The sequence below is a fragment of the Hylobates moloch genome, unplaced genomic scaffold, assembly GCF_009828535.3.
Source record: "Hylobates moloch isolate HMO894 unplaced genomic scaffold, HMol_V3 SCAFFOLD_4, whole genome shotgun sequence".
Classification (NCBI taxonomy): domain Eukaryota; kingdom Metazoa; phylum Chordata; class Mammalia; order Primates; family Hylobatidae; genus Hylobates; species Hylobates moloch.
The window spans coordinates 139042096-139114184 of NW_026652279.1; the positions used below are offsets into that span (position 1 = coordinate 139042096).

General features: G+C 38.0%; 1 protein-coding gene across 1 annotated transcript; it reads right to left on the bottom strand.

The window, feature by feature from the left end:
• Positions 1 to 10856: 10856 nt before the first annotated feature.
• On the bottom strand, positions 10857 to 35352 carry EDNRB (endothelin receptor type B). The gene is made up of 8 exons (XM_032151069.2): positions 34973 to 35352; positions 33666 to 34199; positions 19009 to 19121; positions 18670 to 18874; positions 16641 to 16790; positions 16101 to 16234; positions 15437 to 15545; positions 10857 to 13706 (listed from the first exon to the last, which is right to left on the bottom strand). The coding sequence occupies exons 1-8, from the start codon at positions 35189 to 35191 to the stop codon at positions 13572 to 13574; spliced, it is 1599 nt and encodes a 532-aa protein (XP_032006960.1). The 5' UTR covers positions 35192 to 35352; the 3' UTR covers positions 10857 to 13571.
• Between the last annotated feature and the right edge of the window lie 36737 nt (positions 35353 to 72089).

Here is a 72089-nt window from a genome sequence, read left to right on the forward strand (position 1 = left end):
TTCTGTGGACTGACGCTGCCCTGATTTATTTCTTCCCATTTGCTGTTGTGTGCTGAATGGCCTATAATTTGTTATTGATATGTTGGAGTTTATCTCAATTTATTATTCTATTTGTTGTGCCTTGACCTGTGGACATTGGTTTATCTCTGACTGAAAGCTTAAAGTTGACATTCAAAAAATAATTTCTCAAGCAATAGTCCTGGAAAGAAATTATTTAATTCTATTATCTAAGATGTTTTCCTGGTTCCTACTTTTCTTGGTAATGGTAAACTTAAAACGTCTTGTGAGACAGAGTGTTTGTTACATGAGGTATCTTGTGGGTGTGTATGTATGAATTTAGGCAAGCAATTGTTCTACAGAAGACAGTTGAAAAATAAATCTCATTTTACTATAACATCCATCATCATTCTTTTCCATAAAATAAAGGCTATTTGCTCTTGTAGGTGATTTGAATTAGTGTCATTGTATTTATGGCAGATAAAATGTGGTATTTTCCTAGAATATTCCATACTGTGTCTAGAATAGGCTCTAGGCTTGAGGAAAGGTGAAAAAGCACAGTACTGGATTATCTCTGCTTACTGCTCTCTCATTGACTAGAGTAAATGAATAAAATAAAGCAGTTCAAGCAAGTCAAGGAAGGAATACAAAGCCAAGCAATTTGGAGGGAAAAATTTTTTTTAGAAGTTTTTAAGTAACTGAATTGTTTATACAGAACAAGAGAAAGTTTAAGGCTGAATAAACAATTGTCTTACAACTATTTCAGAGAGTAATTTTTATATGGAGTGTTTTATTCAGTCAATAATTTTTTTCAAGCACTTGTACCAAGTGTGTAATGGTCAACAAGGTAGCCATGGTCCCTGGCTTTAAAATGTTTTGCCCAGGAGAACATGACCTCTTTCCTCCAAATCGAGTAAGCAAACAAAGAATAAATAAATCACAAATTGTGGTAAGAGTTATGAAGGAAACCTGCTAAAGGCTCAGACAGAAAAAAAGAAAATCTTTCAGTAGGAGGGTTTTTTCTTTGACTCTTAGCTTAAATGTCCCATTTAGAGGAGGAGTCACCTTTAGAGGAGATGGCATTTAAGCTGAGACATGAAAGTAAAAATAAACAACAGGATCTAGCCATGTGGGCAGTGGAAAGAGAGAGTGTCCTAAACATTCCCCATATGTGCAAAAGCCCTGAGGCAGGAAAGTGGTTGGCTTTGAGGATCCACAAGAAGACCACTGTGCCTACATAATGGGAAGAACAAAGGGAAGTGACTCAAGATGTTGTTGAAGATATAGAAAAAGTCCACATCTGCAGACTTTATAGGTCATGTTAAAGAATTGGGATTTTATTCCAATTACAATAAGGTTTATTAAGGGGTTTAACTGAGGATAGTGACATGATCCGAAACACATTTTAAGATGTTACTATTTTATAAATGTGGAAATGGAGAGATCAATCAGTAGGCAGTCACAATATCAAAATGATGATGGCTTTATCCATATAGGCAGAGGAGAGAAGGCAAGAAGTATACGGATTTGAGAGACATATTGGTGTAGAATTGAGAAGTAGACCTTCCTATTGCTTTGTAAGAAAAAAATAAGGAAAAAGGAAGGAATCAAAGACAATATTCTAGTTTTCTATGTTGAATCACTGAGTGGCTGGTAGGACCCCAGTGATTCAACATAGAAAACTAGAATATGCATCCTTTGCTGAAAAGGAATATACTGAGAGTAGTGAGGTGGAAAACAAGTTTAGTGAGAAAATCAGAGTTATATTTTAGATATGTAGGTATAATATATCCATGAGACACCCAAGTGGAGATGCCAAATAGGCTGTTGTGAAGATGAATCTGGAGCTCCAGGAGAGGGTTGGGTTAGTGATAAAAATGTGGAGGAGGTCAGCAGATAATTCAATGCTGTGGATTCAATGGAATTCAATGGAATGGATGTGATTCAATGGAACAGATGTGACCAGCTATGAAGAGAGTGTAGGGAGAGAAAAGAACCCGCCCGGGACCAAGCCTCCATGAGGATGATAGAGGCTGTGAGAGGAAACAAAGGAGTCTGCAGAGGGTTGGGCAATGAAGTAAGAGGAAAACCAGATACATGTCATGGAATCATGAGAAGAGCGTTTTGAGCACGAGATTGTGATAAACTGTGTTGATTGCTTTTTAGAGGTCTCAAGGACAGAGTAATTTTTAAATGAAATGTAGTCTCGCTCTCTGAAAACCTTTTAAAGCTACACAGCTCCTGATGTATCTGGAATGCTGAATGGATTGCTTAGCTATCAATATTTATTATGCTATCTGACCTAGAATTTAATATTTGTTATCAGTCACTAATTTTTAAATTTTCTTGCTTACTCAAGCCATAATAAAAAAAAATAAATCTGCATTTAAATGACCATATGCTGGTGGTCAACAGCAGCTGTGCAAAATATCATGGTAAGGTGCCACTGAGAGTTACAAAAGAGGTAGAAGCATAACCACAAACTTCCAGCGAATTTACAATCTAAACTCAAGCTGCCAACTAGTGTGTATAGAAAGCAATTAAGTAACTTTCTTTTATAGTAATCTCAGTGTAGTCCTTGTTGTTCGTAATATAATTTATTATGTGTAAGAAAGCCATTCTATACAATTAATAACTTAAATATTATTTATTTCAGTACTTCAAAATGTATTTTGGAAATATATGATTACTTGTATCAATAAATTTTTAGAAGCCGCAAACTAGAAAATGGAGTCTAAAACCAAGATTAATCTAGGCAGTTGTTTATATGAGGATAGAGTTACCTCTGTCTCCCCTCCTATTTAAACCCAATCTCTCCTTCTGTGACTACAATCCCACTTCCTCAAACTTTGTCAGGGCTTTCTTCTCTGAAATATCTCTCAAATGTCTCCTTTCTTTTGCATCTTCAACCTCTCTTTCTGGTAGTTTATCTCCATCAGTATGTAAACTCTCTCAAGATTCATATGTATTAAAAAAAAGACAAATGTTTTCCAAGTCCTAGAAGTGGTAAGATGTGCCAAGTGAAATACATGTTTTTCCCTCAATCCTGACACACATACCTTTCACAATGATTACAGGTTGGCTTTTCCTTGTGATTTTCCACCTCAGTGAATAGCGTCACCCATGCTAGAAATCTCGAATGCATCATTGACTCTTTCCTTTGTTTTACCCCCACTTTTAATTTATCACTATGTCCTATTGATTTACCTTCTAACATCTTTTTAATCCAGCTACATCTTTCCATGACTAGGATATTACCCTAATCGATTGCACAATGTCTCTCACCTGAATCGCCTACGGCCTTTTAATGGATTTCTAGAACTCCTTGGAATTTGTTCTCCTCCGTTGTCTCCAGTGCATGTATGGTGATCTTTCTAAATGCACATCCCTGTATTAAAAGCCTTTAGTGTCTCCCCATCACTACCTGCATCAAATCTGAACCTCTTACCTCAGCATATAAGACCCTTTCTGACTTTGCTTATGTTGAACACACACACACACACACACACACACACACACACACACACCATTTTCAGAAGTCACGTTCTTTCTCATCTCTGGGTTGTGTGCATGCTGTCCCCTCTCCTGGGAAATATTTCTCTGTTCTTGTCCTCCACACTGGCCAACTTACTCACTCTAGACTCCAGTTGAAATGTCACTTACCCTAAGAAGCCTTTCTTAAGTGCCACAGATTCCAGGCAACTCTGCGTTATTCCTATCAGAGTTCTTACCAAACTCCATGTTGTGTGAGTGATTATTTTTGGTCTGCTGAAAGGAAAAAAATAAAGTGTTAATCTCAGATTTATAACTTGGTTTTCTCCACCATCTTTTAATATAGACTTATACAATGAGTTTCCAAACATGACCAAAATGTCAGGTTAAGCAATTGGAATAATTAAAAATATCTTGGCCTGAAAGTGTACTAGGATGATGATGCCTCATTATTATTGATTACACTTATGTTTCACCCTTTTTGAAAAAATAATTTTTCTAGTACCACCTGCTATGTGATGAAATGAAACTCACTTTCTATTACCCATCAGTGTTTTCTTTTTCTCCCGTTTCTTTTGATTTTGCCAAAAGTTTAAACTTTCAATAATTAATTTAGTGAGGCATTTTTATTTGCTTGTTTATTATATTGAAAGTAATATAGTTTTAAAATCCTTTTTGAGATTGTTTGCACAATACATCTTTAGTAAACACCACAACATGCTTCTATATTGGTCATTTAGTAAAATCACCGATTGATACTTTTGCCAACCCAAAAGAATACAGACATGCAGAATATAATCAACACCATTGTGATTGATAAGCAGCATAAACTATCTAGCTTAAATAGCCACAGAGCTCATGATCCATGAAATGTGTCCACATACCCCACTTGACCACTATTCCATTTAAAAAATAATTTATTTCATTTATTAAACTAATATATGTACTTCATGGACTGTAACAATGCTCATATGGTATAATAACAGCTCCTTGTCCCTCCCCTTTAGCTCTTGTGAATTCTACACTCCTAAAAGAATAATTTCTTACTCTTCTTCCCCACTAGCTTTTGCAGGTGTGTCTCGTCACATTTCTAAATATGTTTATACTGCTACTTTTTGTTTTTCAATTAGATCTTACTTATATGCTTACATTTTTACTTTCAAAATTTTGAAACATAACACCTACAGAAAAGGGCATAAGACATATATACTTAAAAATAATTATAAAATTTTATTATCTATAAAACATGTATTATAACTGTATTAAACATTAACATTATACATACCACTATATTACACATTACACAGATAACATTACACATAATACATATATTATTACACATTACACATATTATAACTGAATTACAGATTACACATATAACTGTATTACATATTAACATGTACATTTACATGAAGAATAAACTTATACATTAATAACATCATCATCATCATAATCACTGCTCCAAGGCCAAAAGATCTCCATACATCTCTTGCAAATCACAACTGTCCTCTATCTCTCAAGAATAGCAATTGTCGGCCGGGCGCAGTGGCTCATGCTCGTAATCCCAGCACTCTGGGAGGCCGAGGCGGGCGGATCACGAGGTCAGGAGATCGAGACCACGGTGAAACCCCGTCTCTACTAAAAATACAAAAAAATTAGCCGGGCGTGATGGCGGGCGCCTGTAGTCCCAGCTACTCGGAGAGGCTGAGGCAGGAGAATGGCGTGAACCCGGGAGGCGGAGCTTGCAGTGAGCCGAGATTGCGCCACTGCACTCCAGCCTGGGCGACAGAGCGAGACTCCGTCTCAAAAAAAAAAAAAAGAATAGCAATTGTCCTTATTTGTATAATAAATTTCCTTGCCTTCCTTTGCTTATTTTCTAAATCAACTATGTATGCATCTCTGTAAAATAGAGCTTGGTTTCGTCAGATGTTGAACTTTATATTAATGGGCTCATACAGTAGTGCTGTAGTTCTCGATGGGAGCAGCTCTCCTCTAGGAGACGTTTGACAATGTCTGGAAACATTGTGGTTGTCACACCTGAGGAGGGAACAATACTGGTGTCTACTGGTTGGGGCTAGGGATGTTACTAGCATCCTACCAAATACAGGATAACCCCCATAACAAGCAGTTTTCTGGGCCAAAATGTCAATAGTGCTGAGGTCAAGAAACCTGTTGAAGAGGGCTCCATTGTATGGATATACCACAAAATTTAGTTATTTAAACTATAGCTGATGGAGCTTGAATTGTTTTCATTTTTGGATGAAACAATGCTTCTATGAATATTTTGGTGTCTATATCCTGGTCATACAAGTGGTTTCTCTATAAGTGGAATGTATTTAATCATAGGATTAGCATCTTCAACTTTCCTAGATGCTCCTCAATTGTTTCCCAAAGTGAATGTTGGATTCTTACTATTGAAAATTAAGATGTGACTTTCTTAAGCCATAACTATCAAGCACACTTTCCTTCTACTTTTCCTTTCAATTTATTCATGTCACAGTTTTGTTTAAAACAATTTTAGTGTTTATTTAGACAAGGTGAATTTGCTCATATCCAAGCTATATAGCTATGATTATATATATTTTTTCTATATAAGCAAGAATTTTGGGAGAGATTAACAATTGTCTAGTTTCTTCTTGTTTGCTTGCTTTTCTATGTAGCTGTCATTCATTTATCCTCGGATGTTTTCATGGGACTACAAACTCCCATATGTTGTATGTTTCCTTGGAGATACCCTTCCTCTGCTCTTCTGCTTTTAACAAGACTGATTGACTGATTGCTTCATAGACAGGATAGGTTTTTTTTCCCCTCTATCATCTTGGGAATAGCTTTTGAGTATTTCCTGTGTTGGAGTCACCTGTTTCCTGGATTCCTTCATTTCTTCCTTAGTTTTGTGGAAACATACTTTGGCAGAGTGACTTCATATTCTACTTTTCTCAACTTTGTTGAAACTCTTTTACTGTGTTTTATTTCTCCTAGCATATTTTCAGTTTCCAAGAGCACTTTCTTGTTCTCTGAATGTTCCTTTTGTTCATATATCACACTGGCTTTGCTTCTTGTTTCTTATTGCTCTGTGTTTCCTAAAAGGTCTACTGGCTTTTGCCTACTCATTCATGTTTCAAAATGTGGCACAAAGAGGCCACTGGGAAATTCTATGTATGTGAGCAGAAAGGAGCAAGAACATAGCCCATTTCAGTGAGAACCCTTCTCACTCTGATGTTGATATTTGTGGGTATTTTTTTCCCTGGGGCAGGTTATTTTTTCAGAACAGAATCTCCATTCTCTTGCTGGGACATATAAGGATGCTAGTCACTGCTAAAAGGGATGTGGGCTAAAGATCTCACTGTTTATGAGGCAAGTCTTTGCTATATCTTTTTTATTGCAGACAGGGGCCACATTTCCACCTTCAGCTGTTCTTGCTGTGATGAAGTCCAAAGTCCGGAGAAAATCTGGCACAACCTCTTCAGAAAATAAGTCATCTGTCTTTCAACAATACCGATTATATAGGGAAATTATGGACACCAGGATCTGTTAGACTTAGAATCAATTCTTTCATTTTTGGCCTTACTTCAGTGCCTTGTCTTCCCTTCCAAGGAGGCTGCTGCCTCCCTTCCTGAGGCAGGTCTGGGTTGTGAACCATGTCAGCCTCCTTGCTTCTTGGATAGACAGTTAGTAGAGAAAGCAAAAATCTGAATAAGTTGTCCATCTACCTGGTTTCCATCTTACACAATTTTGTTAACATTTCTAGTTGGCTGGTGTCATCTCTTTCCTCTCCATCCTTGTGGGTTTATGTATTTAATTTTTTTGTCATTTTAGTGGAATTTTAGAAGAAGGATGAGGAAAAACATATATGTTTAATCCACTATCTTTAACCATTAATCCTTCTCTACTACTAAAGTTACATAATATATGATATATATGTAAAATATATATATGTGTATGTATATATATATATATATATATGAACAGGAAATAAGAAAACAGAGATATATTGTCCTCTTTCTCTCTCTCTCTCTCTCACACACACACACACACACACACACACACAACACGCATACACACAAACTGCTTTAGATGAGGTCTCTGATGTTTTTCAGATTGTCAGTTACAAAGATCACTTTTTTGTTCATTTTGCTCGGATTCTCAGCCTACTCCTTTGCCTTGGCATCCCCTTCCTCTAGACATTCATGACACCAGTTTTCTTTGTTCCTTGCATTCTTTTCTGAATTTCTCTTCTCTGCCCAGTCTTCTTGCATTTGGGACCTCTGCCAGTTTACTCTCCATCTCTTGTTTCCTATTTTTCTACTCTTTGACTTCTCCTCTAGTATTGCTATTCGCCCCCTTCTTTAATTAGCATCTCGAAACCATAATAAACAAGTTTGTGTCTTTTTTTTTTTTTTTTTTTGAGACGGAGTCTCACTCTGTCGCCCAGGCTGGAGTGCAGTGGCGCAATCTCGGCTCACTGCAAGCTCCGCCTCCCGGGTTCACGCCATTCTCCTGCCTCAGCCTCTCCGAGTAGCTGGGACTACAGGCGCCCGCCACCACGCCCGGCTAATTTTTTTTTTGTATTTTTAGTAGAGACGGGGTTTCACCGTGGTCTCGATCTCCTGACCTCGTGATCCGCCCGCCTCGGCCTCCCAAATTGCTGGGATTACAAGCGTGAGCCACCGCGCCCGGCCACAAGTTTGTGTCTTTAACCCAGAGATGCCTCCTAATTTTCTCTGTGACTGCTCCGTGATATCTTAAGTCATTATTTTCCAAATGGAATTCATTACATCTCCAGAACTCTTTTCTCTTTCAACTCAATTGCTGCCCCTCTTTTTTTTTAATATTGCTTATTTAAATCAGGGTCAGCAATATTTTTCTGGAAAGGCCAGATAGTAAATATTTTAGGCCATTTGTATGTTTCTGTTAACTATTCAACTATGCTGTTGTGGTGGAAGGCAAGCTTAATCAATACATAAGCAAATGGGTCTGACTGCATTCCAATAGGATTTTGTTTACAAAAACAGACCGGCAGGCTGGATTTGGCCCTCTGGCCATAGTTTGTTGACCCCTGGTCTAGATTAATGGCCATTCTAACCAGAAACCTCTTAACTGAGCTTCCTCTCTCACATCTGGCCAGTATGCCCTGCTGACTCCGCCCTTCCAGATCTGCCCTGTTTCTACAGCCTGGCCTGCATACTTTCCTCTCTCAGAGCTGCATCTTTTCAACTGTTAATTGTGGTAGCTGTTTATCCAGTCTGTCCACTTTCTGTCTTGTAGTCCTTTAGCCCATGTTCCACGCTGTTTTCAAAGCAATCTTAGGCAAGCAGAACTTAATCCTGTGACTGTTTGTTGAAAATACTCAATGTTTTGCAAATATCTATATGGCAGCGCTTCTCCAATTTTAGGTGCATAAGGGCTACTTGAAGTATTCGTTAAAGTAAATATTTCTGGGTCCCATCCTGGGAGTTCTGATTATATAGTTCAGAGTTGGAAGCCAGGAATTCGCATTTTTAATAAGCCATCCAAAATGACTCTGTGATACATGGTCATTAGATACTTGAGAAACACTAGCCCATGGTAAAGAGCAAACACCTATATGATTATAGTTTACCCACCAATGTGTAAGCATACAAAAATGTAAAAGGCATAGCTCTTGCCATCTGGGAACTCACAATCTAATAGAGAAGATAGACACGTAAACAAATAAAGGGAGTTAATGTATTTTAGATATTCAAATATAGATATGTAGATGGTAAGAATCCTGGAGTTTAGGAGAACTCATCCAAGAATGTGAGTTCTTCCTGACCTGCCTGCATCTCCAGCCCTGCCTCTCACAACCCCTCTCCAGCATGCTACGGGTCAACCCTTCACCTGAACTGGCCATGTTCCTTTACCCCTTTCACATTTCTCGGATGATAGTAATTTTTCCAGTAATGCCATTAAACCCTTGTTAGCTTAGCAAACTTCCTTTAAGGCCCAACTTGAGTACCGTCTTCTTGGATGAGTTCTCCTAAACTCCAGGATTCTTACTATGCACATATCTATATTTGGGTACCTCAAATATATTAACTGCCTTTATTTGTTTATGTGTCTGTGTTCTCTATTAGATTGCAAGTTTCCAGAGGGCAGGAGCTATGCCTTTTGCATTTTTGTATACTTACACATTGGTGGGTATATTATACAGTACATATACTAACATGTATTGATTGGATGTAAGAATTAGTAAATATATTAATATTTATATTTTATAGATAATTAAACTGAGGCTCTGATATATTAACTGACTTGTTTGAGGTCAACTGAATTGCAGACATAATCAAGGATATCACATTTTTTGGACTTTGGGTGTTTTTCTGATCAAATATACTTCCTTTCTAACACGATAGGGTTATGGGTGTTTTTCTGATCAAATATACTTCCTTTCTAACACGATAGGGTTATTCCCTCTGCTCAAGTGAGTCTTGAATCCTGGAAGTGTTCAACAGGACTTCCAAATTTAATTACACTTATTCAATCTTTTGATTTTTAAATGTGTGTCATTTCAAAGGCTGACTAATAATGTTTGCTAGTCAGTCAGTCATGCCAGAGTCACTGCTTTCTATAAGCTTGGCCTCTACAATTTTTAGATTTCTAGACCTCTACATCTTAGAGCTGCACATCTCTTGGTTTTCTTTGACGTATGTAAATTATATTTATTCTGCCTACTTTTACTATAATAAATTTCGATGGCATTATTATTATTGCTTAACAACTAACTGTTCAAGAAAACAAAGGCTCTTTTTGGCAACTGCTTTACGAGAGTATTTCCTATGTTATCCTTTTCTGTGCTTCTCACGTGGCCCCTGGGATTCAGAACACTTGTATTTTGAAGTGCCAGCTAAAATTAGGCAGCTGAAATCCAGGAAAGGTCAGGGGTAAATGATAGCAACCTCTGGAATACTAGGCTAGGTTTGACCTTACTATCTGGGAAAAAAGCAATTGCTAATTCTGGATTATTTTTGTTGGGTGAAGAAAGAGATTACATGCTGGGAGACACAGGTGAACTTCTGCAGCAATCGGTGTGCAGTTATTTAGTGCTCATTTCATTTTGCCTCATATTAAAGTTTATCATCACTGTCTCTTATCAAGTAGGGACCTTGCATTTTGTGAATCCCATTCCATCTTTCACACAGAAAACACTCAAAAGAAGCTTGTGAAATGCAATGAGCGATCCCTAAACCTCATTTTAACCTTTTGATGAAACAATGAAGTGCTCCAAAGGCAGGGAACCACAGAAAGGAAGACCAAAGAGGCCATTGGAAACTATTACCCAGAAAATTAACCTTGGGAAGTTGAATGTCTGTGTATCTGTTTCTTCACAACAATGAAACACAGTCCAGCCCAGAGACCAGAAATGTGGCATTTTAATTGAATAACTTCATACTTGCTTGATAATTGCATATTTAACATAATGTCCACTTGTCACATTTATATTTCTTTTAATCAATTAGTATTTAATGAATTAGTGCCTGTACAGTGAAAAATAAGCTAGTTGTTAAAAAAAAACTTAAATTTTTATTGGTTTTGCTTACATGATAAAAAATCAGTAACTATAGCCCCTTTAGGCAACCAAAAAATTCTCCCAGATATATAATTTTTTACACTGTTATATTATAGTTCTATAAGGTTAGCTACAGCATACCCATGTTTTGCTATAAACTGTATTCCTTTGGCCATATGTAAACTATCAATACTAAAAGGTGTTTGAACATACATCCACATTAGCAGTGGATAATATGGGAGAAAATAGATTAAAATCTTTTATAAATCTTTTGAGCTGTAACATCTATGTTAACAATAATTTTGTCTGTTGCTATATTAAAGTCCTTAATACTAGGAAACATGTTTTGAAGTTGAACAATAGCACCTTTTTCTATCTTGGTTTTGAGTATGTAAAGAAATTATATTTGTTTCTTACTTGTCAGTATGTTAAAATTTTGAATCAAACATTTTTTTAAAAAGCCACTGAATGCAATTTTGTTATAAATAATGCAATTATGCTTTTTGTGTGCAGTTTCAAAATTTGGCAAGATAATTACAGAACATGATACTGACATGGAGAAGGAAAGAGTATCAGGATGTAAAAATTCAGTACATGGTAATAAAAATAATCTAAAATTTAAATAGAAATAAAAATATATTAATAAGCTGTGAAAATATTAGTGATTCAAAGTTAATTTAAAATTGAGAATCTAAAATGTCTTCTATGATAACAGGCCTCTGAAAAAGTGACTGGGATGAAATTAAAAAACAAGTTTGTAGGTGATTTATAAATAGAATCCATATGGTGTGTGAATTAATTATTATTGCCCTTTCTTTCTGGCCACATTGTTGGGTTTTGGTTTACTGTACCATCACATTCAATACTGACAGAAAACAACATTACTAGCTTATTTCCAACATGTGGCCCAGTTTACTAAAAGAAAAACAAAGTAAAAATTTGGGCATATTTTAAGACCGAGTTAAAGCTCTTGGGCCCAATTTATTTCTAAAGTCACTCTGAGAACATTGCACTGTGTTTTGCTGGAACAAAATCAGGACCTTTTGCATTGATGTGACGAGGCAATGACGAACGTTAGGCTAAGAATGGGAATCTGTCCCCATGGGTTTCCTCCAACCCCACCTCATTTCCTCTCTCTTCCGTTTTCTCTTGTACATACTTTCACACACATCTCATCCCAAGCTATCCTAAGGCACTTTGCTTAGAAGATTTAAAAATTAGGCAGGAATGCACAAAGCTAAGAGGTTCTTACAGTCTCAAAAAGCAGTTTTGCCTCTAGATGAAAGAAAAGCACCACGTCAAGCACACTTTTCTACTGGCTATTTACAAAAATAATACAAAAATTAGTAATAAGCTTTACAGGTAGCTGTTAAATGTCCTAATCTGTATGATTTTGAAAAATAGTATTTTAACTATAGCATTATACATATGCTAGAAACCATTTTAACCACGGCATGAGTGAGAGAGGGTGGTGCCTGCCCCTTTGTCATGTGGACACTGCACCAGGCAGTTCACAGTCTCTATTAGGAGGTCACTGGCATCTCTCCATCGTAAAGCTATGAGCACAGGGCCTGCCCTCATTTAATCATCTACATGCAGTGTATGTAGGTAAGTATTTACAGATGACAAAACCAAACAGAGTTTAAGCTACGATAGTGAAAAAGAAGATTTTAATAATCCTGAAAAAATTGTAGATAGTATTGTCTTCACAGGGTATGTGAATGACAGATTCAAAGAAGTGTTTTGGGATAGCCTTTCAAACATTCTGTTTCTCTTTGTGAGGTTTGATCTTATCTGAATGTAAAGGATGTAATAATTTTCTTTTTAAAAGTATTATATTTTAGATTCAGCTTGCACATGTGCCAGTCTGTTACATGCTGCTTGTTTGTGACATGTTGGTTACATATTGCAGAATGCTGAGGTTTGGGCTTCTAGTGAAAGGAGCGTAATGATTTTCAAAAACAGCATTGCTCTTTCTGTTACTCCCTCCTGATCATTTAAATGTTTCTAGTGTCCAAAAAAATGCAACAACTAAACTGCTCTCTCATTTGCATCTAATTACAGTCTGATCAATGGTATGATATTAATTGAAAAGTTGTTTTAAATGATTTTAAAATTTTAAATTGAGTAATTTAAGCTTCATTTAAAAGTTCTGTTTTATAGTGACTTATTCTTCCTTTATATCAGAATCCCATTGATTTAAAAATAAATCTCTTTTTAGAAAGAATAGAAATTCTGAGTGAGCTCATTTTTAAGCCTAAGTGTTGTGTGAATATCCTGGAAGTTATTAAGAGCTATGTTGAAGTGCTAACCGTAAAAAATTAAGTGCTTTCACGATGAGGCGTTCTTAATTCCCACTGATTTTCTTTCCATGCCGTAAACAGCTCATAAAATGTCATATGTAGCTATGAGTGTTAAAATAATTATACTTAATATTTTAATAGTATACTGTGCAAATACATAGTTTTTTGTTTTGTTTTGGCAAATGTTTCATTTTGTTGTAATGACTTCAGTCCAATATAAAGAAAATGAAATACAGTGAATAGTTCTTCTTTCAAGATGAGCTGTATTTATTACTGGAACGGAAGTTGTCATATCCGTGATCATTAGCTTTGAACTTTAAGCACGACTGCTTTTCCTCCAAGGACTGTTTCTCTTCAAATGACTGGCACCAGCAGCATAAGCATGACTGTACAAAACAAAGTAACTCATTATATGTTAACGTCAGTCACCTTTCCCAACTCTTCCTCCTCTCCAGGGTTCTGACTTTCTTTGTATGATTAGGAGTTCTTGGGCCCTTTCTTTCCGTGCTCTTTGATTTTCCCTCTTAAAAGAATATAATCACAGTAGTAGCATATGATAATTTTTTAACTAAAAAATGCAGAAAAGAAAAAACCTACATAGTTAAAATTTCTCATCAAGAGAAAGCCACTTTTAATTGATATTTACTCTTGGTTATTTGATAAATAATCTTAATATTTGATAAACATATAATTCAAGACTTTTCCCCATGAAAACAGAAATATTTGCACATACATGAAATAAATTATGTATACCCCATAACCTTGTAGATATTCACAAAACTCATCCCATTATTCTAACCATTTGTGAGAGATTAACTTCTTGACGGAGTCTCGCTCTGTCGCCCAGGCTGGAGTGCAGTGGCACGATCTCGGCTCACTGCAAGCTCCGCCTCCCGGGTTCACGCCATTCTCCTGCCTCAGCCTCTCCGAGTAGCTGGGACTACAGGCACCCGCCACCACGCCCGGCTAATTTTTTGTATTTTTAGTAGAGACGGGGTTTCACCATGGTCTCGATCTCCTGACCTCGTGATCCGCCCACCTCAGCCTCCCAAAGTGCTGGGATTACAAGCGTGAGCCACTGCGCCCGGCCTTTAACCTGCTTTCTCTCACTTGACAGTGACATAAATATCTTTTCATGTCAATGAATTTAATACTGCTTTCCTATTTTTTCAACCATGTATTCTCATATCTCTTTTCAATATTGTTAAACAATAAGGTTATATAGTACAAAAGCATCTCAGTCTTCTTCAATTTTTTTCTTGAACTTTTTTTAAATATAAAATTTTGTTCATTCTGCTTGTCTTCTGTTCATTCTATATGTAAAAGAAAATGGGAAGTCCACTATTTTATGTTCTGTAAAATGAGAGTGTTGATCCTGATGGAAGTTCTCTTCCAGCTCTAAAATTTGAGTTATGAATGGGCGAAGAATGTTATAGGCTGCCTTAGCATTTACACGGGAGCTACGTTCTTAGCTTTCCAGTAGTGAAATACCATGGACAAATGGATGATTTTCATATTAGGGGAGGGGATATTTTATTTCATGTTAGATTGTTGAAGGAGTGAATGAATAGAAGGATGATAAAATGCAAGCAGCTGAAGAAGGAATTATATGTATTTCACATTGAACAGCACATCATTGTTATACAACAAAGGAAGAAAGAGGTAAAACCTAAACTATTCTTTTTTGTTTACCTTGCTATTCTCATAGTCCATGTGAAAAAGGAACTAATTTAGTTATAATAATAATTGCAGCTGCGAAGTTCAGAATCTACCAAAAACAGGGAACAGGATCTTTAATTCATGTTTAGCCTTTATTTTATTATGTGATGCCTATCAGACATCAACGCATGTAATTTTTATTACTTTTTGGTCAACAATTCCATGAGTGTAACTGATTGGCTGAGGCAGTAGGGAGTGGCCGACTAGGATTTATACGCAAAAACAATTATAGTGATTTATAAGAAAAAGTCTTATTTAAAAAAATCATCCATGATGTAATAAAAGGGAAACTATAAAATAACTTACTAAATCTGTCTGGATAGATGTATTAGCAGTTTTGAAAGCTTATATTTGAGTCATATTACAAAGAGCTTTTTATTTTGGGATGGTCTCTTACCTTAAAGCAGTTTTTGAATCTTTTGCTCACCAAATACAGAGCAATTGGGTTAATGCAGGAATTCAGTGAGGCCATGTTGATGCCAATATAGTCCAATACCAACAGAAAGCTGCAACAAAATAACCCAAAATGTGTCTGAAAAATATGCTATTCTGAACATGTATTCATTGTAGGCTTCTGTGCTTTTGTAAGGAAAAAATAATACCAATATACAATGGTTCTAAATTTATCACTCATCTTTGCTAATAATGATGCTCTGCCTGTCTCTGTCTCTGTCTTCCTCTAACTCTAGCATTTCTACTGACTTTCCTCCATTTCCCCTTCCCAGGCCCAATTCTTCTCTTTTAAAATAAAATCTCATTTGGAAGTACTGAAGCTGGCTGAAAAGAAATAATTTAGAAAACGCATTGGAGAATCGGACCTGACATTTTCCACCTTGGCACTCACTCATCATCTTGACAACTCTGACTGTCTGTCCCCAGTGTTCTTCATACCCCCTCTTCCCTGTCCCTCTCAACAGGACCTCAGATAAAAACTGGGAGTCTCCATGACTTCCTAAGGGTGAGAAAAATGGTAGTCTGTCTTTCTGCCTATAAAAAAGATCGATGGAAACACTTCTGAGTGGCATTTGTTTACAAAACCATTTCTAGTTTGCCTTTCTTACCTCAAAAGTTCACATCTATTGGGGTCATTCTGATTATAAAGCGTGAGCTTCAGAATCCTGCTGAGGTGAAGGGGAAGCCAGCAGAGGGCAAAGACAAGGACCAGGCAAAAGACGGTTTTGGCCACTTCCCGTCTCTGAAATAAATCCATAGTTTGACCCTTTAAAGATGGCTCATTTTATTCATAGCATTCTGTCTTCTAAAACGACATTTAATATTGTCTACAAAAAGTCAGTGGCATATGTAAAAACTCAGGACACTGAGCTTTATATGGAATAGTTAATGTGAAGTGCAACAGAAGTGAATAGAGATTCATCTTTAAAAAGTTCTGATTCTCCCTAGATCCTTTTAGATTATATAGAATATCTCCAAATAAATAATATAAAAATATTCTTTATCTATTTAAAACTACCAGAAGCAAGAAAAAGGAAATATGCTCTGGTATATAATAATGTTAGTTTATCATCATCATCATCATCATAATTTTCATATTCATAATTATAAATTCAACTATGAGTTATCAAATATTTGTATTTTCTTACCTGCTTTAGGTGATCATTTAAAGCAATCTGCATGCCACTTTTCTTTCTCAACATTTCACAGGTCATCAGGGTATAAAAAAATGCAGTGATGGCCAATGGCAAGCAGAAATAGAAACTGAACAGCCACCAATCTTTTGCTGTCTTGTAAAACTATGGGGATGAGAGAATTTTTATGATTAATACTCTTCTGTAAGAAAATCTTATATAACAAATGTAAAACTTAAAAAAATTCATCAGGGAATGATTATCTTCTAAATTAGATCCAGTTTATATATACCATACAGAATCTTACAGGCCATGTTAAATAAAACATAGTCATGTTAAATAAAACAAATTTTCCCAAAAAGATTTCAGTTCTCTAAGACAATGTGTTATAAGCATGCACAAAAACTTAAGTAGTTAGGCAAAATTTGAAATATTTGGTAATTCAATGCTTTGTCTTCACATAAAAAAACTTATCCTTAGAGTATTCTTTGCGTGAAATATAACACCTAAATATGTAAAGATAGCTTAGTGTTTAGATGAAGTTATCACTTTTTAGCAAGTTTGTTTTATGGGAACAACAGATACGAAAAGGTCTAGGTTAACCATTTAGCTCAGTAACATATAAATCTGACCTCACAAAAAGATAAAATCTGCTTTTGACTTATGTCATATCTCTTATTCTTTTTCTTCTCTGTTATCTTTTTCATATTGCTTTAGATATATCTGTGTTGGAGAGGAATTTATGTAACCTAGGCAGCACTTTTTTTTCCTTTTTACTAATAGGAAACAAGGAAATAGCAATTTCATTTTCAGTTTCACATTTTGTCCTTGATTCTTTTACTTAGCATGATATATACAGTTCATAAAGTTTTATTTAGTCTCCTTAGATATACAACAGAAAATAATCATTGGGAATAGTTAGGCCAGCCCCCTTTGCATTAATGTCTCTTAACTCATTCTGTTGGGAAGAGCCTTTTACACTCAGGATCTATCTTCTGGAAACGAGCATCATCATTCTTTTTCTATTCCCTAATCAAATGTTCTTTAATAAATGACCAGGATGAAAAGTTTCTTGCAAGGGCAGCTTTCTCTTTGGCATCAAAGACAGAGAGAGGGGAGTCTTGCCATTCAGACTCCATCCATATCAGAGTGACTTCTATCTGAATATTTGCCGGACCATCCATTCCTCTGACAACTACTGGGCTATCTTGTGCAGATTACGTAGTAGCTGTCAGTCCTTATGGGGCTGTAGGATACAGTAAATTCCTCTTCAAAGAACCAATATGTCAGTGTGTTCAGCTTCCCTGTTCTTTGTTCTCCATTTTAAAGTTTAACTCCCTCATTCTTTACATCTCCTTGCCCGTAGTTTCAGTAAACAACCCCCTCCTAGCCTCTATCACCTGCTCTTTCCTTAGCTATCCTTAGTCACCTGCTATGTCCTTAGTCATCCGTAGTCACCTGCTTTGTAACTGTCCTTCCCACTGAAACTACTCACCCCACCACTCCAGCTTGTACCAACTGGAATAGCCAACTGGAATTAACTTAGACTGTGTGGTCCAACCCTACCCAATAGGGGAAAGATGCAGCAGTGGGAACTAGCTGCATCAGCGATAACACCCCCTTCCCCTCCCTTGTCTGGTATGCTCTTGCCATTGCTCCATTGTGAGACACACCCTTCTATAGAAGTAAATTGTCTTGCTGAGAAAACTTTTGCCTGAGTGCTATTTTCACTTTGTGGCACCAAGCATTTTACTTCTAACATGGCTTTGGGTAGAAAAGCTATAAATTCACATCAATTCTTTCATGTGGACTTGGTTTATCTGTGCCACTGAGATCAAAGGGATTCTTAGAGAAGTAGTGATCTAGCTTCTTGCAGCTTGAGTCGTTGATCACCATTAACTCCACAGTCCTGGGATCTATACTCTTAATTTATGCCAAGGACAGTCATAAATCAACAGTTTCCCAAGGAGTGGGGAACAGGGGAAAAATAGCTAAATATTTATAAGGCAAGAGCAGAAAGGAAAATAAAAAAAGTAAAATTTACCTGCATGAAAGCTGTCTTCTGAACGGGATGAAGCAAGCAGATTCGCAGATAACTTCCTTTGTAGTCCATCGTAATTATATCAAAACCTATGGCTTCAGGGACAGCCAGAACCACAGAGACCACCCAAATCAAAACAATTTCTACTGCTGTCCATTTTGGAACCCCAATTCCTTTAATTCTACTCCAAGAAGCAACAGCTCGATATCTGAAGTTAAAAATAGAATTGTATTTTAAGCTGGCATACCTCAGTTTTATTGAATCGCACAGTTTATTTTCTAAGTAGCATGGAAAACAATAGTATACATTCAGAATATACTTGGATTAAATAGAAGCTTCTACCTGTCAATACTCAGAGCACACAGACTCAGCACAGTGATTCCCACGGAGGCTTTCTGTATGAAAGGTACCAGCTTACACATCTCAGCTCCAAATGGCCAGTCCTCTGCCAGCAGCTGCATTGAGAAGACACAAAGCTCTGTTAAGGGGTTTCATAAGATGCCCTCTGAATTGTATCACTTAGTGAAGAGTAATTAACATGCAAAGTAGGATAAATTCTCGTTGTCATTCTTTTTCTCATGGACTACTTTTTTGAAAAGCACTATTGTTCAATATATGTATGGGACAGGGAAGTGTGTTGGGATTGATGAAAATGCAGCCAGCTTATAAGAAGTCATCATGCGTATACAGTAGCTTAGAGTTCAGCTCACCTCATCAGAGCAAACTTGGGCCAGTTGGTCAAGTTCCTCCTGAAAGTTGAACCTGTATACTGTCATAGAGTCTGAAATGCCCAGGTCATGGCCAAAGCAAATGATAGGTTAATTAAAATTGAATGATTAATAGTCCTTAGCTGAGGAGACCAGACTTCCCTACTGAAGTAGTACTCTATGCAGAACAGCATGTGCATTCAGGCACTTGTTCTTCACTGCAGTCAGTTTACCTAACTGAACAATCATTCAGTTGGAGTAGCTATGCAGTTGTTCGAACACACCAGGCACATTCCTACTTGGGGCTTTCGCTCTAGGTCCTTCCTTATCCTAGAAGGCTCTTTCCCCACAGATTCACCTGGTTAACTCCCTTATCTCCTTCAGGTCTTGCTCAAATTTCATCTTTTCAACATGACTTACCTTGATCACACTATTAGATACTGTAACCGGTCAGACATCCTCATCTCCCTACTCTCTTTTCCTTTTTATCCATACTCTATCAATTCCTGTGGCATATCACATTAACTTATTTGTTTGCTTAGTTTTTGTTCTGTCTGGATCCCTGCAGTGTAAGACAGACTATGAGCTCCACAACTGCCTAGAACAGTGCCTGACACATAGCAGATGTTTAATATTAACAGTGCTTGATTCATAGACTGTAAAATATAACAGCGACTGGCTATATAAGGAGCAAGAAGACATAGTTATTGCTATTTTATATATATATATATATACACACACACATAGTATGTAATATATATATAGTGTGTATATATGTACACGTATATATTTCTCTTTATCTGACTGCAGACTATGCAACCATCTATTATTAAATGTGGTTATTTTCTTTCTTAGGACAATGTGGTGTGTCCCACACTGGTAAATGAATCACTTTAGGTAAACATCTGGATCAAATGTTCATGAGGTTTTGAAAATAAAGTATTTCAAATCCATGGGTCTTAAAAATATTTTGAAAAACAACCTTCCGAAAGTGAAAATTATTTTGAGACACAATGGAGTCTTTCCACCCTTTCACTAGTAGTGAAGACTCTACCGAGTTTGTCAAGCTGAGTTGATTGTTCTGTAACTAGAATGACGTCAAAGGCTAAAATGTTTGTCTCATAATGAATTTGACTTGGAGATTCAACATAGGACCAATTTCATTTCTAAGTTTGATATCAAAACTTACACAGACATGTGGGACAAAAGTTGGCAGACTTATCATATATATATGCTTAATGTAGGATCCTGAAGACCTACAGGGCCAGGCAGGTAACACAGAGAAGTGGAGGGTGCCAGGTCTCAGAAAGTCGTTGGTGTCAGGAAGATGATGGGGAGTGGGATGGGGTCTGGGGTAAACTTTGTCTGAAAGGGGTAGCTGCTAATAGACGTCACATACTGTTTGCTAAGGGATCCCAAATACAAAAATCTCTTGACTTTTCAAAAGAACCCAGATTGGAATTTTTATATGAATCTCACAATTTATTCAAGTTCAATTCATATATTTTTTAAAAAAACTCTCAGATAACATTGTATTATCAAAATACATCTGTGAGCCATCGTAGCCTCTATCTTGTGACTTCTGGGTTAATCAAGTTAATCAACCGACTCATGAATTCTGCTTGTTCATTCATTCATTCAATGAGTATTTATTGAGCATTCTCTATGTGCCAGACACCATTCTGAGCACTCCTGCTCTCATGGAGTTTACACTCTAGTGAGGGAGGCAGACAAAAAACACATACATACTTAAAATGGTGTTAAACAGAGGCTGTGATCATATTGAGTGAGGGTGGGATTTGAGGTGTTTTCTTGATAAGCTTCTTAGTAAGGTCACCCTGAAGAAACAACATTTGAGGAGAGACTTGACTGAAATAAGACAGTAAGCCATGCGACGAGTATTCTAGCAGAGGCAAGAGCATGTGCAAATGCCCTGAGGTCAAAACAAGCCTGGTGAACTGGAGGTACAGCAATGAGGCTACTAGCTACTAAAGCTGGAGAAGACTGACCCAGCCCAAATGCATGGAAAATGAAGTTGTAGAGGGAAGAATTTGAATGCTTTTTTTGAGAGAATTCATTGCAAGGTTTGGAGAAGGGAAATGGCATGATCTAACATATTTTTCAAGAGATCACTGTTGCTGGCCAGTGTAGAATAGAATGTAGGGCCAAGAAAGGAAGCACTGATGAGAACTAGTGGTGAGCCGGACCCTGTGTGCCCTGAGGCTGTGGAGAGTGGGTTACAGGCTGTATATATTTTAAGGGTAGAGGTAGCTAGCAGGACTTGCTGATGGGTTGGACACATGATGTGGGAAGTCAGGACACTCACAGAGGTTTACCATGTGCATGGTGAAGCCATTTACCAAAATGGGGGAGACTCGATGTACCACAGGTCTGAACCAGCTTTGAACTCATGTAGCTTTAAAAGAGCTGCCAATTACCCTTAGAAATAAGAATAAAAATTATCCAACTGGTTTCAAGGATTGTGCTAGACCCAGCCTGGTATAACTTATTCAGACAATATTCTGCTATTGATTACTCCTCCGTTCAAAACATGAAGCCTAATTTCCTTGCCTTTGAATGTGGATTGGACTTAGTGATTTGTTTTCAATGAACACAATGTGACAAAAGTGATGATGTGTGATGCCTGAGACTAGTTCCTAAAGAACTGGCTTCCTCTCTCTTGGATCACTTATTCTGGGGGAGGCCAGCTACCATGTCATGAGGATACTCAAGCACCTCTGTGAAGAAGCCAAATGGCAAAGAACTGAGGCCTCTTGAAAACATCAAGCACTAATTTGCCAGGTCTGTGAATAAGAAGATCCCCCAGCTTTAGTCAAACCTTTGGATGACTGCATCCCCAGCCAGTATTTTAAATGTACCTTCTTGAGAGACCCTGAGCTAGGGCCACCCAGCTAAGCCACTCCTTAATTGCCAAGCCAAAGACACAATGTGATTTAAAAAATATTTACTGTTTTAAGCCACTAAATTGTAGGGTAATTTGTTACTCTTCATTAGGAAACCAATATGCTTGCATTTGTTTGCTCACTTAAGTGAGTAATAGATCCACATTTGAACCCAGATGGTCTAGAGTCTATGCTTACAACCACCATAATACCTGCCCGACAGTGGTTTGAAGGAGGTGATTGTACAAAAAAAGTTTAGAATTAAATCAAATAGTTTTTTAAACCTATAGCTATGTGTCAAATAATGGTAAAATATCTAGATGCAGAGCAAAATCTTCTGCTCACCTAGTGCGATGGTTAACTTTATGTGTTAACTTGACCAGCCACTGGTTGCTCAATTAAACATTCTTTATTTCTGGGTGTGTCTGTGAGCATGTGTCTGGAAGAAATTAGTATATGAATTTGTGGACTCAGAATAGCAGATTGCCTTACCCTAGGTGGGTGGGCATTATCCAATCTCTTGAGGGCCTGAATAGAACAAAAGGCAGAGGCAGAAGGAATTTGCCCCTTTTTCTTCCTGCCTATCTGGAATGTCTCATTTCATCTCCTCGGGCCCTCAGACTGGTTTCTCAGGCCTTTGAACTTGGACTGAATTATACCACTGGCTTTCCTACATTTGCAGCTTGCAGATGGCCAATTATGGGACTTCTTAGCCTCTATACTCTCATAAACCAATTCCTCATTATCTATTTATCTGTCTGTCTACCTACCTACCTATCTACCTATCCATCCATCTGTCTATCCCACTGGTTCTGTTTCTCTGGAGAACCCTGACTAATCCCCCTAGTTATTTTATTCAAATAATGTCCAAACATTTGGATATTTTAAAATATTTTATTCTGTCTTAAATTATTTCCAAATATGTTAATATTGTTATCCTGTAGGTACCATTATCAGAAGAATCAAGATGAATGAGTGTCCAGACCATTGAAAGGAAAGAAGTCTGGCTGATGAAAATGAGCTCTGCACTGATTCCAGGCCATGTTTTGAGGTTTCCATTGTTTTTGGCTCAGCCTAGAAATTGGATTATTGCTCTTCATACCACTGGAGGCCTGCAGCCCAACCTCTGACCCAAGCTATCACAGAAAACAGAGAAACACAAACTGAAAATTGTAACAATGCTCTTCAAGCTCAACAGAGAGATAGTCAGAAACGTAATCACCACGGAGAGATTACAGTTTTCTAGTCTACACTTTTGAAGGGAAAGAGACTGCAAAAAAAAGAGAGAGAGAGAGAGTGAGAGAGCATTAACCTTTATCAGCTTTCAGCATTTCATGCTTTCAATTTAGAACTGGATGCTATTGCTTCTGGAAGGCCACAGAAGATGTGGGAAGAGCATGCACTGTTGCTTCCATTATTCTGTAGTGAGAAGGATGGCTTTGGCAAGACTCTAAATGCTCTTCCTTTAAAAATCTTAACCTCTGCCTCACTGATCAGAAGGCTTTGTGGAGACCCAGCAAAGCCTGATACTCTGTAACAGAAACCATGCCCACTATTGATGCTCATCTCTGTCATCTTAATGGCCTCCAGCAAGAAAGACTTTAGGCAAGCTAGTGCTTGAAACTTATCTAAAATATAAAGGTATCCCTGGTGGGGAAAAACTATGAAGTTTTGCCAAAAAAAAAAAAATTCACTCTCAACCAAGATGCCATCTTTAAAAGTTGGTGAGAGACTGTTCTTATAGATGGATATGATTCTTAGACATTCATTTCTTCATCATTCTTTGGGAAAAATAACAACATCTAACATCTATAATTTGAAGTCTAAGGATACAGCTTTCCCCACTGAAAAGGAAATGGATTCACTTTATTGCAAGAGGAAGCAACTCTAACTTTAAACCCAGCAATAACACATTCCTTATTCCTTATTTTTAGTTTTTCCTTTGGACTTTACCCCATTAAATTAGATAACTTAAGGGCAAGGTCTGAACAGTGAAGACAATTCAAACATGCAATCAAAAGGCAGTCTCTCTGATCGCAAAAAGGGTGTTTAGAGTTCAATATTGACACTATGTCCCTTCCACATAAATTAAAATTTTAAATCCTGTTTAAAATTAAGTTGAATATGTGTTGCCTAACATTGATCAAATATGAGCCAGTTGGCAATACTCACATAACTGGCACTGGTTTTCATATCATGATGTCTCATCTAACTGAATAGCTGTTGTTAGTGTTAAGTCCTGCTGGCAATATGGTGTCCATTTGACAAAATGATAGCCTATGTTTGTGCTGACCCATTTTACCCTAAGGCTTATACTGCTTCTCTAGAACATTTCTTTTGGATGATAAACACAAATAAATAAACACTAGATTGAAAAAAGGTGTGACCATACTGGCTAAAAGATTTCTACTCAAGAAAGACTGTGATTTTATAACTTTACATTGGAACAGCTGCTTGAGAAAGAAACAAGGCAAGAGAATCCAAATAAATTATTCTATTACATTATAAAGTCATTTTTATATTATAGTTTAAAAATTTTCTAAAAAGATAAATAGCATGAATAAGAAATAAATATTCGTTATTTATTTGAGGGTTTTGTGAAGTGAATCCTACAAAATCTCTCCAACTGGGGGATTTACATTTTTCGTTTCTCTTTTTAATTAAAAATCGCACACTTGAGATAATAAATGAAGAAAAAAAATCCTGTTAACACACACCCCTGTTAATGCCAAAAGGAGTCAAGCCCCATAAAGTCAGGAAATGCCAAAGTTAACCGTCTTGCACAAGCAAATGTTCACTCGCCTCATTAAACATACATAGCATTTTCTTTTTCTATTTTATTAAATTACAAGTATACACTGAGCTTTAACTGTTTATTTGTTTCAGAATATTCTACAACATTTATAATACCTAGTACAGTGATTGACACACAGTGGTCACTCATTCAATGCTTGTTAAGTAACAATGAACGGATGAGTGGATGAATGAATTTGGTCATACGGCAGAAGTTATCTATGACAAAACATTTGTCGTGAGCTTTTCAGCTCTCATATTCTACATATAATCTTTAGAGAATTGACATGACTGTATATTTACTATTTATATTTTCTAGTACTGATGATCAGGTCTTGGCACATAGAGCCAGAAACTCTAGAATTGAGATTTGAGAGTGGGCTGGACTCTTGTTGGAGTTCCGCTTTTCCATGCAGGCCGGAAAAGGTAACGACAAAAATTCCTCTCCCACCCTCTCTCTCCTACTCAAACTTGTCAAGGCAATGACTGATATAAAACAGAACCTACTGTTTCTCACTATGTAATGGGATTCTATGAAGAGCTTTAGTTGTGGAGAGGATTGTTAAGTTTCGTGGAAGTAGATGCAGTAAACATAGGGGCATTGTAAGAGATGATTGTTTTAGAGGATAGGTGAGTGGTGTAATTAAGAGGACAACCAAGGTTACTTTGCCAGACTGCAGTATATTCCATCCTGTGGTAAGTTGTGAACGTTTCTTTAAACGACTGGCATTATATAAATGTTTTCACAGTAAGAGTCAAAAAAGGAAAATAATGGAATGGCTGCATTTCACAACTTTAGGAAAGGGTGTATTCTGTTTTTGTCTCTGTTTCCTGTAGTAGTTAAGAGTTTTTCTGTGTTCGAACTAGAGTTTTAATGAGATAGGGCACCTTCATTCAAGGACTTCCATGCCAGAACTCTTTCCGTATTGATACACAGAGAAATAGTTCAAAATAAGCTTTGAATTTGGAGTCAATATGCTGATCAAGTGCATGGAAATTTCTTTTCTTGACATACAGTGCACCTGTGCCCTGAAGGACAAATATAAATTACAAGTTCTGCCCTGCATCCATCAAAATGCACTTAATCACTTAAAGATTAGGCTATGTGAGTTAGAAATACGTGGGTCAGAAATAATGTTAGCTTATCCCCCAGGGGTGCCATCTCAATAGATTACAATATGTACAGTGCCCCCTAGAGTTGTGCAAGGCAGCAGTTCTGTCCATGGGAATCTATTTCACACACATGCGCAAAACAGAGGCCTTTTCACAGCTCTGGAAAGATTCCTATAACTTGCTGAAATAGAACAATGGCTTATGAAAATGAATTAAAGTTCTTGAAACAAAATCTCTAAGAGAAAGAAAGAGATAGAAAACAATTTTTAAAAATATTTCTTAAGAGAAACTGAAGTTTACCTCAAATATATTTTCCTACCAGAAATTTGTTTCTAAGTCTGTAACAGGCCGGGAAAGAAATTGATTGTACTCTTTTATTATCTAATTTAAAAATATATCCATAGTTTGAGCTTTAAAACTTTCGCCGACATATTACATATTTTCAAAAGATCCAACAAAAAGAAATAAGAAACCCCATTCACAAACCTGGCCTATTATTAGTTCACTTATCTGAGCTGGATCTTCTAAGATCACTGGTGACATCTGAAGACATTGAAGAATGAGAACCTGAGGGCCTCCTGGCTCAGAACGAGACTTGCAAACTACATGAATTCAACAAACCTTATTAAGTAACTTCGTGCAATACCTAAGCCTAATTCTATCTGTGGAATATCTTATGGGAGACTAATAAGCTGCGATCAGAAAATGTCTGATTACTATGGAATCTGAAAGCCCATTAAAATAGTCTGAAAACACTGAGTGAGTGGGAAGAAGACAGCGTACAGTGTAAACATTCTGAGGATAATTTTCCTCCTTTCTGGAAACTACAATGAAACTGAAGAAGAGAGAAGTAGGAAAAAGACAGAGATCAGCAGGCATGAGTGTAGTTTTGAGCCTCAAAAGGGGAGACTTGCTTGAGAAATGCTTCCATCAATTTTGCTAATAAATTTCTGATTCAAGAATGATCCTCTTCTATCTTCTCCCTTCACCCCTTCTCCTCTCTCTCTCCCTCTCTCCCATCCACCACCACATTTTGGCCATTTTCTTGTTCCTTTACATTTTCACCAGAGGCCCTGTAGGGAAGGATAAATAACCGTCTAAAATAAAAGCATTGGAAATAATAAAAAGTCTAAAATTAGAGAAGTCGTTGGCTAAGGTATACCCACACACCACATTCAGCTATCTCCCAAACATAACCAACCTCTTTTTAACTGTGCAAAGTCCTGAAAGAGAATGTTTCACATCATAAATTACATCTTGAATCTTATTTCAGCTCAGGCTTTATCTGTCAACACCCTTTAAAGAACTTAATCATTTATTAGCATTTGGCATGTTTCTCTAAAAATAATCAACTATAGCATATTAGCTACACAGAGATACCCTTATATGGTTTTCTTTGTGAATTGAAGAACATGGCTCCCTGGCCTGGAGACAACAGGGTCTTGGCTACGTTACCCTTTTGTACAACTATGGAAATATCTTCAATCTTGAAAGACTCATTTTAAATGAGCAAATTGAGAAATGTAAAGCTTTTGATAGATAAGCCTTACCATATTGAAAGAAAACCTTACCTTGACATTCGTAGAGGCTTGGATTTATGGAGTGACCAAGTGGCAGATCAAAGGCAAACACAAGAAATACCATCGAGTTGAACCTAGGGAACCTTTCATTGCCCAGGGCCAAGTGCCTACTGACCATTTTGTCACAGAAATCTATGACCAACATGTGAAACAGTGAATTGGGAATATGAAGTCTTGAGTTTCTGGTTTATTTGAATTCTGCTATCCACCTGTTATCTGACTATGACCAATACATTAATACAGAAGGAATCAAGCTTTCTTTTTCTTTTTCATTTGGACATTGGTAAAAATATGAGTGGAAGAAGCCCACTGCTCTTATGTCTTATGTATAACATCATTTGTCTGCAAGCATTTGTGTAGTATTGACAGTCGCAGCCACTATGCTAGATGGGTGTCGGGGTATTTGTTTTATTTGTTAACTGATTCCAGGTCATTCAAGCTAAAAGCCTGGCTCTTTATTAACACGTTTTAAAAGTTAATACTTTAAATGTGCTTAGTTGGTGCTCCTTAAAAATTATTTTGCTTTACATAAGTAATACAGGTTCCACTTTTGGTTCAGAATGCTTATGCTGGTAAAATATCTTTAAATATTACTAAAATATTTCAGTTACTTGACTGGAAATGAGAACACTGTTATTAAATTAGGATAAATTAGACTCCTCTCCCAGTGATACCCTTACTTCTTGTGTTGCTATATATGCATATGCTTCAGTTTACTGATTGGAATATATGAATATACTTCAGTTTACTGATTCAAAAATTATAATTTCAAAAGTTGGTGGTGTTCCATCAACTTTTACTTTTAACTACAAAACTAGTTAATTATACATAAACTTGTTAAGTACCAGAAGTAGTCTAAGATAGGATAGTGCAAAAGGTAAATTTGTTCAGAAAGATAATCCTGATTGTGTCACAAGCAGAAAATATCTGATTACCTGCCAAGGTCACTTCACTCGAAACTCATTTGTGGGTTCAGTGAAGCAATTCCGCATTTTGACATACCAGCATTTTAATGTTATATGTACCCACACTTAACTAGTTAAATGTTAAAGATCAGCAGTTTTGCCTTTCAGAACTATGAATGCAGCCTCTTTGCCTCTAATAGTAGCCTACAGTTCTTAACTGTAAAACCATCTAAAGCACTCCAGTGGGTCACCAGCCTAATTTTTAGCTCTCTATCACCACTGGACACCTGATTACCTTTGGATCCTTACCAAACTAGTTAATGTGGATATTGGTATTTGTCTTATCAGTTTGCAAGCAGATTTATTTTTAAATGCAATTTCTTTACACATAAAGGAAGCTATATTTGAGAGCTAACTTCATTAACACAGTTATCCATGTAAATATAACACAAAGAGAGTTAATAAAATTCAGAAGTAATTTAAGAACTCATTATTTGCTCAAGAATTTTTAACTTCTCCCAACCTACAACCAAGTTTTGTTAAATATCATTGCCAAATCAAACCAAGCCAAATCAACTAACCAACCAAACAACAACATAAACACATTAATAGCATCCACAAGTACACCTGGCTGTCTTGCTTTTTATCCAGCTTTGATATCTATGCTTCTACAACTTAGTAGTGGAACACCAGGCTCTCATATGAACAAATATCTAGATTACCCCATTTATTTTAGGATATATAGGAAGGGCACAACAAGTAGCTTGTGAATAAGGAGAAATTCATCCTAGCATCAGGTAGTCAAGCACTGGCTTTTGGTTCTGGTGTATATGTAGACTATGTAAATATTAAGCGTGGTGGCCCATATACATATTACAGATAAACATTAATATGCATTTATATCCATATTGAGATATTATATAAAGTAGCGATGAAAACCAAGAGTACAAGAATAACTTTCTAGCACAATATGGCAATATCTTTCAAAATTACAATGCACACACATTTTGATTTAATAATTTCAGTTATAAAAATTTACCCTTTAGATGTAGTCACACATGTGTGCAAAACTATATGTACAAACATGTTGTTTGTAGTCATGTTTGTCACGACAAAAGCTGGAAAACAAAAAATACTCAAAATGCACATACACACATTTTAATAACATTTATCATTTCTTGCTATGTGCCATGCCCTGTGCCAAATGTTAGTCATCTTTTTACTTATATATTCTTATAAAACTTAACATTTTAATGTGTGTACATGTACACATGCATATATATTTAAATAAATATCTCCTTTGGATGCCTGAAGTTTTCATTGTTCTTCTGGTTGGTGTTGTGTAATGTAGGCATAGCCCTAGTGTGTGCCTATGAGAAGTGTAAGCAAGGCTTATTATTTTCTGCATGTTTACATGAGTTTGAAGTGCTTCAGCAGCCTCAATTTGCTAAGTGTCCTCAGACACTTCCCTAGCCTTCAACACAGGATTTCACCCACAACACAGGAGACCTGTGAGAGTGGTATGATTCTACCTAAAAGTTTCCAGGGACCCAGCTCCTTGAGGAAGTCCAGGCAGATCAGACATGTTTCCCAACGCTTTTCAGCTTCCCACTGCAGCAACTCCAGATAAAGTCCCACCAATTCCACAGCCTGAAGACTGTAGCTTCCAATAAGAGGTATGACATTTTGTGATTTGTCAACTTTACTGAACTCTATATTTATTAACCTCTAGATTAATGGAATAGATTCACATTGACATTTCTGGGCCTCTGGGCCCTTAGTGTGCCAACAGGAGAGTAGGAGAATTTCACAAACCCCCAGAAATTGTGTATATTGAATTCTCAAAGAGAATTATAAAACTCCACCAAAAAAATTAGAAATCACTGGTTTAGCTTTAAGCCTCTTATATTAGGATATATTAAATATAGCCTTCATAACTCATTTAAATTGCTTTTTTCAGAATGATCATACCTGACTACTCTGAAATTCTAAATGCATTAAAAAAAACTATGTTGCCACAATTATTTAGGAGAATAAATGGCTTTTAACTAGTCCTGGATTTGATATTTTGGTAAATTAAGCCATTAGAATAACTTCCACTGATATTACACACTACAGACCAGCTGAAGGGGGTTTCAAGAGACAGAAATCCTGACTCAAATTAATTTCTGAAAATGTTTACCAAGTATTCTACTGTGGGATAGCATATTATTTGCCATAATTCCACCAAATGCTCCCAAATGAGATCCTAAAACAATACTCAAGGTTGGAGACGACCATGCAGTGCCTGAGCATGCTTCGTGCAGTGGGATGGGGTGGACCACAGGGTCTTGGGCTGGATGATCTGGGTTCAAGCCCCAGTTTCATTACTTTGTAGTGGTATGACATTAGGCAAGTTACTTCTTCACCTCTCTGACAAGTAGTTTGCCTAGATCTAAAGCAGGAATGATAACGATACCTCCTCTACAGGGTTGTTGTAGTGATTTAATGAAATAAACCAAGTGCCTAGTGCATCATTAACTGGTAGCCATTATTATGATATTGTGTCTCAAGCTAAACCTAAGGCCACAAGGTAGGATTCAATAATGATGACCTTAGTGATGGGACGTAATGTGATGAATGTGTTTGTGACCAATATTGATTAATGGATGGACAGATTTGTAATGACTCATTGGCTTATTTCAGAAGTAAAAACACTGTCATGTTAAGACTGGATGGCTTCAGGGAAAAGGATGTAATTTCCTAGGGAAACAATAAGGGAGTTTGAAATGAAAGGGAAACTGTGTGACCTCTTGGGGAGTCAGAAATTCTCTAGTTTATCGCAAATGCTCATTTAACCAGACAGAGGAAATAAGATGGTTCTGGAAGAACTGATTTATATCTGTCCAGGAGGCAACACACCAGAATTAAAAAAATGTTCTCAATCCCACCTTCTATGCAGCACTTAAGCTACTGTCTGATTTAGAAAGGTTTCTAACTGGGCTAGACATGTTGGGTTTCCTGACCCCCTAAACAGAACTTTCATAAAATCCTGTGCCAACCTAGCAAAACTAGATTGTAATCTCCCTTTGGGAAGAGATCTTGTTAGATTTATTTTAAATTTATCACAACATCTTGTACTGAAAAGTTCTCAATTCGGTTTTGATGAATTGAATTGAAATTCCTTTGCCAAATTAGAATGGGAAGACTTAGTTTGTGGGACGTCTTAAGAAGTAAAAGGGTCACTTCTGGCCCTCATGGAGTTGTGACTGCATTTAGAGATTCAGTTTCACTTCTGGCCCTCATGGAGTTGTGACTGCATTTAGAGATTCAATTTCAGCTCTTACCAAGTAAATCCTCACGGTTCATCAGAATCAATTGCCACACAGGATTTTAGGATTTCTTCAATCAATTCTCCCATTTCCGGGGGTGATTCCCTTTAGAGAAAACTATATCCTAATCCACTCTCACCGCTAAACCTCAGAAATGTTTGGAATTCCCCTTAAAATATAGCTATTGGGTTAGGATTTTTAGAGATTTATGAAGGGAAATTTACAGGCATGCCTTATGGTAACTACTCCTGCCAACAGGTCAAAGCATTCCCTACAACATTTCCCAACTTTACATTCCGTTTTTTTCCCCTTGTATTGAAGTACTGAAGTCAGGGCTAGCTATAGGCAAATCCGCAAAGCACAATTCCATTTCCTTACACTGTGATTGTGTTTTTATGTGCAACTTTCTATTGCTACTGCTGCTGCTGCTTGCTGGGAAAGTTTTAAATATTTTCATATGTCTTTGACATTTTCCAACTGTTTTATTTAAACTGCTTTTTTTTTTTTTTTTTTTTTTAACACCATAAAGCCTCAGTAAGTGGGCACTAGCAGCCTTATTGTGGAATTGAGGAAACTGAGGCCCAGAGGTGCTGGGATGTGTCTGGAGTTCCAAAGCAACCTGGAGCAACCTGGCTCTTTGTGTATTTTTACTGACGCCCATGGTAATCACACAATAATGTTAACTACTGAAACCCTTACAGATTTAGAGTGCTCCTTGGTCTTGTCCATGAAATAATTGATGGGGTGCCATCATATAGCTTGCACTTTGGAACCTGACAGATTTGAGTCTGATCCCCAGCTCCACCTCTAATTCATTTACTTTGAGCATCCTACCAGTCTTCTGTAAACTAATTGTAATATCTACTTGTGGGCTGCTGGAAGGAATAACAGAAGTAACACACCTCACCCAGTCCTTGGCCCACTGTAGATATTTAATACAAAGTAGCTACAGTCCATCACAGCAGGTGAACTGTGTTTTTCCTACTCACCAGTCTGGATCTCTTTCTTCCAGGCCATTTATTTCCTAAAAACCTACTTTGTACCTGCTACTTTCAAAGTCTTCCAAGACAGTGCTTCCCAAAGTTAGTGGGCATATCAATCACCTGAAGATCTTAAGATGCAGATTCTAACTTAGTAAGTCTGGGGTAGCCTTGCCTTGCATTCCTAACAAACTCTCAGGTAATATTGATGCTGACTGTCCATGGACCACACACTTTGGACTAGAGGATGTACCCAATTAGGTGCACTTAGGGACTAGATCCTTCAGGACTAGTGGTTCTCAAACTTTATAGTTCATCATAATCACATAAAGGGCTTGTTAAGATACAAATTACTGTGCTCCACTCCAGAGTTTCTGATTTAGTAGGTCTGGGGTGAGGCCAGAAAAATCTTCATGTGCACCAAGTTCCCACAGTGATACTAACGTTGCTAGACTGGGGACTACACTTGTCCTAAGCTTAGCAGAGGTCTACTGAAGATCTGAATGGAATTTTATTCCAATGGCTACTGACTTTTATGAGTGGACAGAACCAAATGGAATTTGGTTCCAAAGATTACTGACTTTTAGGAGGGGCAGAACCTTAAGAGGAAGCTAAAGGGAAGCTCCCTCTACAAGCTTTCTCATCTCCCCGTCTCCAACCAGGCCCCCTTCCTCAAGCCCACCATGATTTCAGCACGCGCCTTTTACCTTGTAGACATTGATAGGGATGTCAATGACGATGTGCAGCAGGTCTCCCAGAGCCAAGCTGGCGATCAAGATATTGGGACCGTTTCGCATGCACTTGTTCTTGTAGATAATTCTCAGAAGTGTGGAGTTCCCGATGATCCCCAGCACGAACACAAGGCAGGACACAACCGTGTTGATGTATTTGAAAGTCTCCTTGATCTCGATGGATCCTTGGCACGGAGGAGGGGAGATGGTGCGTGGCGGAGATCCTGCCATCCTGTCTCCTTTAGGCACCTCCGCAGGTGCCAACGACCGCGCCAGACTGGCGTTGGAACCCTTGGGCCATAAGGTCTTAGTGGGTGGCGTCATTATCTCTGCGGTTTGCAAAAGCGGAGTGGCCCTGGCAGGCGGGAAGCCTCTCTCCTCTCCCCAGATCCGCGACAGGCCGCAGGCAAGAACCAGCGCAACCAGGGCGCGTCCGCACAGACTTGGCGGCGGCTGCATGCTGCTGCCTGCTCCAGAGGGCGTCCGGTGGCCGCTCCGCAGTTTCAGAGCCTAGAGACAAGCAGGGGAAGGAAGACAGGACACTTGGGTCAGCTGCCCGAGCCACGTCTCTGCAAACGCTAGTACCGCCCGCAACCTCTTCGCCAGTATCCACGCTCAAAAGTAACTCAAGTTTGCGCGCCAGTGGGGAACTTGGCGCTCGTGACTCGCCAGCGCGGGTCAAAACTCCTTCTTGATGCCCTCTCCGCTGTTTTTCTTCCCCCGCGTGGCCAGGAGGGGGTAAATAATATGCAGTGGGGCGGGGCGTTCTGGAAGGGGTGTGCCAGGGAGGGAACCATGGGGGTCCCAGGCAAAGCTCCGAACTCTTTCACGTAACGGGAGGAATACAGACACGTCTTAGTTAAGCGTGCGTGGGAACCGCGGAATTGAGGCACCTAGAGGCCAAGGGCTTGTGTCAAGCTCTGCATTTTGCCCCGCAGGGGAACCTCTATACCCCGCGATTGAACTCGAAAGACTCCTCCCGGCGGATGAAAGGCGCTACTCCCTGGCTGGCTGAGCTACAGCTCCCCCAGCGCGCCCAGGAGTGCGCCGGAGATTCGGAAACCCGCAGAGACTTCTCAAGTCAGCAGGAACTTGGAAACCACTGTTCCCTCCAAATGGCTTCAAACACTCGCGCTCCTTCCTTTACCCAACCTAATTTTAATTTGTCCTCTCTACAGGCTTTATTTTTATTTTTTTTAAATCCCAAACTAGTAAGCCAAACCGAAGCCCCTGGATAAGGTTCAATCAATGATTTTAATTCAACACCAAGCCCGAATGTTTACCTCTCGGATCTGACAAACCAGATGCAGAGCGACGAATGGAGACCACCTTCCCGGGACGCGGAACCCAGCTGGGTTCCAGCCTGCTCTGGGAGAGGAGCACGCCTCCCTTGAGCTGCAGGCGGGTCTGGCTCTGACGAAACGCTGCGAGAATGCCAGACAGTGTAGCCTACACCGTTTGCTCGGGGTCTCTGCTGCCATCAGACAAGTACTTTTATTCATTCATCCCTTCCCCATCAATCACCGCCAGACTCCTCCCGCGCCTTCCGACCCCGCTGCAACCTTTCCCCTTGGGCGATGCCTGGACAGCATCAGTAGATCAGTAGTAGTTGCCCGAGGGAGGGGGCAGTCCTCGTCCAGGGACAGGTCCCAAAAGGCTATTTATTTGTTAGAGTTCTACGCTCTTCAAATGAACCCAAATCAAGGGCAAGTTATCACGCACCATGTGACACGCGGCAGCTCCAGACTAGAACAAGGCTCTGCACTGAACGTGATCATTGAACTTTTAATGCCAAGTGTGACTTTTCTTTCAGGTAAATGTTCCGCCGCTGTGATATTTAAGGTTGGTTTGTGGGCGCTGCTCTTTGCTCTGCTTCATTTTGCCCTGAAGTTTCATTTCAAGTCCACATTAACCCCAACACGGAACAGCTCGATCTCTTCTTCCCAGGCCCTCTCACTGCCCCGAGAGAGGATTACAAGCACTCCTCATTTTCCCTAGTACAGCTCTTCTCTTCTCTTCCTGCCACAGTATCAGTGTTAGGCAATCTCAGGGATTTTTACACTGTACCTATGACAGACTTGATGCTTATCGGAGACATGAAAATAATCAGAAAGCTGGCATGCAAATTCAACATGATATTTATTTACCAGGCAGAGCAATACAATAAGGTCTTTCTATCCATTCTTGAGCTCCATGTTTACTGCAGAGAAGAAAATAACAGCGACTGGTAGTTTTGCCCAGAGATTGTATAAAAGAGGTCAGGAAGTCAGGCTTGGAGATGCACTGGAGAGTACTGTGCCGTCCTCCAATCAGCAAAATCCCTACTGAATCTGTGAAACTTCAAACCCAGAAGCATCCATTCCATGTAGCAGTTTCGCCCAGAGACAGGAGGCTCAGTTTTTGCTTCATGTTAGTTAATGGCATAGATTGGAACAAGAACCTTGGATTTTTGGCTCTTAGGCAATGCTTTCTGGGACAGTGGAAGTAGAAAATCAATTTCTATTTAAAAAGGTGAACTTTAAGTGTGAAATATGGTTAGGAACGTGGTTACGGAGTAAGGCTAAAGGAATGAGAAATATGTTCTAGGGCTGTGAGTGCTAATTCCAAATCTGGCTATTTTGAATTGCAGTCCTTATCCTCCCTGTCTCGTAAGAACGAGGTCAACATTCAATTGCTGAGCCAAGTAACAATATACAATGTTGTCTGAATAAGGAATTATATGGAAGCTTTGGAATATGAATATTTTGCTTAGTTGACTCCACCCAGTGTTGGATCTGCCCTTCCTATACAAGCTTTCTTGGGTTCATGCCTACGGCTCCTGTGGGGTGACTTTTCTTCCTCCCCACTGGCCTTCTCATCATCTCCATCTCCATTCATATTTCCTATACTGAGTCCTGAAAGTCTGTTCTAATCCTCACTAAGGTCTATCTCTTTACTTTTCTTGTAGCACTTTTGGACTGTTAACCACAACTTAGCAAGCACTTGATTACATAAGAGACATCTATGGGTCACTATTGATTTCATGTGACTTAATTTCTTTTACGGGACAGGGACTTGAATGAGTTATATGTTCTTCCTGCACCATCCCACTACCTGACACAAAATGAGCTTAAGAAATATTTTTTATAAATTGATAATGATATTTTAAAGTATTTAATTATACTTTATTAACTGGTCATTGAGCTCAAGAATAAGGCCAAACAATTTTAAGGTAAATGCACACATTCCTCATTTGGAATTTAAAACACATTATCAGCTACTCCTTACAGGGTCTACCACCTGCATTAGGCACCTTTTCACAGTACCTCATTGATTCCCTGATGTCTGTCTTCCAGCTCAGTATTATTTTCTATGATGTTATAGGTAGTGCAACTGAGTCTCAGTAATTCACTTAAGGTCATGTGGCTAGTTAGTTGTGGGACCAGGATTTGGAGCTAGGATTTGAATGCATGTCTATCTGGTTACACAGACTATGCTTTTTATTATTGTAATTGCAGAAAACCTAAACAAATTTTTTTCTTATTTTGGGGAAACAGTGTTCTAGACATCGGTAATATGTAATTGAAGTTTAACCTTAAATATTTCACCTTAAAATGCAAAGACAGCCATGTGAAATGTAAAGAATTGTTCATTGATCTTCATGAATGACTGGGTGTCAGTTTCCCCTTTCGTAAAATGGAAGAAAAGGATTAAAGTTACTTCTTGCTCTAATAAATCAGTCCAACTGACAAACTGCCTCTGTAGGAGTGTCTTAAAGTGCAGAAAAGTGGAAACAGATTCTAGGCTAATATTTTTTTTTATGTTACTTTCATTACTCATGCCTTGAGCAGTACTGCTATGGATATAGTTTTTTTTTTCTTATTATTACTTAAAAGTTATTGATAGATTTTATTTATGAATTCATTAGTAGCTAACTACTATGTAAATTTCATTTCTATATATGAGCAAAAAGTTGTATCAAATTTTAAGAATTCCTATCTGCAAACTTGTGAACTAATTTTGCATTTATGAGAGGTTTTTTTTTTTTTTTTCTTTTTTTCGGCTAGGTAAATGTGGAGCCTTTTACAAATTTGTTTTTTTTAAACGTTTATGAAGTGTCTAGGAAATCTATCAAAATTCCAGATTGGCTAAGATCACTTCTCAAAGTTAGAAAGTTGATGATAGGCAATGTCCCAGTATCTCCTTTAAATGCTTTATCTAGAAGTTCCTGAAGACAGAGTTTAATGCAATTCGGAATTCATTTCTCAAAGAGGTTTGCCATGGGGAGCATTCCCAAAATAAACCTTTTCCCCGGTGATAGAACAAAGAAAAGCCCTTTTAGCCACACAAAAAAGTTAGTACTTTCATATAATCCTCTTGATATGAATGTGCCCTCCAAACCTACCTTGAACTCTCTAAATCATGAATGCTGAGAGACAAGGTGTGTGAAAAACACAGAAAGAGTTGGTTCAACTGGTTCTCCACATATTCCTCTGGGACCAGATTCAATGATCAAATAATGGTTGAAGTAAGAGAATAAAAAAGTTTTAAAGTGACTGCAAATATCAATAGCAAACAGGATGAGAATTTCTATTTCTTGAATTTTCTTTTCTATTAAGTGACTGTAGCTATCTGGATCCATGATTAAGAATTTTTTAAAATTAAGTATAATGTATGTACAGTTAAATGGACAGGGCTTAAATGCAGCTTGAAGAGTTTTGTCAAATGTTTGCAATCCTGTAACCCATACCTAAGGGGCTCTTTGAAAATTCATTTATTCTTTAAAAGTGGTAAAATTTGAATATTTTAGATTTGGACACTATTCCTGTTAAAACTTTCGTTAAGACACTATTTCTGCTTTATCAACTTATCTGATACATCTTATCAGCTTCTATAACTAAAATGTCACTCATAAATTAGAGGTGTGATTAAATGAGAGAATCTTAAATTTGAAACGTTATCAATGATTGCTGGATGGTGCCAAATTACACTTCATTCCCTGATGTAATTAAAATTTGATAGGTTTAATGTAACTAGAAATAAGACTTAATTAATTCTTTTCTGTGTATAGAAAATATGAGAAACAGACAGGATACACTCTTTTTTTCTGAGAAAAACAACATAGTTCAGCTATTTTAGGCTATGGTCTACTTTAATTAAAATTAGACAATAATTTGCTCTCCTGCTTATAACTTAAGTAATTTTTATTTTTTATTTTATTTTATTTTATTTTTATTTATTTATTTTTTGAGATGGAGTCTCGCTCAGTCGCCCAGGCTGGAGCGCAGTGGCGCAATCTCGGCTCACTGCAAGCTCTCCCTCCCGGGTTCACGCCATCTCCTGCCTCAGCCTCTCCGAGTAGCTGGGACTACAGGCGCCCGCCACCACGCCTGGCTAATTTTTTGTATTTTTAGTAGAGACGGGGTTTCACCGTGGTCTCGATCTCCTGACCTCGTGATCTGCCCGCCTCGGCCTCCCAAAGTGCTGGGATTACAAGCGTGAGCCACCACGCCCGGCCTTTAAGTAATTTTTATATTCCTTTCTTTGACATATTTTTTTCACCAATCTCAGTAAAACAAAAAATGAGTGTAACCTGGTCTACAAACTTCTTAAAACTGTTCACAGAACTTTTGTAACAACTTTGAAAATATATTAGAAATTCCAGTCTAAGAAGGCAGTCTGACCTGTGCCGTCTTGGTTTGTCAATGCGCACTGTATTTATTAAATTATTCTTAGGCCACTCAGTAATGGAGAAAACACTATCATTACTGTATGTCAGCACAGTCTTACCATGTGTAGTGCACTCTTTGGGAAGTTGTTATTTCATATGGAATATAATTTATAATGAGTTTATGTATTTTCTGTGACTCTAATTGTTTTCTTTAATTTTTGCCTTTCCTTATTTCCATTCTTTTGATACCTGAATGAAGTGTCCAAAGAGATGTGAAACAGTCAAAATAGATTAGAAAGCAAAAAGAAAGAGAAACTTGGATATTTACCTATTTACTGGTAAATAAAAGAGAGGTACTTTTTTTTTTTTTAAAGAAAGAAGAAGTTATTTGTAGTACAGAATAGAATGTGCTAGGAGAGGCCAAAAAGGAGAATTCCCACAGCAGGCTTTTTTTTTTTTTTTCTTCTTCTTTTGCTTTTAACAACTGTACTTAATCAATGAGATATTTTAAATTTCATTTCTGCTAATTATTAAGCTCTGGTAATGGAAATACCTTTTAATCAAAATCTGCCAAAATCTGTAAAGTTTCCGATTGTGCTTTGAGATTTAATTGTAGGGGAATAGAACTATTTGTATGAAAATTTAAAGGGAAACAATGATTTTACTGAGTGTTTATTTACTATACATTAGATGAACAATTTAACTTTCAGGCCAAGATTCATGGCATACTTTTGTCAAAGTGAGGGATCATCTGGGGCTTGCAAAGCCATGCCAATTTCATAAGGCGATTTTTGCTTATCTCTCCTAGTGATGCATGTATAGGAAATTGCTTCTTCTCTTTTGGGCCCTGCTAGACAGAACAATTATTGCTATCTGTGGAGAAAGTGATTCTGAAATGGCTTTATCAGCTGTGAATTATCCAAATAAAATTACTCACAGAATCTCATGGGAAATGCACAGGAGCCTTACTTCTTATGAGGGCAGCAGATAATGCAAAGCTGGCATTTGAGGGGGACATGGCCAAGGTAACAGGTGCCAAGTACCCTGCAGAGAGGTAGGCAGAATATAGAAATGGGAAATCCAAGAAGCGGTTAATTCCTTGAGTATCTTTTAATGTGGTAAAAAACACATAATACAAAATTTAACATATTAACCATTTTTAAGTGTACAGTTCAATAGTGTTAAATACATCTATATTGTTGTATAGCAGATCTCTGTAACTTTTTCATCTTGCAAATTTGAAATTTTCTGTTAAAGAATGATATGGTTTAGTTCTGTGTCCCCACTCAAATCTCATCTCCAATAATTACCATGTATTGTGGGAGGGACCCAGTGAGAGATGATTGAATTATGGGGGCAGGTCTTTCTTGTGCTGTTCTTGTGATAGTGAATGTGTCTCACGAGATCTGATGGCTTTAAAAACGGGAGTTGTCCTGCACAAGCTCCCTTTTGCCTGCTGCCATCCACCTAAGATGTGACTTGCTCTTTCTTGCCTTCCACCACGATTGTGAGGTCTCCCCAGCTATGTGGAGCTGTAAGTCCAATAAACTTCTTTCTTTTGTAAATTACCCTATCTCAGATATATGTTTATCAGCAGCCTGAAAACGGACTAATAAAAAGAACAACTCTCCATTTCTTCCTCCACCCAATCCCTAGCAACCACCATTTTAATTTCTGTTTCTATGAATTTGACTACTTTAGAAATCTCATACAAATGAAGTCATACTGTACTTGACTTTTTGGGACTGGCTTGTTTTATTTAGCTTAATGTCCTCAAGGTTCATCAATGGTGTAGCATATGACAGGCTAAATTATATTATTTTTAAGGCTAAATAATATCCCATTGTTTGTATATGCCACATTTATCATGAGTCTGCAAATACCTCTTTTAATTCTTTTCTCTATAGATCCAGAAGTGGGATTGCTGAATCATATAGCAGTTCTATTTTTTAATAGAGGTATTTGCAGACTCATGATCATGACAGCACCATTCACAACAACCAATAGGTGGAAACAGCCCAAACTTTATGCATGGATGAATGCACAAATAAATGGCTGAAAGGGGCCAACATGCAGTTCAGGCTGTGGCTTCAGAGGGTGGAAGCCCTAAGCCTTGGCACTTTCCATGTGGTATTGAGCCTGCAGGTGCACAGAAGTCAAGAATTGAGGCTTGGGAATCTCTGCCTAGATTTCAGAAGATGTGTGGAAACACCTGGATGCCCAGGCAAAAGTTTGCTGCAGGGGAAAGGTCCTCATGGAGAACCTCGGCTAGGGCAGTCTAGAAGGGAAATGTAGGGTCGGAGCCCCCACACAGAGTCCCTGCTGGGGCACTGCCTAGTGGAGCTGTCAGAAGAGGGCCACCATCCTCCAGACCCCAGAGTGGTAGATCTACTGATATCTTGCACCGTGCGCCTGGAAAAGACGCAGACACTCAATGCCGGCCCACGAAAGCAGCCAGGGGGGAGGCTGTACCCTGCAAAGCCACAGGGGCAGAGCTGCCCAAGAACATGGGAACCCACCTCTTGCCTCAGCATGACCCAGATGCGAGATATGGCATCAGAAGAGATCATTTTGGAGCTTTAAGATTTGACTGCCCTTTTGGATTTCAGACTTGCATGGGGCCAGAAGCCCCTTTGTTTTGATCAATTTCTCCCATTTGGAATGGCTGTATTTACCCAATGCCTTTACCCACACTGTATCTGGGAAATAACTAGCTTGCTGCACACAGCACGGGGACCCTGAGACGTTTTCCCCATGGTCTTCGTTATTAACATTAGGATCCTCGCTACTTATGTCAGTTTTTGTAGCTGGCTTGAATGTATCCTCAAAAAATGGAGGAGAAAGAAAATGGGTTTTTCTTTTCTACTGCATCGTCAGGCTGCAAATTTTCTAAACTTTGATGCTCTGTTTCACTTTTAAAATGGAATGCTTTTAACAGCACCCAAGTCACCTTTTGAATGCTTTGCTGCTTAGAAATTTCTTCCACCAGATACCCTAAATCACCTCTCTCAAGTTCAAGTTCCACATATCTCTAGGGCAGGGCAAAATGCTGCCAGTCTCTTTGCTAAAATATAACGAGAGTCATCTTTGCTCCAGTTCCCAACAAGTTCCTCATCTCCATCTGAGACCACCTCAGCCTGGACCTTATTATTCATATCACTATCAGCATTTTTGTCAAAGCCATTCAACAAGTCTCTAGGAAGTTCCAAACTTTCCCACATTTTCCTGTCTTCTTCTGAGCCCTCTAAACTCTTCCACCTCTGCCTGTTATCCAGTTCCAAAGTTACTTCACATTTTTGGGTATTTTTTTCAGCAATGCCCCACTCTACTGTTACCAATTTACTGTATTAGTCCGTTTTCATGCTGCTGATAAAGACATACTGAGACTGGGAAGGAAAAGAGGTTTAATTGGACTTAAAGTTCTACATGGCTGGGGAAGCCTCAGAATCAGGGCAGGAGGTGAAAGACACTTCTTACATGGTGGCAGCAAGAGAAAATGAGGAATATGCAAAAGCAGAAACCTATGATAAAACCAACAGATCTTGTGAGACTTATTCAGTACCATGAGAACAGTATGGGGGAAACTGCCCCCATGATTCAAATTATTTCCCGCCAGGTATCTCCAACAACATGTGAGAATTGTGGGAGTACAATTCAAGATGAGATTTGAGTGGGGACACAGAGGCAAACCATATCAGTATATAAGATAAATATATCTCTATCTATTTATCTTCTCTGGAGAGGTTGTTGTTAATTACCTAGTTATCTACTTCTCATAGTAGACGCCTGAGATTCAAGCATCACTGTGGGATCATTGAGCCCTCAGGTCCTAGATCTGGATGCTTGAGTAAGTTCAGAGAATCCAAAGTTGAGGTAGGTTGAGGGCTGGACTATTGAACTTTATCCTGTCTTGTTCTAGATTAACATAGTGACTGGGCTTGACTGAAATTACATAAGAAGAGTATAAGTTGATCCATCTGGAGGTATGAGGTTGAGGAAGTCTGTGTCTAGGAACTAGAACAAAGTTGGGTACTCCTGATAAATTTTAGACAAATTTCCACTTTTTGACAATTTGGCAAGAAAGTAGACCTGATATTTAGGTGAATTTGACAATCAGGAACCTGATATAGGTGTATTCATATTTTTCCAATTCCAAATTAGTTGGAAAAGTGAGTGAATGATTATCATTACTGGAATGCTTTGCAAGAAATTTGTCCAGAGCAAGAGCTGTAACATATTTAGACTGTCACAATTTCTGTTCTTCCAGTATCTTTATCCATTCATTAATCTAGATATTCACAAGGAATAATCCATAGCTTATGATAGAGTCAAATATTTGTAAGAAAAGTGTTATTATTACTCAGGTATTGATAAGGTCTGGCTGTGTTCCCAACCAAATCTCACCATGAATTATAATAATTCCCATGTGCATGGGAGGGACCTGGTGTGAGGTAATTGAATCATGGGGGTGAGTTTTTTCGCTGCTGTTCTCATGATAATGAATAAGTCTCATGAGATCTGATGGTTTTATAAATGGGAGTTCCCCTACACAAGCTCTCTTGCCTGCTACTATGTAAGAAGTGACTTTGCTCCTCCTTTGCCTTCTGCCATGATTGTGAGGCTTCCCCAGCAATGTGGATCTGTGAATCAATTAAACCTCTTTACTTTATAAATTACCCAGTCTTGCATATGTCTTTATTAGCAGTGTGAGAACAGGTATATTTAATCATTTGTATGCAAGCAAATTAGACAAGTAATTAATCTTTTATAAAAATTTGGAGGGATAAGTGAGACATCACTTTTATTATATATACGAGTGGGGGGCTTACTTCATATTTTATTATATTATCATCATATTTTAAAGCTGTACTGTTAACCACTGTCTTATATCAAGAAGCAAGTAACCTGATATTTGGTGATTTTGATTTTCCACTAAGAGGTACACTTAGGAAATATTTCATTCCCTTTATTTATCACAGGGTGGTTTCAGTATTGTTACCAAATATTTTGTACATATTTTTTCATGATGCTATTTTTTTGGTGTAAAATTAGCTAAAGAATATGATATTTTAAGGAGCTTCGTTTTCAAGAGGAATGTCTTTCCTGAAAATGTTTACCACTGGAGGGATCAACAATGTGTTTGGCTTAAAATTAGCCCTAACAACACATTTAAGTTATTTTATCTAAAATATATAAATGCCAATGAATTTGCCAGAAAAATACAACTGGCCTTTTTCCTTTGGAATTCCAGACATAACACAGCTTCTCTGAAGTCAAGAGAAGATCAAGTCTGAGAACAATGCTATTCTTACCTTTACTCTAGGGAAAAGCTGAATTTGCTCTAGGGATAAGAAGCAAAGACAAAATGCCATTGTCTAAGTGACGTTTTCACCAAATCATTTAAGAAGAACTTCCAAAGTATTTCCCAAAATATGTCTAATGCTTAATTTAAAAATAACAAAAAACATCTTCCAACCTCCCACTTTTAAATTATTTTTTATAGTGATTAAATTTATTTAAGTTCTAGGCCATTCACAAAAGATGAAGTGGCATCCAAAGTAGGCATTTTCAGTTGAGAAACTCAGTCCTATTTAAATGTGCATCAGCTATAAATTTTAGGTACAGACGTTGACGAAGGTCAAAAGGTTAGTGATTCATTTCCTGTACTTGTCACTCTGCTGCTTGTTATGACACATTTCTGGAAGTGACTGACAACAGAAATAATCATGCAAAGGTCTCAATTGTATGACAGGAGCAAATACATTTTAGGCTCCAAACCATGAATTGTTTTGATTATTAGAAATCTTCATAGCATACAAATAAGAGGACCAAAATATACAGGAGCTTATCTTCCCAAACAGTCAACTATAGGACATAAGGAGAAGAAGGAAAGATAAATGTATAAGGTCTGGTCATGGTAGATGCACCTTTCCATCTATACATATGTGAGAATATTCTTTGATATTTCCAATATTATGTTGGCATCAGCTTGATCTCATAATGTAACTTATGTCCTCTTTAGGTGGCCTTTATTTTCCTAAGAGAACGTTATCATAGATTTCCCCTTCTGTAACTAATAGTTGCCATTAAGATTTGGGGACTAAGATCTGTCTATGTTAGAGCAATGAAATATCAGCTGTCTTAGTTCTTCTGAAGGTTAGATGCTGGTTCATGCCCTGAAGACCCATTTGTACAAGGCGGGTGACTATTCCAACACTTTCATGCTAATAGCCTTCCACTTAAACCTCTGGTCAAGAAATAGGAAAGAATCATGCCCTTTTGCAAGGAAAGGACTCTGGGAAAGAGGAGAGATGGACTTCAGGAATGCTGACTCCTGGCCATTTACCTACCTGAGAGGCCTTATGCAAATCATTTTACCTCAATATATCCTCTGGGTAAAAGAAAGGATAAGACTAATGTCTCCATTGTGAGATTTAAATTCTATTATGTGTGCAAATCATTTGGTATAGTGCGTGGAATACAGTGACTGTCTAGGAAATGTCAGAGATCATTTTTATTAATATATGTTCTGGTTTCTGGAAAGTAAATAATAAGATGAGAACACCATCAGACCTCATGATAAACTTTCTTAGCAAAGGTGCAGGCTTTGAATGGAATTCTCGTAGTTATGGATTGATTGAAAGCTAAGTTTATGCAATTATTGGCATTGGTGGTTATGTTGGGTTGCCTTTTTTTGATGATCAACTATATGAGGACCAGGAAATGGGCAGGACTGACTGCCTCAGTTGTTGGTTTACTGGTCTGCAAAAATATGGTTCAGGTCTTTATGACAATTCAACAATAAGCACTTGAAAATAAACCAAGAAAACTGAAAGCAGTAAAAAATAGTTTAGTAGACAGCAGATTCTGCATCACATACAGAGCTACCTAGATTCAGATGACTTGTTTATTTCAACAAGTTCTTAAAATGTACTTACATGCATGAAGTATGTTCCCAATAAGCTACTTTCAGAGAGGGTTATATAGATAAGTGGTCTGTGATGGTATCAGTTTTAATTGTTACTTCAGAACACCTCTTCTTAATTTATATTTAACATTAATAAACATTTATGATATGGAACCAAAAATTAGCATGTCTGATTTCTTAATTCTTTGGATGTTTGTTCTTAAGAAGACAATAGTGTTGTGATGGAGAGATGGTTTCAGGCAGGAACTTCCACAACAGTAGACATAAACCATGCACATTAGTGCAGAGCCGAAACTGAAATCGTGTCAGAAATGTTGAATTTGTAACTTATTAACTTTTGAAAAGTACATACAACAAGCTATTTGTAAAACTCAGCATTTATTGATATATCTGCAATATGCCAAAGTAGAACTTCTGGCAACTCTGAAATGTTCTCAGAAATAATGAGTTTTGGCTAAATGCATGCAGTGCCTGAAGTTTGGTCTTTGAGGAGTTTAACATGCACAGCTGGGTCTTGTTAATGGTGCCAGTGGAATTTGTAGCACTATCTATTTTATGACATTTCCACACCTACTTTTACCTTATAAGGTAAAGACCCAAGCTCTAAATGTGTATTATCCATAGGCCTATATTTAACAGCAAAATAATGATTTTTGCAAGCCAAAGAGAAACAGGAATTCAGTCTCCAGATGCTGTTTTTGAAAAGCAGCATCTAAATAGTTGCTGCCCAATGTCATGATCATGTTGTTTACTAAGATAATTTCAGCCTGTTTTCCTAAAGCCATCGTGTAAGGCCAGATTTCTATTTTTTAATAATACATCTAAAATAGTTACATGCGTAGTTGAGACTAAAATAAAAATAAAGACATTAATGGAAAGGCTCAGTTTTATTAGAGTTTTTATTTAAAGTCACACCCCCAAATCTGCCTTTCCTTGCATTGTTGAAAAATTTCACAAGTTTTCTATAAGAAGTCGTGTATTTTTTTTTTAAATTTGAATAAACCTGCTTATAAATGACACTCTTGGAAAAACTTTGGAAATAGTCTCCCAAAGACTATTTTTGTATGATATGATCCAGCCTTACTGGCTGTAGCTGATTGGTGGGGGAATTACCTGATCCAAGCTTTCCTCTCAAGGGCCTTCTCTGAGGTGGTTTTGTTGTTGTTTGTTTGTTTTCAAAGTAGATCAGAGAAACATTTTTGATAGGAGATGTCAGTGGCCTCTAACAAATGCCAGGGCTTGTCAGTGCGCAATTAGAATAATGTAATCAACTAACCAACAGAGGGAGAGAAGCACTCTTGCTGACTTTGAGTTCCTTCTTCCAGCCTTTTTTGAGGCTCAGCTATAGCCCTATTTTTCCTTAGCATTGAAATAGTGTAGTAGCAAAACAGAAAACAAAAAACTCCTCTTTTTATCAAATTATTTTCAGTAGGGCCTTTTTCAATAGGCATAGCAATGAAAACAGGATTTGTACAAAGATCATGACTAAGAACTGCACAAATTAGCTACAGCTTTCTTCAGCAAGAGATAGTAGCTCACGAGTTACTTTTTATACAACTGTTTCCTGTAAGATTTAATTCTATTTTGTATAATACAAAGAAAAGACAAAGTAATATTTGAATCTGGTTTTACAACATAGACTTAATTATGTTGGTGAATTATTAAAAAAAAAAAAAGTGAAGAAAGAGCCATTTGAGACTAGGTTAGGAATAGACCCAAAAGTGGAGAAGAGAGAAGGCTTGTCTTTTAGACACTGGCTGCCTCGGAAGAGGAAGATGAAAAGGGGCACACATATGAGGGGGTGAAACCAGGATTGGGGACCAAAGATGCTGAAAGTCTCTGGAGTAAAGTGGACATCAAAGACAGCTTTATGTCTTTTTCAATCTTTTCAATGTCTCTCCCTGGATCAAATTTATCAGAACATATCTATGTAGGGACATGTTGAAAAGAGATGAGAAATACCCATCTTTATAGCTTATTTAACATGATTTATTATTTAAAACAATAATGGTAGAAATGGCTTCCATCTATTGAGATCTCAATGATGTGTCATTCCCTTTATTTATTTATGTCTACTTTATTAAAGTCTTACAAAATCCCTGTGAAATAAGTATTATTTCTACAGTGTTAAACATGGTAATAATACTGAGGCTCAGAAAAGCCTGTGCCTATGGCTACAGCATGAGTAAGACAGACAGATCTGGGACCTTAGACGAAGTCCATCTAACTCCAGTCTCACGCTTGTAAACATATATATGGGACATTGAAATTGCATGTGTATGTCCACTCACAGCTTCTTTGCCTGCTTTTCCTTGACATAGTTTTTGAAAAGGACTATAAATAGTCAAGACCAAAAATACTAAGTGAATCTGTTCAATAATTGGTGTTTGCCAAAGCCATTTTTCTTTCAGTCCCATTTTAAACAGAGCTCAGCTTTAATGTTTTAATTACACACATTTCTAGTTCAATTCAAATCTCTCTAAGATTAAAACAAATGAATAAATCAGGAAGCATAATGACTTTTGGAGAATGTCTATTTATAATAAATCTGTTATGATCAACTGAAGAACACATAACATTAAAAAAGCAAACTTTGCTATTTTGCCAAGCATTAAAATATGCAAATTTCCCTCGCACTGTGTTATATATGTTTAAGATATGTTGATGACATGGGCTATTTTGAAATCTCTGCAAATATCCTTTTTAGGAAATATTTGTTTCTGTAGCAATTCTAAAATACTAGCAATACATATGCCCATTTCAAAACACCTGTGAATATCACATATAGGTTACACTTCAAAATTTAACTTGCGGAACTTTTATTCTGGTGAGCGGAGTTTCATGTGTGTCCATGTGAAGAGACCACCAAATAGGCTTTGTGTGAGCAGTAAAGCTTTTAATCACCTGGGAGCAGGCGGGCTGAGTCCGAAAAGAGAGTCAGTGAAGGGAGATAGGGGTGGGGCCGTTTTATAAGATTTGGGTAGGTAAAGGAAAATTACAGTCAAAGGGGGGTTGTTCTCTGGTGGGCAGGGGTGGGGGTCACAAGGTGCTCAGTAGGGGAGCTTTTGAGCCAAGATGAGCCAGGAGAAGGAATTTCACAAGATAATGTCATCAGTTAAGGCAGGAACAGGCCATTTTCATTTCTTTTGTGGTGGAATGTCATCAGTTAGGGCAAGAACTGGCCATCTGGATGTGTACGTGCAGGTCACAGGGGATATGATGGCTTAGCTTGGGCTCAGAGGCCTGACATTCCTGTCTTCTTATATTAATAAGAAAAATACGACGAAATAGTGGTAAAGTGTGGGGACAGCGAAAGTTTTTGGGGATGGTATGGAGAGATAATGGGCAATGTTTCTCAGGGCTGCTCAGAGCGGGATTAGGGGTGGTGTGGGAACCTAGAGTGGGAGAGGTTAAGCTGAAGGAAGATTTTGGGGTAAGGGGTGATATTGTGGGACTGTTAGAAGAAATATTTGTCATTTAGGATTATTGGTGATGGCCTGGGTATGGTTTTGTATGAATTGAAAAACTAAATGGAATAAGAGAAAGAGAAAAACAGGTATAAAAGGTCTAAGAATTGGGAGGACCCAGGACATCTGATTAGAGAGTGCCTAAGGAGATTCAGCATAGTCCTGCCAGCAAAGATTATTTATTTACTTCAAGAGTTAAGAGTGGCGGTTTGGGGTTAGCACCAGGAGATATCAGCTGTGATGGCTTGGAGAAACAGTGTAAACCGGCAGTGTAAACAAGAGCAGGGCATGTGTGAGTAGTTGAGAACGATGAATAGGAGTATGACTAGAGAGAAAAAGGAGCGTCCATACAGGAGCTTAAATGGGCTGTACCTTGTAGCATTCCAGGGACAGGCCTGAATTCTGAGAAGGGAAAGTGGTAAAAGTATTGTCAAGTCCTTTTTAAGTTGGTGGCTGAACTTGGTCAAATGCGTTTTTTTTTTTTTTTTTTTTTTTTTTGAGAGGGAGTCTGGCTCTGTCGCCCAGGCTGGAGTGCAGTGGTGCAATCTCAGCTCACTGCAAGCTCCGCCTCCCAGGTTCGCGCCATTCTCCTGCCTCAGCCTCTCCAAGTAGCTGGGACTACAGGTGCCCGCCACCACGCCCAGCTAATTTATCTTTGTATTTTTAGTAGAGACAGGGTTTCACCGTGGTCTCAGTCTCCCGACCTCGTGATCCGCCCGCCTTGGCCTCCGAAAGTGCTGGGATTACAAGCATGAGCCACCGCGCCTGGCCTGGTCAAGTGTGTTTTTAAAAGACCTTTAGTCCGTTCTACTTTTCCTGAAGACTGAGGACCGTAAGGGATATAAAGGTTTCACTGGATACTAAGAGCCTGAAAAACTGCTGGGCTGATTTGACTAATAAAGGCCGGTCTGCTATCAGACTGTATAGAGGTGAGAAGGACAAACTGAGGAATTATGTCTGACAGAAGGGAAGAAATGACCACAGTGACCTTCTCAGGCCCTGTGGGAAAGGCCTCTACCCATCCAGTGAAAGTGTCTACTCAGACTAAGAGGTATTTTAGTTTTCTGACTTGGGGCATGTTAGTGAAGTCAATTTGCCAGTCCTGGGCAGGGACAAATACCCCAGCTTGATGTGTAGGGAAGGGAGGGGGCCTGAATAATCCCTGAGGAGTAGTAGAATAGCAGATGGAACACTGAGAAGTTATTTCTTTGAGGATAGATTTCCACGATGGAAAGGAAATGAGAGGTTCTAAGAGGCGGGCTAGTGGCTTGTACTATAGCATAGCCTGCCTTTGCTGGTGTATGGCGATTAGGCCTGGTGGAACTGCCATCAATAAATCAAGCGTGATCAGGGTGAGGAACAGGAAAGAAGGAAATATGGGGAAATGGGGTGAATGTCAGGTGGATCAGAGAGATACAGTCATGGGGGTCAGGTGTGGTATCAGGAATAATGTGGGAGGCTGGATTGAAGTCCGGGCCAGGAACAATGGTAATTGTGGGACTCAACAAAGAGTGACTACAGCTGAAGGAGCCAGAGAGCAGAAAGTATATGTGTCAGATGTGAGGAAGAAAATAGATTTTGGAAGTTATGAGAACTGTAGAGAGTGAGTTGAGCGTAGTTTGTGATTTTAAGGGCCTCTAAAAGTATTAGGGCAGCGGTGGCTGCCACACGCAGATTTGAGGGCTAGGCTAAAACAGTAAGGTCAACTTGTTTGGATAAAAAGGCTACAGGGCGTAGTCCCGATTCTTGTGTAAGAATTCCGACTGCACAGCCCTGCACTTCAGCTGTGGGTAATAAAAAGGGTTGGGATGAGTCAGGGAGAGCTGGGGTGGGGGCAGTCTCTAAATCTGTCTTCAAGGAATGGAAAAGGAGTGGGGAAAGGATTTAGGATCTATGGGGTCAGCTAGGTTTCCTTTTGTGAGTTTATATACTGGTTTTGTTAGGATGGCAAAACCAGGTATCTAAAGTCGAAAGTATCTAACAATGCCTAGGAAGGAAAGAAGTTGTTTTGTAGAAGGTGTTGGGGTTTGAGAGATCAGTCAGACACGATTGGCAGAGCGAGCACGTGTGTTTTTATGAGAATTATGCTGAAACAGGTAACAGATGAGGAAGAAATTTGGGCTTGACTGAAGTAATGAGAGCTGTCTGTGAAGGCTTGCAGCAGTACAGCCCAGGTAATTTACTGAGCCTGATGGGTGTCAGGGTCAGTCCAGGTGAAAGCAAAGAGCGCTGGGATGAAGGGTGCAAAGGAATAATAAAGAAAGCATGTTTGAGATCCAGAACAGAATAATGGGTTGTTGAGGGAGGTATCAAGGATAGGAGAGTATATGGGTTTGGCACCACCGGGTGGATAGGCAAAACAATTTGGTTGATAAGGCGCAGATCCTGAACTAACCTGTAAGGTTTGTCTGGTTCTAGGACAGGTAAAATGGGGGAATTGTAAGGAGAGTTTATAGGCTTTAAAAGGCCATGCTGTAACAGGTGAGTAATAACAGGCTTTAATCCTTTTAAAGCGTGCTGTGGGATGAGATACGGCATTGAGCGGGGTAACAGTGATTAGGTTTTAATGGGATGGTAAGGGGTGCATGATCGGTCACTAAGGAGGGAGTAGAGGTGTCTTTTACTTGTGGGTTAAGGTGGGGAGATACAAGGAGAGGATGTGAAGGAGGCTTTGAACTGGGAGAAAGGGTGGCAATGAGGTGTGGCTGTAGCCCAGGAATAGTCAGGGAAGCAGATAATTTAGTTAAAGTGTCTCGGCCTAATAAGGGAACTGGGCAGGTGGGGATAACTAAAAAGGAGTGCTTAAAAGAGTACTAAGTTGGCAGCAGAGTTGGGGAATTTTAAGAGGTTTAGAAGCCTGGCCGTCAATACCCACAACAGTTATGGAGGCAAGGGAAACAGGCCCTTGAAAACAAGGTAATGTGGCGTGGGTAGCCCCCATATTGATTAAGAAGGGGACAGACTTATCTTCCACTGTGAGAGTTACTTAGAGCATCTGTGATGGTCTTGTAGGCTTCCGAGGCAATTGGGCAGTGTCAGTCTTCCGCTGCTAAGCCGAGAAGATCTGGGAAGGAGTCAGATAGCCTTGGGCCAGAGTTCCAGGGGCCCTGGAAGTGGCTGCCAGGTGAGTTGAACAGTCTAATTTTCAGTGGGGTCCCGCACAGATGGGACATGGCTTAGGAGGAATCCTGGGCTGTGGGCATTCCTTGGCCCAGTGGCCAGATTTCTGGCACTTGAAGCAAGATCCTGATGGAGGAAGTCTTGTAGGAATGCTTGACTGCTGTGGCTTAGGTGTGTGCGTCTTAGGCATTTTGAAGTTCTTGTATGCTGGAGGTGTGGCTGGGTTTTGTCTCACAGCAGAGGCAAGTAATTGTAACTCAGAAATGCGTTGCCGTCTGGCTGCTTCCTCTCTATTATTGTACACATTGAAGGCGAGGTTGATTAATTCCTGTTGTGGGGTTTGAGGCCAGATTCTAATTTTTGAAGTTTTTTCCTAATGTCAGGAGTGGATTGGGTGATAAAATGCATATTAAGAATAAGGTGGCCTTCTGGCCTTTCTGGGTCTAGGGCGGTATAGCGTCTAATGTTGCTGCTAAGTGGGCCATGAACTGGGCTTGGTTTTCGTCTTTACCTTGGGTAGTTTCTTTAAGCTTGTCGTAATTAACAGCTTTGTAAGCTGCCTTTTTAAGCCCTCCAACTAGGCAGGAAATCATGTAATCTTCCCTGGCTATACCTGGGGAATTTGCCTGATAGTTCCATTGGGGATCCTCTTGGGGAACTGCTAATGACATGGGCTATTTTGAAATCTCTGCAAATATCCTTTTTAGGAAATATTTGTTTCTGTAGCAATTCTAAAATACTAGCAACACATATACCCATTGTAAAACACCTGTGAATATCACATATAGGTTACACTTCAAAATTTAACTTGTGGAACTTTTATTCTGGTGAGCAGTTTCATGTGTGTCCGTGTGAAGAGACCACCAAATAGGCTTTGTGTGAGCAATAAAGCTTTTAATCACCTGGGTGCAGGTGGGCTGAGTCCGAAAAGAGAGTCAGGGGAGGGAGATAGGGGTGGGGCCATTTTATAAGATTTGGGTAGGTAAAGGAAAATTACAGTCAAAGGGGGGTTCTCTGGCGGGCAGGGGTGGGAGTCACAAGGTGCTCAGTAGAGGAGCTTTTGAGCCAGGATGAGCCAGGAGAAGGAATTTCATAAGATAATGTCATCAGTTAAGGCAGGAACAGGCCATTTTCATTTCTTTTGTGGTGGAATGTCATCAGTTAAGGCAGAAACTGGCCATCTGGATGTGTACGTGCAGGTCACAGGGGATATGATGGCTTAGCTTGGGCTCAGAGGCCTGACACAGAGAAATAGTTGGAATCCTAAATTTGGCACTTTAAATTTGTTTGATCTTTAGAACATTCTCTAATTTGAGTTTTAGTGTTGTCATGTGTATATTTGCCAAAATAATACCTTCTTCATAAATTCGTTGGGAGGATTAAATGAAGTCATGAATGAAAACTGCTTTGCATGTTGTAGGTGTTCCATGATGCTTATCTTAAAAATTGCTTGCGAATTAAATGAGATAATGATGCTAAAGGATTTGTACATTGTGAGCACTCAACAAAAATATCTGATTCTCTTTCCTAGATATTTTTTATATTATGGTAGCATGCTGGACTTAAAATTCTTATGTATGAGTGGGGCGCAGTGGCTCACGCCTGTAATCTCAGCACTTTGGGAGGCTTAGGTGGGCGGATCATGAGGTCAGGAGATCGAGACCATCTTGGCCAACATGGTGAAACTCCGTCTCCACTAAAAATTCAAAAATTAGCTGGGCATGGTGGTGCGTGCCTGTTGTCCCAGCTTCTCGGGAGGCTGAGGCAGGAGAATCGCTTGAACCTGGGAGGCGGAGGTTGCGGTGAGCCGAGATGGCATCATTGCACTCCAGCCTGGCAACAGAGTGAGACTCTGTCTCTAAATAAATAAATAAATAAAATAAAAATAATAAAAATTCTTATGTACAAACCCATGTTCTTTTTTTTTTTTTTTTTTTTTTGAGATAGAGTCTCGCTCTTTCACTCAGGCTGGAGTGCAGTGGCGCGATCTCGGCTCACTGCAGGCTCCGCCCCCTGGGGTTCACGCCATTCTGCCTCAGCCTCCCGCGTAGCTGGGACTACAGGCGCTCGCCACCTCGCCCGGCTAATTTTTTGTATTTTTAGCACAGACGGGGTTTCACCGTGTTAGCCAGGATGGTCTCGATCTCCTGGACTTCGTGATCCGCCCGCCTCAGCCTCCCAAAGTGCTGGGATTACAGGTGTGAGCCACCGCGCCTGGCCAAACCCATGTTCTTATAAAATTCGTGCCATGTTGGTATTCACCATTAATACAGTTATTCTTTTGTTAACTTATTCATACATTTGTGCAAGCAAATAATATTAATTAACCACTGCATTCCAGGTGCTATGCTAGGCACTGGGGATTGAATGAACAAAGAGGAATCAGATATGAGCTTCACTATAAAAGAGATTCATTGGAGGTGTGTGGTAAAGGTATGAAAAGGACAGAGGGAAGACATAAAAGAGGAAATGGTTAAATTTAACCTAGAGAAGAGTTTATTTTTTTTTTTTCATAGAGAAGGTGATAATGGGGCTCAGCTGTAAAATATGAATAGATGTTCTCCAGGCAAAAATGGAGATAGGGGATTTCAGAAAAATGGAATACCTTGATAAAATTTTGAAATACATAAAACCCTCTCATCTTCCTGGGAAATTTAATCTCAGAATGGCTGGAATGGCAACTAGAAGATGGAGTTTTAGTACAATAAGTCTGGCAAAGTAGACGTGGAGAAAGAAGAAGCTCTAATACACCAACTTAAGATGACTGTGGTTCACCTCTTAGGCATGAGAAGCATGTGAACTCACACTGTGTGTTATGAACAGAATAGTTTGTCAGAAAATCTCATTCAAAGCCAAGGAAAAGATGGGTGTGTGTGTGTGTGTGTGTGTGTGTGTGTGTGTGTGTGTGTGTGTGTAGGTCATGATGCACAAAGAGCAGTTGGGTTAAAATTGCCACAGTCTATGAGCAAGATAAAGAGACTTTGGCTTGGAATATTTGAAAGCCAGATGGAAGGAGGTTAAGTGTATAATTTATGATTCAGAATTCGCAAGATGTGGTCTCTGTGTGCGAGTTGAAAGGGATGGGAACAGCATCCTAGATGCCATTCTGGCATGGATCAATGTTTTATACTATTAAGACAGGAATCCCAGAAATTTTTGGAAAACTATGATGATTTCAGTTTTGGTCTAGTTTAATTTATGATGCCTGGGAGATACCTAGGTGGGATATCTGGTTGAAAACTGGAAATGTGAGCCTGAAGCTCATAATATAGTTCTTAGACACAGATGCATATTGGGAGTTATCCACAATTAATTTGTACAGGGAGTGAGTACGGAAACTATCCCATAAAAAGACCGAGAAGGAAGAATGAAATAAAAAAGAGAAGAATCAGAGAAGCCAAGGGAGGAAAGAGATTCAAGAAGTAGTCCAGAGGTTCAGTATGATAAGAATTAAGAAAGTCATTGGATAATATTATTTTAACTACCAATAGACACTCATAATTATTTCTAAAAGTCTTACTAGAAGGGAAGAGATGGTATGGTTGGTTTGTCTGTTCTCTGTTCTGAGGAAAATAAATGTAAATGACCAGAGTTCACAAGGAGCCACAGTTGTTTGTATTGCACTATCATCTACTCTTTAACTTACATAATGACCAGATTCTTCTAGTGATTTATCAAATAACTAACACTTTCATAAGTTCACAAGGTTCTTCTCTATTTGCTAGCTCATTTTCCTCACAGCAGCTTCATATCTATTTTATAGATGAGGCAGTTTCTCTTAACGGGTTAAACAAGGGGGCACAGGCCATTGGAAAGGTGGAACAGAACCGTGGTTTAACATTTTTTCAAAAGGATGAGGAGTGGTGGTGATTGGAAGTTTTCTAAGTTGGACAGTAGGACAGGGACAGTTGTTTTACATTTTGGAATCCGTTTGGCACATAATAAATATTCAATCAACATTTGTTGAACTAATGCTTAAATAAAGCAAAAGCCTTGTCGAGAATACCAAGAGTTATATACAGTATCATTTCGAGTAAAGAGTTACAGGAAAAGTTTAGTATTTTGTTACCATTCATAAACATCAGTGAAGAGAGATGGAAGAATAGAAGGCTTTGTCAATATTATGAAGCAGTCTGATAAAATTTAAACATCATTAACCACTGCAACCAGCTATGCTGACCTGCACATGTTCTGCCTGTCATGTGCTTACCTCTGATGTCAATTCTTGTGCTTTGCCTAAACAAAAGTAAAATTCCTACCACCTTTTTCAGGGAACCACCTAATGAATCCTTGTGCCTTCCCTCTGCTGTCTCCCTTGCACTTGAGCACAATTCCTGAAATAAAATCCTTGTCTGGGAAAAAAAAAATTAAACATCATTTCATAAAGTGCTTCCTTACTGTTTGGTTTATATTATGAACAGGAAAAAGCTTGAAAAATAATATCTTACATTTATAAAGTGTTTACAAACAAGCCTTATTTCTGGTGTTCTGTATTATCTCATTTAATCCTCACAACAACGCTGAAAGATGATTAGTTCCACATGAAACATTTTAGGAGGCAAGAGGTTAAATATGTTGCCTAAGCCTGCACAGAGATGAAGTTGTGCAGAGATGAAGCCAAGAAACCTAAATCCAGAGCCCACACATTAGCCACTAGATTACACACACTTCTCAGACATGCCAAACAGACTTTTTGTAGTATTTCGTCTTTTCTTAGATTGCATCACATTGCACCCAATTATTAAGGGAGATGATTTGAATCATTTACAGCAATGTTTACACCAAATAAAGGCCAGTTGGCATTATGCAAACAATAATTTATTCAACCTTAGAAATAACTGTATTTACCCATATCTAACATCTAGATAAAACTACATAATTTATAATTTTTCTATTAATTAAAAATATCTGTATGATTCATAAGCTGCTGATTCAAATCAGTGAAAAAAATGAAGTAAAGAAGCATTTTCAAGAACATTGTCCTTAAGCAATTATTATTTGTTTTCTAAATTATATAGGCTTTTTCTTAACAGATTCAATTAAAGTACTTCCCTCTACTTATAGTAATGGATAATGTTAGTTCAGGGAATATTATGTATTTGCAAAGATCTCCCTAATACATCATAAATTGTTTTTACTAGAATAAAAGTTCTCTTTTTGACAGAAACGTTTAGCCTGCCATTTAAGGCAACATCAGTCTAAAATAGAAATCAATTCCTGACTTAAGTAATTCTCCATATTGTAGTCATTACATTCCGGTCGGAGTCTATTGTCTCCTTCTATAAAAGCTATTCTTTGATTTAACTTGTCTGAAAATGTATAAAACCCTTTCCTGTAGAGCAATATGTGCTGTGTAGATCTAGTAATTGACTTACCTAAATTATCTCTGGTACACAGACAGACTTGAATCTATTAGAATTTATGTATCTCATCCCATTAAATGCTCACGTAGAGTCTCAACTCTTGTTGAAACCCATGACATTAAAGAAGTCTAAATGTTAGGGATAATCTCTATTAATGATGGAGGTTTCTCATATACTCATGCATTCCATCTCTCTCTTTATAATCCTTAGAACTTAGCTATTGCTTTACCGAAACTCTGCTTCAGCCTATTAAATGTCATGCAGCCTTACAAACTGAAGTCACTTTGCCAGTTTGAGCATCCCATAAGTACTACTGCTTCTGATTTCAACTAAACTTCGAAAGATATTCCCTAGTTTTATTGTTTTAAAATCTAATGATTCAGCTAGGTATGCTCTACTCAATAACTTAATGGTTTTATATGTTTTTATCTCATCCGCCTTTCAGCCTTTAGCATTCTTGACTTATGAAATCTAATTGTTTTTGGCCTTTCCTCGTGGAAACTTCAACTTCCTCTTCATTATCTTAGTTTCTCTTCTATTGACTTTTTCACCTTCATTTTTTATTTACTTCAGCAATCAGAAATATACCCACACTTCTGAGTTCAGGTGCTATATTCTTTTTTTTTAATAAGTAAATAGATTTTTCTAGAAAATTTTAACCTACAAAGTCAGATACCAGCACTTTGCTAAATTTCTATAATATAGTCCTTTTCTTTCATATTGAAATAAATTTGGGAGAGATAAAGGAAATTTCAGAAAACCCAGGAAAGTAAAGCCTCAACACTCAGGTAGTTATAGTCAAGCGAAATGATCACAACAAAATCTACATAGGGAAGTTCTTGGGGGTGCCAAGTCTTGTTTCGCCTTTAAACAGTCTGGAGGACAAATTGCAAAGTAAAATCATTAAAATCTCAAGCTCCATGTTTTTTTCTGGATGATAAAATACAGATTTCATGGAAGCTTTACCAGGTGGTATGACCAGACATAAAGATGGCCAATAAGGCTCAGCGTAAGCAATAATGCTCTATGGGGAATATTGCTCAAAGTGTGTTAGAAGATTCTTGGTCTTGAATATTCAACCAATCTAATGTAAGGGCCTGTTTATAAGTAATATTTATACCCTGAATGCATCTATCTAATATGTTGTCTTGAATGTGTGCGATTCCTATCAACTCTGAGTTTATATAATTGGATGAACTTTAGTAACTCACTGCTCCCAAAACAAACTTGATCTCCTCCCTTCGTGCATTATATTTACAAGTTTTTTTTTAATTTTTTTTTTTTTACCATGTATAGGCATCATGTATAAGCTACAGCCTAAAAGAAATTAGAAGTCATTTACTAGAGGAGATAAATAGGTGCACATAAATTCCAACAGAAGGCGGAATATAGTAAATGCATAATAGAGGCATACATAAACAGCTGTATATTTCAAAGATAGAAACTCTCACATAGAGTTGGGTATATTTGTGAAGTTCTTATCATTAATTTAAAAAAATTAACAGGATTTCTAAAGGCAGAATGGAGGGAGTAGTGTTTCCAGGCAGTGGAAGCTGCGTGAATAAAGCTTCCAAGGCATATTTCAGTGAACAGCAAGTTGTCCAGTTTACCTGCATGTTAGAGGATTAGAGCTTGAATGTTGAGTAGGAGCCAATGCCAGAGGCTAAGATGAATTTCACCTAACAACTAGACATGGGAGAAAATTTTTAAAGTTAGTAGTAAAACACTTTTGTTATGGATGCCTGGGGTAAAGAAATGGAAGAGTTGGTAGGTAATTGTGTTTTGTTAGGAAAATTTCCAAGTGTGAAATCGTGGAGGGGGTGTAGCTGTTGAATGACTGTGTAAATACCTTAGAGTTACTGTGAACTCAATGCCCTTTATGTTAGAAAGGTGTTGGATTATGACAGGGAGCTGCGGTACTAGTGTCCTATGTTAACAATTTGAGTCTCAGGGATGCATGGCTTCACTGAGGTGTACATGTGTACATTTTATGTTTTGGTCCAGCTGATTTTATTTTTAGTTGTGAAAATCTACAGAACTTTCTTGCTATCGCTAAAAAAAAAATCCAAGACAATAACTAAACTAAAACTCTAGGAAGATTTTGGGCAATCACTTAGATTCTTTTTGATTGAACAAATAAGTGAACCTGTTCACTGATTCCCAAGACAGTGATGTGGACTTCTGGTGTGTGCACAAGAAAATCTGGAGTGAAAGGCAAATCCGGGGTCCTAGCCAATATCTGCTTACTGGAGCAGAAGCCACATAAACTGTATTCCAGTTTCACACTGACTTATAGCTGAGAGGGCTGCAGGACTGACAGTCTCTCTGAGGAATTGTACTTACGGAAGGCTTAAATCAACAAAGGATGTAAAAATAAGGACACTAGAAAAATTGGAAGCCTCTGGCACCTACAGCTATAGCAAATATTGAGCCCAGCTAAATTCCTAAACAGATTAATATAAAATCTCACACTAAATGCCTATTTCCCTTAGTTCCTATTATCTGATACATTATGTCCAGCTTTCAAGAAAATACTCTAAGCCATGCGAAAAACCAAAAAGAAACACAATCCGAAGAGACAAAGCAGGTATCTGAATCACACTCAGATATGACACAGATGTGGGGATTATCACACAAAGATAGTCATGCTTTGCGACCATTTGGCATTGTTCAGTATTCCTTGAAAAATTTACTGTGCCATGAATCCTGTCTCATGTCTGAGGCATGAATAATTACAAAATAAGATGCCCTTAAAAGTCACAAGTATCCGAACTGTGATATACGTGTAGAAACACCACAGAAAGTAAATTCAGAAGTGCAGATAAATTGCACACTTGTTTCTCTATAGAACAGTTATCTAGGCTGGGCGCGGTGGCTCACGCTTGTAATCCCAGCACTTTGGGAGGCCGAGGCGGGCGGATCACGAGGTCAGGAGATCGAGACCACGGTGAAACCCCGTCTCTACTAAAAATACAAAAAAAATTAGCCGGGCGTAGTGGCGGGCGCCTGTAGTCCCAGCTACTCGGAGAGGCTGAGGCAGAAGAATGGCGTGAACCCGGGAGGCGGAGCTTGCAGTGAGCCGAGATTGCGCCACTGCACTCCAGCCTGGGCGACAGAGCGAGACTGTCTCAAAAAAAAAAAAACAACAAAAAACAAAAAGCAAAACAAAAACCAACCAAACAAAAAAAGAACAGTTATCTAAAGAAAAAGCCAAAAATCTCCTAGGATAAGCCACACCTATATTCTATAGTATAGAATCCTATTGTGGGGTTTGCTGTCTTCAGCTTTTCTCTTGAATGTTAGGGGATGAGAGAGAATGGGGGAAAAGGGTACAGAGGAGATACGGAAGGAATGGATGCATTTGGCATGGTGTAAAGCTAGCTATGTCATTACTTTCAATGGTTTAGAAGCTTGAAACAAATACAGTTATACAAAAGGGTTTATATTTAATATAGTTTCCTTTGGAAATCTCTAGTTTTGCAGCTAAGATTTGCCTTACTACCCAGTTGTTTTTCGTTCGCTCTGATTTGTGGCTGAGCTCATGAATCATTTGCCTTTTCTATTATAAGAGAAAAAAAATCCCATTTCCAGTGATTTCAACTCTATGTCGGTGGCTCCATGTGACAAGCTAGATGATAACCTCAGCCACAGGCTGCAAGTCTGAGACTAGAGAGACTGATCCACAAAGCACAATGACAGGAATTCAAGTGAGCATGTAACAGTGTTTTTATTTCCCCAGAGATACTTGTGGAAGACAAGGGAAATACATTGACGTTGTTAGTGATGTATTTATAACAGTTTGTACTCCCACCCTCACTTCCATTGTTGAACTGCCATTGCTATTTCCATAAAAATCACCCTAGACAGTTTCAAGTTTATACAAGTGATTTATTTCCACACTTGCAAGGGGCAAGGGTGAGAAATGGTTCTTTAAAGCAAGCATTCACTGAGAAAAATTTCAAACAAGTCCTATGGGGTTCCAGGATTAAGAATGCAATCTATGACTGTTCTTTAAAAGCCTTAGCCTAATTAAATTAGCTTTTCTAAACAGCAAGTTACTGTTAAAGTTGACATTGCTCGTAACTCTAAGCGTAACAGATTGAAGAATGTATATTTAAACTGGGGACTTATTTGAGCCATTTATTATAATGACCACATATAAAGTAATAATGATCACTAACCATTATCACTGAAATACTAATGATCATTTTATTGACATTGTTTTTGCAATCATCTAAACATAAAGAGGTTGGTTTTTATTAGATTTCCTATTGGATGACCACCTCAACATTTTTTTTCTATTTTTAGTACAGACATAGTTTTGCCATGTTGGGCAGGCTGGTCTTGAACTCCCGACCCCAGGTGATCCACCTGCCTCGGCCTCCCAAAGTGCTGGGATTACAGGCGTGAGCTACCGTGCCTGGCCTCAATATCTTAAAAGATAAATCAAATTCATTTTAGCTCTCTGAAACTTTATCTTTGTTATTTATTTTTTATTTTTTTTTTAGAGATGAGTGCAGTAGCTATTTACAGGCACAATCCCACTACTGATCAGGATGGGAGTTTTGACCTACTCCATTTCCAACCTGGGCTGGTTCACCTCTCCTTAGGCAATCTGGTGGTCTCCATCTCCTGGGGACTCACCATATTGATGCCAAACTTAGTGTAGACACCCAATGACCATAGTATGTTACAGCGCAGAGCTCCTGGGCTCAAGCAATCCTCTTGCCTCAGCCTTCTGAGCAACTGGGACTATATGTGTGTACCACCACACCCAGCTAATTAATTTTTTTTTTTTTTTTTGGTAGAGACAGGGTCTCAATATGTTGCTCAGACTGGTCTTGGCCTCCTGGCCTCAAGCAATCCTCCTGCCTCAGCCTCCCAAGTAGCTGGGACTACAGGCGCCAACCACCGTGCCCTGTGCCGTATGAAACTTTCTAAATAGATCTCAATCAAATATATCTGGTGAACTTTTAACTCTCTCAATAGTAATTAGAAGGGAGTGGGTAATTATTGTGAGAGAATAGTTACCTGCTTTTATTCTTAAAATATCTAAGCCTTAATTAGATTACTTAATGGTGCCTTACAAGTCATATTAAAACAATTTTGCCTTCAGAGTGACCTCTGAAGTATATTCAGTCCAATTCTCCCAAAAGTCTCTGATGTGCTAGACAAAAATCTTCTAGAAAGGTGGAAGAGAGATTTACTTTTGATTGAACTAGATTTCCTTGGGGATCAAATAGGAATTTTTTTTTCAAATAGGAATTTTAAAGCTAGAGTTAATGATGTTATGGGTTAACATGCATGAGTTTGATAGTAAAATAAAGTCAGCTTCAAATCTTTGCTCTAAAAATAGAATCTGGCTTTGGTTTAACATATAACCTCCCTGAGATCCACGTCTTTATTTGAGCTTGGGGAGAATTGCACAGTGCAGTGCTTGGTACTACACTTGATACCATACTGGCACATGGTAAGGTGATTAATATCTGATACGTCTACAATTCTCCATGTTTGCATATACTAGTGGTCTTTAAGAGGCTTTGCAAATGGATGATGGACATTGAGGAGATCTGAAATTCACACCTGATAGATGGCTTTAGTTTCTCAGTGAAATGGGAGCTTATCAAGGCTGTCGAATGGAGTGAAGAATGAAATGAAGGTTTAGAATAGCTATTGTACTCACATGCATATGAGTTTGATATCCTTATTGTAAGAATATTGATATTCTGTTTCTTTTGTTCCAACTCAAGACTTGTAGCAGTCCATTCTCTACCATTTACTGCAAGAAATTCCACAGCTATTAGTTGGTGAGATGAAATTAATACAAAGGGAAGTCATAGTAGAAAATATACTTTCTTAATGGTTTACGATGTTCTCACAAAGCTAAAGAAAATACCTTGGGAAGTAAAACATAAAAGATTGCTGTACTGCTTTTTCTTGTATGAACTTATTCACACATTTATTTGGAAAACACTTACTTAACGTTTATCTGCAAATATGAAGATATGTAAGATAATGTCTACACATCTCAAAAATTAACAAATAGTTTTAAATTTATCACTGATTTTTAAAATTTAGTTTATTTTTAAGGCACTTTAGGATGAAGAAAGATAAGTAAACAATGAGTGACAATATTATACAGTCTATGATATTACAGAATATGCAGCCACACAGGTATGTCACTTAGATTTCTCTTCAAGAGAAAATCTACAACAAGGAGGGAATTTAGGTGACAGATTCCAGTTGGATCTCTTGTAGCATTTGTGCTGATGCTACACTCTTTCTGGACAGCCAGAATGGATAGAGCTTAGTACTGCCCAATGCTAAGTTCTTCTATGGCAGTCTGAGATGAGGGTCCCCTGTTGTCTGGCCAGGACTTCGCACTGCGGTTTGAGACTTGTCCACATTTACTCTATCCTTTTATAGGTTTTAGACATGCATCACAGTCTGTAGCCTCTACTTGCTTTCTCCTGCACCCTTTGCCCTTTGTCTTCCAGAAACTTTTCCCCCAGTAAATCTCTTCCACTTCCACTCAGCCTTAGACCTTAATTGACACACTGAGTTCTATGGGAACATGGAAACCAAAGTATCTAAATCCTCTTGGGGATGAAAGAAAAAAAGCTACTGAAATAATACTTGAAGTCTTGAAGGCCAAATATGAACCTACCTGGCAGATAGGCAGGAGATAGTGTTCCAGACAATTGGACCAGCATGTTAAAGGGGCAGATACAGAGCACAGGATCTGTGAGTAATCCCACAAAGCACAGGATCTTGCAGGTGACTTAGGGTATCAGGAATTAAGAGAACATATGGCCTAGCAGCAGCACATGACCCCCAAAGGAAGCAGAAGCTGGAGATAAAGAACTTTGTTAGCCATGCCTGAGAAGTTAGAACCTAATCTAGCATGTGATGGAAGACTCAAAAAACTTCATTCTTATCTATTCTGAGGCATTGGTTGTTTCCAATTTCGCACAAATTTTAAATCCTGCTGTACAGAAGAATTTTACGGATACTTTACATTGTTTTTAAAAATGAAAATATGATTTAATATGAGTATAATTTGTGACAAATTTGTACAATATGGAAAAGAATAAACTAAAAAATGAAAATCACTCCTGCCTCAGTCACTTAGCAGTAACCACTGTTAAATTTTTAGTCTATTTATCTTCATTTAAAAAATAAAGATATTTACATTCATCCATGTCATTTGAATTATTTTTTATCCAGGGGCAATAGTGCTTTTTTATTAATTTACAAGAGTTATGTAAACATTGTGAATAGCAAGAGAGGGTCTGTTTTATATACACCCGTAATTTGTCATTTACCTTTTAATTTTGTTTTTGTTTCAACTACTGAAGTCTGAACTATTACTGAATTAAATCTTTCAATATTTTCTTTATAAAATTTAAACATTAATTTTACACTTAATCAACTCATCCAAAAATGTAACCATTCACTAAGAAACTATAATAGTCTCATTTTCTCTTATTTAAAAATTTTTAATACATTTTTCCATTACATCTGGGATTGATTTTAGTGACACTAAAGAAAAGAAAATGTAACTTAATTTTCAGCCCTAACAATAATCTACCTCCACTCCCACTGAAAACCATTTGATGAATAATCTATTCCTTTTGGACCAAATTTTGAAGGAGGAAGTTAGGAATTAGAAGAAAAATGTTAAAAAGACTAGAAATGGAAAAGTTATGTTCCCAGGGAAAGAGCAGAGCATGGAAATTGCAGTCAGTGACTACAGAGAGGGCAGAAGTAAAACAGAGAAATAGGGAGTGGAGTTCAGAGCACAAAATGTGCTGATCTCGGAAATTTAAATAGTACATAGAAGCTAAAGATAACTATTCTCAGTATGTACACAGATTTGGATCCAATTTCATTTCATAATATTCACCCTCCCAGTAATGATAAAGATAAGTTAAGGGAGATAAGTAGCAAACCAGAACAAATCATATGAATCTATTAAAATAAGCTCAGGGCTTTTATATCCCAGGCAATATTTGAAAAAAGAGAACTAACAGAGGAATGGAAGCCTGTGAAAAACAGAATGGAGGAATTGCCAGATATGAGATATCAGGACCAAACGATATCACATAAACTAGGGAGAAAGTGTCTACAATGGTAAATGAGAGTTACTGTAGGCTAAGGAAAAACATTTTCCATTTTATCTGGTAATATAGAGGTAATATACTTGCCAGAAACATTTTGTTTGAGTGGTAGAAAGAAGGCCGCATTTCAGTGCAGGTTCCTCAGTGGATTCCTATGATATTGTCTGGCATTTCCTTCTCTCTCATCCTTAGAATTGTCACCATTTACCATTCCTATGGCTACTGGTAACCATTTTACCCTCTTGCAAAATTGACCCTTGTCATTGTATAATGACCTTCTTTGTCTTTTCTTGCGGTTTTTGTTTTGGAATCTATGTTGACATATAAGTATAGCTTACTCTTCCTCTTTTTTGGTTTCCATTGGCATGGAATATCTTTTTCCATCTTTTTACTTTCAGTCTGTGTGCAGGTGAAGTGTATTTCTTGTAGGCAACATATCATTGGGTCTTTTTAAAATTCATTTAGGCACTCCATCTTTCAAAGAGGTAAAAGAGAAACTTTTCATAGTTAAAAAAAAAAACCAAAACTTTAGCTAAATTAAATTTAAAAGAGTTTAATTGAGTAATAAACAATTTGCAAATCAGGCATCCTCCTGAGCCAGAGTATCCTCAGAGACTCCAGCACAGTGACATGGTGGAAGAACATTTATGGACAGAAAAAGGAAAGCAAAGTACAGAAACAGCTAGATTGCTTACAGTTTGGTATTTGCCTAATTTGAGTATCGTTCAAACAGTTGGCTACATTTGATTAGCCAAAACTTGCTGAATTGGCACAAGTGTAGGCTACAGTCTGTTTACACTTCCACTTGTTATAGTTCACAATGTACAGAGAAACCATTAGGCAGAACTTAAAATATGTAAGGAGGCAACTTGAGGTTAAACTTGATTTGACACTGCTGTACAGCTGCCACAATAATATAGAGCCTCTTGCAGCTGAATCAACAAATCTCTTCCCAACAAGGAGGTGGGGCATTCAGGAGACAAAGTCCCTGAAGAATAGCTTAGAGGATAGGTAAAAGGGCATCTATGGGCTTGTCAGTCTATCCCCTTGATCATACAGTTTTGGGGTGACAGAGACCCATTTTAATGGGTCAAAACAGAGTAAGCAATCCAGAAGGAGGTTAATATTCTTACCTGCCATGTCAAGGGTTACCCAAGGCTCCTCCAGAGACATGATTAGTTGTCCAATGGGAGCTGTGGTGGAAAGTCTCGGGCTCCATCACTCTTGGCTCTGGCTATTTAGGCCATCATTGGTTCAGGTGCCAATGGCTCCCTTCAGAACGCTAGGTGATCACTCTTCTAATGGTCAATTTTCTTACAGAGTGCACAGTGATTTATGCCCAAGGCACGCTGACTCAAGTGCCCAACTTTGGGCTTCCTACCTTTCAGCTTCCTTTGTTCAGGCCAAGAGCCAGGAGGGCAACCCTACGTGGGAGGTGAGCTTAAGGCTGCAGCCAAGCGCTGCACCTTGTGGGAGGTCCTTCTTGCTCTTTCTGCTTCTCCTGCTTTGTCCCTGTCATTAAAAACTAAAAATGCCTTATCCAAAACTGTTCCATAGGAGTTTGGGGACTCATAGCTTCTTTTTGTAGTTTCTGTGGATATTGGGGCAGACTGAGTTATAAAATGTACTCCCAAAAGGGTTTGCTCTTCCCTTGAGGCAGGATCAGTGTATTTCCTGATTGCCTCAACTAAATGCCCTTGAAACAAAACTAGATTTTCATCTTTGCCCTGAGAAACTTCCTTAACCTTCCCATAGTTAACAGGCTTTTTCATACATTTCTCATCCCTTCCAACCAAAGAGTGACCATATAATCTTTTCTCCCCAAGTCCTCACTGTCCCTTTGATAGTTCTACCCTGGATCTTGATCTAGAACTGGGTTTTTAAAGTAAAAGTACTGTGGGTGAAGAAAAAATTTAATGGGAACGGAAACCCTCTATTAAATAATGTGAATACATTTTTAAGTAGAAATCAATTTTACCCTGAATCTCATGATGCCCCCGACCTAAGATGTTGTTTATCCTATCAAGGGGCCCTTGTATTGCTCTGTAGATTGATACTGTATACCCCACCACATTGCTGATTTTCATGGATGTGCTGTGGAGGCCTTGACCCCAGGCAAACTGCATTCCTTTGAGGTTAACACAAGCAGGGCTTTATGGAAAGCATTGTACAAGGGACAATGACTGCAGAGTAAATGCTGAGGGAGCCAGCCAGCTCACCACTTTCTAGGCAGCTTTAGTCTGCAGTAAGCAAATGCATCTCAAGACACTGGATTCCAAACTGTGAGAGAAAGAAAGAAGAACAATCATATTTTCCAATGTCTTTATCTTTTAGTTGTATATCCTTAGAAATGCTTTGAAACAACCAAAAATCAAAGCACTACCCCAAACAACACCTCAGAAAGGTAGCATTTACCAAACTTGGTTTAGATTTAATGCCAAAAACTAGTTTTGAGATGACAAAGAGCTGTCCTTTCATTATGAATATTCAAATGACCGGTTCCTGAGTAATTGACATTATTAAGTTGGTCCAATTAATAAATACCGTAGAGTTACTAAGGTGGAAGTTATATATTACATATGTATACTGTATTTGTATTTTTAAAGATTAAAATATAAATATATGTATATATCCTTTATTTTCCATTTATTTTAAATCGAAAAATAATCATTCAGGGAAATGAATCAGTCTTAAAAGACTGGTAGAATTGGAATGCATGAAGAGAGAAGGATTAGCCACCTACAACCAGAATGAACACGGCATTTTTTAGACGAATAAAGAGATTGGGCTTTCTACTATCTCTTGGGTTAGAGGGGAGTGAAATAAATAGTCTGGACTAAAGGATGGAAAACCTTAAAAGTAGAGCAAATCAATTTGCATACAGAACACCATTGAATAGCATATGTGTGTTTGAATGGAATAATAAAGGCTAGAGTGACTGTGGTAGAGAGATGGATTTGGGGAGATGTTGAATGAAGTAAAGGGCATTAGGTAGGAGTTGATTGCAGGAACCCAGGGACCATATAATGAATATCTGAACTTGGATGGCTGTGACAGGGAAAATAAAATGGAGAGGACAGATAGAAGTATCAATTCATAGGGAAAAATTAATTGTTTCGAACTGTCCTTTAAATTTGGCATAAAGTAAAAAATATATGGCCAATCTTTCTAACCTGTAGTATTTTTTAAAACTTCACTTTTTGGAGAATTTTGTAGGTACACAAAAACAGATACAATATTATAATGAACCCCAATCACTCAATTCCAACCTGCAGGCAATGCTGCCCTATCTATATCCTTATCTACTTCCCCCTTCTTTTGATTTATAATTTGCAATTCCAATATTGTATCCCTTTTTTCTTTTGTTTCTTGTGTTGACATTTAACATGAGCTCTACTCTCGTAAAATTTTAAGTACATAAGACCTTTTGTTAGTCATAGGTACTATGTTTTACAGAAGATCTCTGAAACTCATTTATTTCCTATATCTGTAAATTTATACAGGATTTATAAAAACTCCTTATATGCCTCTTCTGCCATTCTCTGGTAACACCATTCTATTGTCTACTTCTATACCATTGGCTATTTTAGAAGTATCTTATGTGTAAGAAAAATCATGCAGTATTTGTCCTTCTGTGATTTACTTATCTCATTTGGGATAATGTCTTCCAGATTCATCCAAGTTGTCACAAAAGGCAGGATTTTCTTTTTTAAAAATGTATTTACTTATATATTTATTTTTGAGATGGAGTCTCACTCTGTCACCCAGGCTGGAGTGTGGTGGCACGATCTCAGCTCACTGCAACCTTCACCTCCTAGGTTCAAGCGATTCTCCTGCCTCAACCTGTAGCTGGGACTACAAGCGTGTGCCAAGATGCATGGCTAATTTTTGTATTTTTAGTAGAGATGGGTTTTTGCCATGTTGGCCAGGCTGGTCTCGAACTCCTGACCTCAGGTAGTCCACCTGCCTCGGCCTCCCAAAGTGCTGGGATTACAGGTGTGAGCCAACACGCCCAGCCAGGATTTTCTTTTTTAAGGTTCTATTTTAAGTATATAGCAAATTTCTGTATCCTTCATTTGTAATGGACATTTGTGTTATTTCCATATCTTGGCTATGGTAAACAATGCTGCAATGAACATAAAAATGTAGCTATCTCCCTAAAAATCTTGATTTCAATTCTTTTAGATACATACTCAGAAGTGAAATTGCTGAATCATATGGCAGTTCTATTTTTAATTTTTTGAGACACCTCCATACTGTTTTCTACAGCAACTGCACCATTTTACATTCCCACCTACATTGTACAGAGATTCCAATTTCTCCACCTCCTTTCTAACACTTGTTATCTTTCATTTATTCGTTGTTTGATAATAGCCATTTTAACAGATATATGATGATATCTCATTGTGGTTTTGATTTGCATTTCCCTAATGATTAGTGAGGTTGAGAATCTTTTCATATACCTGTTGACATTTGTATGTCTTTGGAGAAATGTCTATTCAGTTCCTTGCCTTTTTAAAAATTAAATTGTTCATTTTCTTGCTATTGAGTCTTAGGAGTTTCTTATATACTCTGGATAGTAATCCCTTATCAGATATATGATTTGCAAATATTTTCTTCCATTCTGTTGGTTCCCATTTTATTTTTTAATTATTTCCTTTGCCATGCAAAAGTATTTAGTTTGATGTAATCCCACTTGTCTATTTTTGCTTTTGTTGCTTATGCTTTTGGTGTCATATTCAAGAAATCATTGCCAAGTCAATTGTCCATCATCAAGAATATTTTTCCCTATGTTTTCTTCGAAGAGTTTTATGGCTTCAGGTTTTACATTTAAGTCTTAAACCTGATTTGAATTTTGTGTACTGTGTAAGATAACAGTTCAATTTCATTCTTTTGCTTGTAAATAACCAGTTTTTCCAATACTGTTTATTAAAGAGACTACCCTTTCCCTATTGTACATTCTTGACATCCTTGTTAAATATTAGTTAAGTTTAGGTGTGTGGAATTACTTTTGGGCTCTCTATTCTGTTCCCTTGTGGTGTGTGTATGTGTGTGTGTATCTATCTATCTATCTATCTATCTATCTATCTATCTATCTATCTATTATTATGCCAGTACCATACTGTTTTAATCACAGTAGTTTTTAATATATTTTAAAATCAAGAGTGTGATATCTCCAGCTTTGTTCTTCTTGTTCAGATTGTTTTGTCTATTTGGGGTCTTTTGTGGCTCCAAATGAATTTCAAGATTTTTTCTATTTCTGTAAAGAATACCATTGGGATTTTGACAGAGATTCGATCGAATCTGAAGATTGCTTTGCATAGTATGGACATTTTAACAATATTAATTCTTCTCATCCATAAACCTGAGATGTCTTTCCATTTATTTGTGTGTGCTTTAACTTCTTTTATCCGTGTCTTACACTTTTCAGTGAATATGTTCACCTCCTTGTTTAGATTTATTCCTAACTTTTTTTTTGATGTTACTGTAAATGGGGTTGTTTTCTGAGTTTCATTTTCAGATGTGTCATTGTTAGTGTACAAAAACTGAACTGATTTTTTATGTTAATGTAGTATCTTGCAAATGTACTGAAATTATTTATGCATCCTATCACTTTTTTTGTAGATTCTTTGGAGCTTTGTTCATACAAGATCATGTCATCCCCACAGATAATTATACTTCTTCCTTTCCAATTTGGATGCTTTTTCTTGCCTAATTTGGAGTTCCAATACTTTACTGAACATAAGTGGCA

Coding starts and splice junctions, on each gene's coding strand:
- EDNRB (XM_032151069.2), bottom strand. CDS start 35,191: ATGAATAAAAGTACTTGTCTGATGGCAGCAGAGACCCCGAGCAAACGG. Junction 34,200..34,972: donor TGGTTTGTCAGATCCGAGAG/GTAAACATTCGG, acceptor GCTTGTCTCTAG/GCTCTGAAACTGCGGAGCGG. Junction 13,707..15,436: donor GATTCAAAAACTGCTTTAAG/GTAAGAGACCAT, acceptor TGTTTTGTACAG/TCATGCTTATGCTGCTGGTG.